This window comes from Malus sylvestris, chromosome 11, assembly GCF_916048215.2.
Source record: "Malus sylvestris chromosome 11, drMalSylv7.2, whole genome shotgun sequence".
Taxonomy (NCBI): Eukaryota; Viridiplantae; Streptophyta; class Magnoliopsida; order Rosales; family Rosaceae; genus Malus; species Malus sylvestris.
In genome coordinates this window covers 25,847,693-25,919,781 of record NC_062270.1, presented here as the reverse complement: position 1 = coordinate 25,919,781, position 72,089 = coordinate 25,847,693, and the positions used below count along the sequence as shown (strand labels likewise).

At 39.2% G+C, this 72,089-nt stretch overlaps 3 protein-coding genes and 1 long non-coding RNA gene across 4 annotated transcripts; 2 read left to right on the top strand and 2 right to left on the bottom strand.

Annotated features, from left to right (window-relative positions):
• The first annotated feature begins 53,051 nt into the window (after window positions 1-53,051).
• On the top strand, window positions 53,052-56,862 carry LOC126589386 (sulfite reductase [ferredoxin], chloroplastic-like). The gene is made up of 8 exons (XM_050254665.1): window positions 53,052-53,339; window positions 53,889-54,671; window positions 54,752-55,048; window positions 55,153-55,350; window positions 55,631-55,765; window positions 55,881-55,997; window positions 56,104-56,262; window positions 56,384-56,862. The coding sequence occupies exons 1-8, from the start codon at window positions 53,166-53,168 to the stop codon at window positions 56,588-56,590; spliced, it is 2,070 nt and encodes a 689-aa protein (XP_050110622.1). The 5' UTR covers window positions 53,052-53,165; the 3' UTR covers window positions 56,591-56,862.
• A 982-nt stretch (window positions 56,863-57,844) lies between these two features.
• On the bottom strand, window positions 57,845-58,458 carry LOC126589388 (photosystem II 5 kDa protein, chloroplastic-like). Its single transcript, XM_050254666.1, has one exon. It carries the CDS (start codon window positions 58,327-58,329, stop codon window positions 58,009-58,011), a length of 321 nt encoding a protein of 106 aa, XP_050110623.1. The 5' UTR covers window positions 58,330-58,458; the 3' UTR covers window positions 57,845-58,008.
• Window positions 58,459-62,423: 3,965 nt separating this feature from the next.
• LOC126589705 (uncharacterized) lies at window positions 62,424-64,296 on the top strand. Its single transcript, XR_007611901.1, has 2 exons — window positions 62,424-64,009; window positions 64,091-64,296. It is a non-coding gene; the product is annotated as an uncharacterized LOC126589705 (long non-coding RNA).
• Window positions 64,297-65,729: 1,433 nt separating this feature from the next.
• LOC126589704 (40S ribosomal protein S2-4-like) lies at window positions 65,730-67,654 on the bottom strand. The gene is made up of 2 exons (XM_050255083.1): window positions 66,892-67,654; window positions 65,730-66,104 (listed from the first exon to the last, which is right to left on the bottom strand). The coding sequence occupies exons 1-2, from the start codon at window positions 67,558-67,560 to the stop codon at window positions 65,946-65,948; spliced, it is 828 nt and encodes a 275-aa protein (XP_050111040.1). The 5' UTR covers window positions 67,561-67,654; the 3' UTR covers window positions 65,730-65,945.
• Between the last annotated feature and the right edge of the window lie 4,435 nt (window positions 67,655-72,089).

Here is a 72,089-nt window from a genome sequence, read left to right as displayed (position 1 = left end):
ATTTGCTTGGGAGCTTTCGAGTTTCAAAGCTTCAAGGTTTTGGTGTGAGGTGAATTGGTTATGAATTGGTTTTTTTTTTTTAAATGAATGAAATTGGCTTCTATTTATAGAATTCCAAAACTTGATTTTTGGGATTAAATAATCAGATGAAATAAATCATTTCTGCTGGACGTTGACATGTGTCCTGTTTGATGACTTTTCCGACTTATTTCGATTTTTTGTTTAGACACACGCTACGTGTAACATTTATGTTATACATGAGCGTTGAAACTTTCATTTATCGGTCAACATTTATTTACCGAAATTTCGATATCTACAAATGCCTCCACTTCAAGGCGCGTCGTATACATGTGCTTGTCACGTGTAGGAGATGCGTTTTGAAGTCCCTTATTGTAGATGTCGATCCAAGGGCCGTCAAGGCTTGATCTTGAAATGGACTGGAAATTTCTTCAAGAGCCGCTGAGGCTTGATCTTGAATTGGGTTGAAGATTTCTTCAAGGGCCCTTGAGGCTTGTTCTTGAACTTTTGTTTGAAATTTCTTCAAGGGTAGTCGAGGCTTGTTCTTGAAGGTTGAAATTGGACCACAAGGAGCTTCATGTGGTAGATGATCTTTGGCTTTGGTAGTGGATGAATTGGCACGTATTTTGTTGCACTTGTTAACTTTCCACAGCTTTGATCTTGAACTGGGTTGGAGGATCTTTTGGCTTCCTCCGATTGTTGACTTTCCACAGCTTCTCTTGAACTGGGTTTGGAATTTTGAGCGAGGAATATGAGAGTTCCTTGGTTTCAAATCAGACTCCTTCTGCTGGGTTGATTTGAATGTGCAGTCTGCATTCTTCTCTGCTTGTTTCTTCTGCACGGCAGACAGGCACGAGGTAGAAGTGATGGTTTGTTTCCTTTTTCAATCTTTCCAAGTGCCGACCATTTGCTTTCTTTCTCCTTGTCCCTAGCTGAGGGTGAATTAGCACATTGTCTCCATATGCTTCGAGGTATCATTTTCACTTCCCTTATCTGTTCCCCAGGCATATGTGGTAGGCGAAGAGAAAGCATAAGATGTTGAAGATGAGTACTCGAGAGCACGGCTAGGTAAGCAATCAGGAAGGGGTTTTAGGTAGTCGGTTCCAGATTGGAAGATTGATACCAAGTGCTGGCTGATTGCTTTCTTTCTCCTTGTCCTGCAGGTGAAAACAACGACAAGGAGAAGGACAGGGAGAAAGCATGATATGAGATACTCTTGCTTTCAACCTTCATGATATGAAATACTTTTGCTTTGGATGAGTTGTTTGCAGAGGTACCCTAAGGAATAAGGAACACTGAGTGACTCGAGAGGCTTCGTTGGGAAGGCATTCTCGGAGATGAAGAAATGTTATGTATGTCTGCCTTGCAATGGAGGGTTTATAGGAATTAATAATCGGTACTATTTTTTCACTCTTGTCGGCAACCGTTAGATGTTTTAACAGTAAACTTCATGTGCTTTCTACTTCACAAGAAATCTTCGACAGATTGCCCGTAATTTCCGCAAGGCTGAGTGTGCATGTGACAGGCGTTGACACGTCAGGAAAAGCAAGTGCCTATTCGATATCTGGAATCGGCGCTTCAACAAACTGCCCGTGATTTGTGCAAGGCTGAGTGTGCATGTGACAGGTGCTGACATGTCAGGAAAAGCAAGTGCCTCTTCGATTTCTGAGCTTACCCTCTTAGAGTTCTGAGCTCGCCTCTTCGAGTTCTGAGCTTCGTCGAGTGCAGAGGTTGCATGTGACAAGTGCGGACAAATCTGGAAAAGAAGATTGGCCCGTGGTTTCTGAGCAAGCCCAGCTTTTGAGAAAGCTAGCGGCCTCTTCGATTTTTGAATTTGGCCTCTTCGATTTCTGAGCTCGCCTCTTCGATCTCTGAAATCCCGTCGAGTGCTGATTTTTATAGAGGCATGCAATACGTTTCAAAGCACACTTGAATTTCTACCTGTAGAAACTCTATTCTTGCACTTCTAAGATCTTGACTTTGTCTGACCTCTTCTTTCTTCAACATCTTTGAAAATGTCTGGCCTCTCCGACCGTCGTTTTAACTTGAACCTTGGTGAAGAGGCAGCCATGCCTTCTCCAGAAAACATATGGCGCCTATCCTTCATATCCCTTACTGGTCCTCTTACCGTTAGGGATTCGGTGGTGAAGAATGATATGACCGCTACGGTGGTGGCCCGGAACCTTGTCACTTCTAAAGATAACAGACTACTTTCCAAACGGTCTGATGAGTTAGCTGTTAAGGATTCTCTTGCTCTCAGTGTGCAATGTGCAGGTTCTGTGTCTAATATGGCCTAACGTCTATTTGCTCAAACCTGTCAAGTTGAATCATTGGCGGCTGAAGTGATGAGTCTCAAACAGGAGATTAGAGGGCTCAAGCATGAGAATAAACAGTTGCACAGGCTCGCACATAACTATGCTACAAACATGAAGAGGAAGATTGACCAGATGCAGGAATCTGATGGTCAGATTTTACTTGATCATCAGAGGTTTGTGGGTTTGTTTCAACAACATTTGCCTTCGTCTTCTGGGGCTATACCGCGTAATGAAGCTCCAAATGATCAACCTTCGGTGCCTCCTCCTTCTGGGGTTCTGCCTAGTACTGAGGCTCTGAATAATCACCCTCTGGTGCCTCTTCGATCTGGGGCTCTACCGACTGCTGAGACTTCTCCTGAGCAACCTTTGTGAATGCTCCCTCTTGTTTGTTTATTTTGATTCATGTATATGTTCATATTTGTAACTTATCGGAAATATCAATAAATAAGCTTCATTTCATTTAGTGTCTATATATACATATATATTTCATATGGTGCTGATCCACCATTCATTTATATATATATAATTTTTTTTGCACATGGTGCCAGATGCACCATCCATTATATATATATATTCACATGGTGCCAGATGCACCATCATTCTTTTATATTATTATCTTTTTTTTTTTTTTTTTGGCTTTCGGTGGTGCTCCTTTTTCTTTTTCTTTATCTTTTGCGTTGCACTGCATGTGTTCCCCCCATGATTCTTTTCGTTGGCCTCCACATGCATGCTCATAGTGCTTCACGTTCAAATGATTCTCTTCGTTGGCCTCCATATGCATGTTCACCTCCCTCACGTGCAGCTTGAAGTCTTGTGACAGATTGGTGGATTACAGCCTCTTGGATGGCGTGTCCGTGAAGTGGTCCGAGTATTGAAGACGGTGGTGGTGCATTAATGAACTGGATCGCAACATCTGTCTCCCCACCGCATGCATCTTCGTCTACTCGAGCTCTGCACATGTATTGACTTCAACGTTCGTACGAAACAGCAGTACAGTTATATATATGAGAGAGAAGACGTCTGAGAGAAGCTGGCTGTTGCAGTCGTGGTGGTTGTTGGAAGATTTTCTTGTCCAAGCGTGAGAGAGTGAGAGATTGTCCTCGAGGTCTTCGAGGTCCTGCTCAGATTTCTCATCGATCCTAAACCCTAAACCCTAAACCCTTTTGTTAAAGCTTTTCCCAGCTTTTAACAAAAGACTTCTGTGCAGGCTGCTTGCATGTGTGAGCGCCATCATTCCCTGCATGTGCTCTGTAATGTTGATCAAATTCCTCAATTTCTGTGGTGTATAAATAAGCCTTCCTGTAAGGCTTTAGAACAAGTACCCAGTTTCCCTTCCAACTCATTCGAGTCACGGAGTGCATGGGTCGTCTTCGCCACCCATTTCAGTTTCAAGTTGACGCAAAGCATGCAGGTTTTTCGGTTGCTGCTGTCGCAGCTGTATTGCTTGCGAAGGTTGGTTTTTTGAGGAAGGAAAGCCTTGCAAGCTCCTGCTGCTGCTATTGACAACACTTGGATGTGGTCTCTGCTGGTGATTTTGCAAATGCTTCTGGGACGACGAAAAACCACTTGAAATAGTAGTGTTTGGATGACCTTATTGACTTTGCTGTGATTGAGACGGCGGTGGTTGTTGTTGCTGTCGGTGGAAATCGGGGAAGAGGGAAAGCTAGCAAACTCCTTTGTGAAGCCCTTTACGTGGTGAGCCTTTGCATGATTTTGACATGTACATATATATATATATATATACATACGCATGGACGTTGATTGTCCCATTACCATACATATATAATATATAATATATACATATACACACACCACCGCACACATGTATATATATATATATATATATGCATGGACATTGTTGTCTTATCGCCGTACATATGTAATATATAATATATAATATACATACATACATACATACATATATATATATATATATATATATATATATAGACACACCGCATATATATATATATATATATATATATATATATATAATATAATGTGTGTATTTATACACGTAATGTGTGTACCCTACTGATGGATTTGTTGTCATGCAGGGAATCTTTAATTTTGAGGAAGTAGAGTCTAATGCCAGGACCCTCGTGAAGTTTTTTTTTTCTTTTTTTAGAGATGTGGTAATAGGCTGTGGGTGTACTTGCTGCCTAGTGCTTGTGCAAGAGACTGCAGCGGGGCTTCGTTGTGTAGTGCCTTTTATTCACAGTCTTTTTCCCTCGGTGGTGCCCTACCGTGTGGAGCTGTGCAAGAGACTGCAAAGAGTTTATACTGTGTAATGCCTTTTGGTCACAACTTTCCTCGGTGGTGACATTGATGTGCCTTTTACCGCCGCTTGGAAGGACTGTCTTGTAGCTGCCCTCTTTGCCGTGCTGCTCAAGTTTTGTGGCTGATTTTTTTCGAGGTCATGGTGTTTTTTAATTGCTTTAAGAGCAGCACCATCACCATTCTTGCGAAGGCAGGCGATTCGCAAGATAGAGGAACAACGTTGAAGTTTTACGAGCCACTGACTGGTCCGAAGGCGCTTGCCCTTCCCGTAAAAGATAATTCCATGCATATTAAGTCGTGGTCTTCCGAAGTATCTTGGGAGGTGGTAGATTCTGTTCAACCAGATACGAAGAAGAAGGCGTGCATCTTGAGGATTCTTATCTTGAATCTTTCGCACCATGCTGGTGACAATCACTCGGCCACGTTTAAGCTTCTTGGTGATCACATCCGCAACGGAGCTATGGCTTAGAATGGTACCTTGTCGACTGCTGGAGAGGCCGTTTTTGATGAGTTTTATTGGGAGTGGCTTGAAGATGTCTTAAGCCGATCTAAAGATGTGCTTACTAATGTGGGCCTTTACCACGCTATGTATGCATCTTTGTTTAGTTATGATTGCCATCCTTCTGTCATTCATGTGTTCTTTGAGCGTTGGTGTTCAGCGACCAACACACTTCACATGGCGTAAGGGGAGATGTCAATTTCACTTTGGGATCTTCACAGGATAGGAGGCTTGCCGATCCAAGGTAGTTTTTATGACGAGGTTGTTCCTAGCGCGAAGGAACTTTCTCTTTGCAATAGTCGAGGATTGCCTACGAGTTGCCACTGTTTGTTTTGGGCGTATCATAAGCTTTTCCAGGATGCTCAAGGTAAATCAGGCGTGAGGATTTCCTCATGGATCCGATTTTGGTACTGGGAGGCCATGAGGTATAAGAAGCCTTTGAAGAAAAATGGTCGTAACAAGACCACTAGGCCAAAGGGAGACTCAGACCCGTCCGGTGTTATTGGCTCAACCAGGCGTCGCTTTTCTGACGAGTTAAGAGCGTTTGAGGATCTTGGCGTAGCATCAGAGCATGTGGAGGAGTCTTACCTAACTGCTTTCTTAGCTTGTTGGCTTTGTAAGTTTGTTTTCCCTGCAGGCGACGTCAACTTAGTTCATCCTGGAGTTTTCAAAGTTGCTAGCAAGATGTCTGCAGGTGAGTCTTTTAGCCTTGCTATTCCAGTCTTAGCCAACATTTACAATGGCTTGAGCATTGTCTCGGACTCGGCAAGCACTGAAGATCGTGCTGCGGTGCTTCCTTACCACTATGTGTATGGTTGGTTGGGTTAATATTTTGGCACTCATTTTTCTTTGTCGACTCTAGACAATTCAAGGCCTTCTTCATCAATTGGAGCCAAACTGGGGCCTTTGATGACGAAGTATTCTGGTGTGCTCTCCACGAAGAGCCTTGACGATTTGCAAGCGTGAGCGCTATTTAAAAGTTGTGAAGATTTGAGGATGGACCCCTTAGCGAGACTTGGCTTGGTGCAGCGAGGCATCGTGGATAATTCGCATCTCCATTTCTCGAGCTTATCTTATCTTATAAGTCTTCGCTCGGGGTTTGTTTCTTTGCAGCAAGAAGACCGATGCATTGTTCAGCTATATAGTCCTCACCGTTTCAGCAGGCAATTCGGTTTTGTCCAAAATGTGCCAGGCAAGTTGAAGGAAAAGAACCAATCAGCATCCCTGCAAGCCGTGTACATGCATTAGGACTCTTGTACCTGTTCATTCATAAATGTTGTTATCACGCTGCTAGCCAAGGATGAGTTCAAGAGTAATCCAGTGACCCGTGTTTACGCACGTTGGTGGTCAAAGACACATTACAAGAACTTGGGGATGGTAAGTGGTACCAATTCTTCTCACTCAGGCGATGATATGTCGAGATAGGGTTGTCCTGTGGTTTCTATGCGACTGGTACATCTTGATTGCACGAGTGCGGCTCCCTTACAAGATAGACCTGTAGCTTTAGCTCCTCAACGCCCATGCTTGTCTCCTCGACATTCGGATGCTTCTGAAGAGGCAGGAGATGAAGTTGACTCACACGAAGATGGATTTATTTTGCAGCAGCGTCAACAAGTTTCAAACAAACGACCACTTGAGGATGCTCAGGTTGACAGCGATGTCAATTTTCGTCATAAGAAGAAAGAAGTGTTTAGACCTCCTTAATTCAATGACTGTGCACCATTTGAGAGAGATGTATGTACTTCATTTTCTCTCATGATTTCTTCTGCTTTCATTACTTTGGCTTTCATTTCTAATATCTTTCTTTGTCTTCTTTAGGTTGGGCCTTCTCGTCCTTCTGATTTGGCAAATGCAGATGTTTATTCCTATATGGAGATGCTATTTGCAGGCGACCTACCTACAGACAGGGAGATTGGGGATCCGCCTGGTGCAGAGCTTGTTCCAAATCTGCCGAACTTCCTGAGTTTGCCATGTGTAAGTGAAAGTATGCAAGAACCCACCATTCGTCCAACATCTTTGCCAGCTAATTTTGAGATCTCTTTGAGAGGGCCGAACCTTAGCAGTACTGAGCAAGTCATCCATCGCATCAGTCTTGGTGCGGTAATGGATATCAAGAGCCATATAGAGAAGAAGATTTCTAAGTGCCCGTTGGAAGACCTTACGTTGCTCAATGAGGATTTGTCGAATCTTGTTTCTGTGATTGACAACCTTAACGTTGATTCTTCATCCTTGAAGATCAAGATTGCTGAACTTATGGCCGCGTCGACTGAGTATTCTTCCTTGCGTGCTATTTCCTTGGAGAAGTTGAGCCCAGATGTTAGAGCTCATCAGCTAGCAACAATAAACTTGTCATTGGCTCAAGTCCAGTCTTTTCAGCAAGCTGCTTCGGGAGATTATCAAGTTACAGAGACTTTTTTAACTTCTGTTCAGGTGCGTCTAGATGCGTTGGTGCAAGAGCGAGAGCAGTTGGTAATCGAAGCATTACGACTCCAAAGTGTTCTCGCGGAGCAGGAAACTACACTTTCTCAATGCCAAGAGGAGATTTCACGCTTAGAACGAGAGAAAGGCATGACTATGAAGTTGCCCATCTTGTCTCCCACCAAGGTAGAGACTTTGAAGACTTTGGAAGGCTTGTTTGAAGATCGCCTTTGCAGTTTTAGGGACATAGTTTTCAAGTAGTATCTTCTGTTTTTTTTCTTGTAATCAGGCTTTGGAGCCGACTCCTTCTTTTAAAGAAATAAAGTATTTACATTTTTGAATTTGCTCTTCATTCTTCAAAGTTTTTTTATTTTTATTTATTTATTTATTTTAGATGGTGTGACTGTACTTGAAGTTTTGACGTTTCAAGTTGCCTACGTACCCTCGGTTGATGAGGGATCAAGTCATAACGTAGTTCAATTGCTTTTTTTTTTTTTTTGTGCCGTGCACAGTTTATGCTCTTGCGGGCTAGGAGTATGGCGTTTGTTTTAAGGGTAGTAGTGCTTCAAGAATCTGCCATTGATGGGGCCGATCTTCAAGTCGTCTTCTGCCATGATTAAGTAGGCGCCGTTGGTGTAGACTTTTTGTATTACGTATGGTCCGTCCCACTTTGATGTGAACTTGCTTTTTGTCTTGTGAGTTGTGATGATAGGCCTACGTAATGCGAGGACGAGATTTCCAGTTTGGAAAGACCTTGGGCAGACTTTCTTGTTGAATGCCTTGGATAGCCGTTCTTGGTAGCATTCCAAGTGTTGTTGAGCTTCGAGCATTCTTTCGTCGAGTGCTTCCAACTCTTGAAGGAGCAACTTTTCATTCTCTTCATCAGTCAAGCCTTCTTGTATAGCCATTCTTAGTGAGGGGATTTGACTTTCGAGCGGTAGAACAACTTCCACGCCATATACAATATAATAAGGCGTAGCTTGGGTGGAAGTCCTATGTGTCGTACAATATGCCCAAAGTGCCTCACTTATCCTTTCGTGCCAGTCTCTCTTTGTTCGGCCGATCACCTTCTTTAGGAGATTGCACAATGTTTTGTTGAATGCTTCCGCAAGACCGTTGGCCGGAGCATGATACATGGAAGACTTGTGCTGCTTGAACTTGTATTTCTCGCAGAGCTCATCCGCGAGTCGGTTGGAGAATTGTTTTCCGTTGTCAGTGATGATGTAGCAAGGCACACCATATCGGTGAATGATATGCTCCTTGATGAAATGGACAACAGTTTCGTTCTTTACTTCCCTTAGGGGTACGGCTTCAGCCCACTTGGAGAAGTAATCTGTTGCAGCTAGGATGTAAACTTCTCATGCAGATGACTTTGAAGCAATTGGTCATACGACGTCCAATCCCTATGCATCGAATGGCCATGAAGCAGCTGTAGGGTGTAATGGCTCAGGTGGTTGATGTATGAAGTTGGCGTGGAATTAGCAGGCTTGGCACATTTTGGCATGTTCCAGGCAGTCCTTCACCATGCTTGGCCAGTAGTAACCCATTCTCTTGAGCTGGAAATGTAGCTTTGGTCCAGATTGATGCGCCCCGCATACGCCTGAGTGTGCTTCTTCCATGGCTTGATTGGTTTCTTCCTCACCTAGGCATCTCAGAAGTACGCATTTGAAAGAGCGCCGATAAAGTGTTTCTTTGTAGTAAAGGAAGTGAGGTGCTTGTCGACGTATTTCAGAGTGGTGTCTAGGATCATCTGGAAGTTTTCCATGCTCTAAGTAGTCGATCAGCGGTTGCCTCCACTCTTTAATATTGACCGAAAGTACTGAGATGACATTTGTATCATTTAGTAGCATTTCAGTGATAAGGGGGATCACCCATCTTTGGCAGACTGGCGCGTCTGCGGCTTCGTCTTCTCCTAATGTCATGTTTGAGGCTAGGTTGGCAAGAGCGTCTGCCATTTGATTTTCTTTTCTTAGCACATGTTCTAGCGTTATAGCCTAAAACCTTCGTAGCAATTGAGTTGGCAGTCGGAAGTGTGGGACAAGATCATCTTTCCTCACCTCATATTCAGTCAAGAGTTGATTGATTATGAGCTTGGAGTTGCCATATACCTCGAGGGCTATGATTTCCATATTGATCGCCATTTGGAGCCCAATGATCAGTGCTTGGTACTCAGCGACGTTGTTGGAGCATAATTCGCTTAGTTGGAAGGAATAAGGTAGTATTTGCCTTTGTGGCGACATGAATACCACTCCTGCCCCCGCTCCGTCTGCTCGTGCAGATCCGTCGAAGAACATTCTCCATGTTGGGAAGATGTTGATGTAGAACACGTCCTCGTCAAGCAAGTCGTCTGAGATTTTCCAATCAGCTGGGATTGGGTGATCGGCAAGAAAGTTTGCTAGCGCTTGCCCCTTGATGGCTTTAGCTGAGACGTATATGATCTCATATTGATTGAGAAGCAATGCCCATTTAGCGAGTCACCCGGTCAAGACTGGTTTGGACATGACGTATTTGACCGGGTCAGCTTTAGCAACCATGTGGATAGTGTAAGCATGCATGTAATGCCTGAGCTTCTGGATGGCGAACACCAAGGCAAGGCATATCTTTTCTATTGGGGAGTAGTTTAACTCGGTGCCGGTGAGATTTCGGCTGAGGTAGTAGAGTGCTCATTCTTTCTGGGATTCATTTTCTTGCTCCAAGAGTGCTCCAACTGAACTTTCCCGGGCACATGCGCCCCTAAGATAGGTGGACTTGACAGATACTTTTTTATGCTTTCAAAAGCATTGTGGCATGCTTCGTCCCATACAAACGGAACATCCTTCTTCATGAGTCAGCTGAACGGTTGACAACGCCCTGCTAGGTTGGAGATGAAGCGTCTGATGGGTTCAATACCACAGTGCTTGACAATGAAGCCTAGGAACTTTCCGGAGGTGACGCCTAACGCACATTTTAATGGGTTCATCTTGAGGTTGTATTTTCGCAACCTTTCGAACACTATTCGTAAATCTTTCAAGTGATATGATCTTTTCTTTGTCTTGACCACCACATCGTCTACATAACATTCCACGTTTTTGTGTAGCATGTCATTGAAGATTTTCTGCATTGCACGTTGATATGTAGCTCTAGCGTTCTTCAGACCAAAGGGCATGACCTTGTAGCAGTAGATACCTTTTGGAGTGCAGAATGCTGTTAGTTCCTCGTCTTCGAGAACCATACGAATTTGATTGTATCCAGAAGAGCCGTCCATGAATGACAGTGCCTCATGGCCAGTGGTTACGTCCACCATGATTTCGATGATTGGCAAGGGGAAGTCGTCTTTCGGGCAAGCGTCGTTAAGGTCCCGGAAGTCTACGCAAACACGTATTTGTCCAGATTTCTTAAGGATGATGACGATGTTAGAGATCCACTTGGTGTATTGCACCTCTCGAATGAAGCCTGCTTCGATTAGCTTGTCAATCTCTGCCTCGATTTATGGAATGAGCTTGGATCGATAGCGCCTTTGAGTTTGCTTTATTGGTCGCGTTCCAAGCTTGATTGCAAGATGATGCACAACGATGACAGTGTCAAGGCCGGGCATTTCCTTATAGGTCCAAGCAAAGATGTCTTTGTACTCTGATAACAGTTGGTAATACTCATTTATCTCGTCCGCACTTAGCAGTGCACTTACGAAGATAGGTTTCTACTCATCTTTTATGCCTAAGCTGAGCTCTTTGAGATCATCAACTGTGGCTTGCCCCCATCCTCAAGTTGTGATGGCACAGCAGTGACATCTTCTTCGGGGATTTCATCTTCTTTGCCTTCTTGGATCGTGATGTGGAAGGTGTCTTGAACCTCCCCTTCAATGCCGTCCTCTGGGGATTGTTGGCATGAAAATTGTCCAGTGTGGATGATGGTACGCCTTTTTTACTTTCAGTGGTCCATTTGTGTCAACCTCCAAGATTGCTTTGCGCTTCATCCTTGAAGGAATTGAGCTTCGAATATCGCATTTTTCTGCTAGCCTGTCAAGCTTTTCTTCTTTTGACATTGTCTCCCTATTTCTAGAAAGCTTCTTGCTGTCTTCAAGTCTTTCCAAAACTAATCGACGAGGAGGAGAGCTAGCCGTGTTGCTTTGCTTCTTAGGTTTTGACAACCATTCAAAAACAAAGCTTTGGGATGTTGGCATGTTAAGCCTCTTGAAGATAGAGGTTCAGTTTTGACCACCAATGTGATTAAGTGCTAACGTTCTGGGCTTTGAACGATTCATCCTATCGAAGATTGACATCTGAGGGGCAGATTTAGGCTTCTCTTGATCTTGTTCAGTGCTCACACTGATGTGTTGAGTGCTAGCATTTGTCGCTTTGCTTGAAATCTTCATGGGTGAATTTGGAGTGAAGCCAAGTCCAGCTTTGTTGTTGTCAACTCCGTAACCATGCTCCTTCAACTTCTTTTGAGTCTCAGTGAGGTCACGTTCTTTGTATTTGAGGATGTTTGAAACCTTCTTTCCAGGATTCGAAGAAAGAACGAAGTCGTACCCAGCTTTCGACATGAGTTTGTAGGCGTTTGGATCAAAAACTTCTTCGGTCTTCTTGGTTAGGAGAAAGCTTGGTTCCACCCTCTTTGGTAGAGCTTTTATGAAGCCTTGTGGCAGTTTTGCAGCCTTAGCGTTGCCTAGCTATGTCAGAGGCAAAACTACATTCGTCTTGAGCAACTTTACATTATCCCTATGCCGTTGTGTATCGGCTTTGGTTGCTTCAATTTCGAATGGAGATTGACCATTCTTTCTTCTCGACATCGGGATGTATCGGAAGACGGGTGTGTTTGGTCCATTTGAGGGCGTCCTACTCTCTTTGGTTGTTGCAGGTTTAGCAAGCTCATCATCGTTCCTGCTTGAAGATGGCATAGCTTATCCTTCTTGCTTCTTGGGCATGGTTTGCCACTCTTGCTTTTTAGGTGTTGCTTTGCCCATGGATTTGATCTATTTTGTAAGAGCTTTAGGCACCATGTCTTCATCCATATAGAACTTGGTGTCTGTGAAATGTGATTCAGCTTCGGTGAATGGTTTGGTGTCGCCATAGATCACCTTCACTCATTCTCGGTAGAATTTTAAGCATTGGTGAAGGGTGGACGGTACTACTCCATTTGCATGGATCTAAGGCCTTCCTAAGAGCAAGCTGTAGGAAGTTCTTGCATCAATCACGACGAATATTGTGCTTGACTTGAGTTCACCAATAGTCATCTCCACTAGGATCATGCCTATCGCTCTTTGTCCCCCTTGATTAAAACCTTGGATTAGTAGACGACTTAGGGACAGTTCATCTGCCTTGATGTCGATTGTAGTCATTGTTGACTTTGGCATGATGTTTATGGTTGATCCACCATCCACAAGCATGCGGTTGACTTTGTGCTCCCTTACGTTCCTAGAGATGAAGAGAGGACGGTTGTGAGGCTTGGATCCTAGCAGCAAGTCTTCATCGATGAAGTGGATTGTGTCCTCGGCGGCACAGCATGTGGCACACTCACTCATGTGGCCGAAGCCTCAAGCCTTCGTTCTTGCTTTCTTGCACTTTGTGGTCGTTTAGACTTGCCAAAATCGCTGCTAGTGCCCTTCGTATCTTCTTTGGTAATTGTAGCACTTCCTCGATGCTACAGTGTGTTGGCAGACCTTCTCCGAATGTGAAAGTTTTTTCTCCCTTAATGGCGATAGTTTTGCCTTTTGAGGGCTTTTCCATTTCTACTTCAACCATATGACAGGCGACGATAGTGCACTGTTGGGAAAAGTCTTTCGGGAAGTACTCGTGCAAGGAGACAGGAATGCGTGGATCTTGCTCCATAGGTTCCCCAGCATATGTTGGCTTAGCAGCTTTTACGTTTTTTTTGGGCTTCCTACTGTTGCGGCGATGATGCTTTCTCCTTTCGGCCTTGTGGCTTGTGGTTTTGGTTTCCTTGTCTTTTTGTAGGTCCCCAATGTCCATCCTTTTTCATCATCAGTATGTGCATTTTGGTCACTTGCCCCTGGCGATGATTGCGCAGAAGGTATTGTGCAACTTGAGCAATGATAGGAATGGTCAGGTGTCGTTTGGAGAGGCATGGGATCGAATGATCCAAACAAAATTATGGTAGTATGTGTTGCGGCCGTGTCTTCGAGGTTGAGCTCGATTCACCCTTGTTGTGCTAGCTTCATAATGAGCTCTTTGATGATGAAGCACTTACCAACAGGATGGTTCACGATTCGATGGTACTTGCAGTATTTAGGATCGTTTATGCGATTCATCTCTTCAGGCCGCTTGCATTTGGGTAGCTCGATTACCTTCTTTTCCAGTAAGTCGTCTAACATTGCATCCCTGTCTGAGTCAGGAAAAGGGTACACCTTCTGCTCTAATTCCCTCAAGGTGCTTTTGTACCTGTCGTGGGTGCGAGGAGGCTCACCTCTCTTTATCTCATTTGCTTGGGTTTTGAAGGAGATCTTGATAGGCGCAGAGGAGGTCTTGATGGGCGCAGTGTTGACGGTCAACGCTTCCTTGGCAGGCTTCTTCCCAATTTTATTTACATTTGGGACAAACACCTTGTCCTTCTTGAAGTTGGTGATTGGCTCTTTCTTTTCATGGTGAGCAATGCTCAGCTCCATGTAATGGGCATGGGTGGCTAACTCTTCAAAGGTCCGTGGTTTGATGCCTTGAAGGATATAGTGCAACCCCCATTGCATGCCTTGGACGCACTTCTCGATTAAAGAGATCTTCGAGAGCCTGTCCTTGCAGTCGAGGCTTAGATTGCGCCATCGGTTGATGTAGTCCCTGACTGGCTCATCCCTTCATTGCTTCGTGCTTGTTAACTCTAGCATGCTCACCGTGCGGCGGGTGCTGTAGAAGCGGTTGAGAAATTTCCTTTCCAATTGCTCCCAGCTGTTGATGGACTCAGGCTCTAGGTTCGTGTACCACTCAAAGGCATTTCCTTTCAATGAGCGCACAAACTGCTTGGCGAGGTAGTCTCCTTCTGTCCTAGCGTTATTCGAGGTCTCAATGAAATGGGCGACATGTTGCTTTGGGTTTCCTTTTCCATCGAACTGCATGAACTTTGGCGGTTGATAACCCCTCGGCATTTTCAAAGCGTCAATCTTCTTGGAGTAGGGTTTTGAGTATAGTACAGAGTCATGCGAGCTTCCTTCGTACTGTACCTTAATGGTGCTGGCGATCATCTCCTGCAGCTGCTGGATAGAGAGAGATCCCATGAATGTCATTGCTTGGTCTGGCTCCGGCTTCTTTTCTTTGCCAGCTCCTCTTTTTAGTGGATCGGGTTTCTCGTCGTGCTGTGCCTTCAATTAGTTAACGAATGCAGCGATTTGTGAGTCTTTTTCTTCCACAGTCTGTGTTAGCCTTGCGATCGCTTCATTCATTTGAGCTAGTTGCTCCTCAATTGAAGTTGCTTCGGTAGCCATAACTTGCATGGCTGTGCTGTCGCTTGAGTCAACATCGAAAAACAAAGACTCGGAGTACTTCCTCAGGCTTTCCTCCCTTGGTGCCCTTAGCGAGGCTAGGGTGATCACAGGTTCGTGCCTCGGGTGCTCTTGTTCCTTCAGCAGGGTTGATGCAGGGGTGGAAGAGGAGGCAGAAAGAGCTCTTGCCTTGCTTTGAGTTATGATGCCCGAAATGGCACCACCTGCGGCGAGATGCTTTTGTTCTTCGCGTCGGTTGTGGGAACAGCTTGAGCCTTCCTTGACGCCATTGATTTTGGAAGTGTGCTTGAATTTCTTGAACGGAGGAAGAGATGAGAGGTAGAGATAATCCCACCGGGCGTGCCAAATTTGTAAACACGGAAATTCCTGAAATGAACGAGACAAGAACACGTGTACAAAATAATATTTGTATTAATGATTTAGGGGTTACAATCTCTCTCAAATTTGATCCTCTGATTCGATCTCCGTAAGGTGTTGATTTGTGGATGTGCGATTGATCCAAGGGCCGTCGAGGCTTGATCTTGGATGAACGGTCGAAAGTTTTCTTCAAGGGCCATTGGGGCTTAATCTTGAAGGTTGAGGGAAGTTTCTTTAAGGGCCTTTGGGCTTGATCTTGAAGGTAGATGGATGAACGGATCTTCAAGGCTTTTGGGCTTGATCTTGAAGAATTGTTGATGAACGAATCTTCAAGGGCCTTTGGGGCTTAATCTTGATGAACAGTTGATGAATAGATCTTCAAGGGCTTTTGGGCTTTATCTTGAAGAACGGTTGAATATGTGGATTTGTTGATGTTGTTGATCCAAAGGGCCGTTGGGGGCTTGATCTTAGGATGAACGGATGATGAACGATGAACACTTTCTTCAAGGGCCGTCGGGGCTTGATCTTGAAGGCTGGGTTGACGAAGAACGAAGAGAGCTTTCTTGATCCTTCAGAATTTGCTTGGGAGCTTTGGAGTTTCAAAACTTCAAGGTTTTGGTGTGAGGTGAATTGATTATGAATTGGTTTTTTTTTTAAATTGAATGAAATTGGCTTCTATTTATAGAATTCCAAAACTTGATTTTTGGGATTAGTTAATTAGATGAAATAAATCATCTCTGTCGGGCGTTGACACGTAACCTGTTTGATGACTTTTCCGACTTATTTCGATTTTTTGTTTAGACACACGCTACGTGTAAAATTTATGTAATACATGAGTGTTGAAACTTTGATTTATCGGTCAACATTTATTTACCGAAATTTTGATGTCTACAAATTTCTTACATGACATGTTAGTCCGACATGAGATGACACAAAAAGAGCAGGTTTCAGGTCAACCCATTAACGAGTTGAGTCGTTATCGGGTCACTCGTTAAAAGCCTGTTAACGATTTGGATTGTTATCGAGTCACAAATTAAAAACCCGTTAAGAAAATGAGTATGACACGTAAATGACACAAACATGACCCGTTTGCCAGGTCTATTATATTAAGCATGGCAAGTTCTTACATGACCCATTAACCCGACATAAAACGACTCGACCGGTTAACGAGGCACCTGTTAAGATAATGGGTTTGACACGTCATAGTGTGTTAAGATAAAAAGTATGACACAAAAATGACACAAACATGACAAACACAACCCGTTTTCCAGGTTAATTAAGTATACAAAATAGATAAGGAGTATAACCCTAAACTTTCAAGCATTCAGTCCGTAGCCATCTCCCTTTGAATAAAATAGCTTAAAAGTGATGTACAAAAGAGAAAGTGAGAGCATCTCTAATAAAGAGGTGCAAAATACTTTGAAATGTGTATTTTAAATTTCTGGTTGGTCTAAAAACTCTCCATGGAGTGATGTAAAATACCTATTTTGGTCGAAAAATATAAATAAAAATCTATGTTGATTTACATCTTTGTTTACATCCTTTAGTGGTGGGTCCTGCCAATCAAAGTGACAAAATTTAATGGGATCTCAAATTTAAATTTCTCCAATTAGGGTAAAACTTCCATTTACATCTTCCAAAAATGTAAATGAAATGTAAACATTGTTGCAGCCTAAATTGATCAGGAGTGTGATTGTGTAAATCCTTGTAGATCATTTGTAGGATTTTACAATATCTTTTAGATAGTTTCCTAGTTGTAATTGTATTACTTGGATTAGTTTCCTAGCATTCAAAGCTTTTCTTCATTTCTATCTAATCCAAGTTCTAATAAAATACGAAATCAATATTTTATAAGCCCTTATAGCATGAAAACATTCACCACGATACATGACCCCCAAATTTATTGTTGCTTTACATATTGCTTATATTGCATAAATTGCTCAATTGTATATATTGTTTATGCATGCAATACTTTTATTATGTTATTAGGTATTGCTATGGTGAATTGTGTGAGAAAAAAAGAAAAAAACAAGAAAATAGAAGCAAAACTAAATTTTTATTTAGAAAAAAAAAAAACTCTAATCATGAGCTGAGCCGCAACCTAAAACCGCGCAATGTTGCATTGAGAAAAAAAATTAAAAAACATCCTACAGGGTCGTGCTGCTAAGCCGAGTTGTGCCAGTCGCGCCGCCCCTACAGCTCATGCTCAAAATGACGTCATTTTAGCTTCATGTTCAGCAGCCTAAAATATTTTGGGCCTAATGTTGATGTTGGTCTAAGCCCACGTGATGGGCTTACTATTTTGGACAAACATAGCCCATTAATGAGCCATTTTCTTTCCCAGCCCACACCAGCTCATGTTGGGTTCATCAGTTCACACCCAGCCACTTGCTTGGCTGCTGCCTGCCTCTGTCCAAACCCAATTTTGGACTTACATTTACTTTAACTGGGTGTTGGGGTACATTTTTCACTTCCTAATCTATTTTTTTAGGCTTCTATTTTACGTGGCTTGTAAGCATCCAACCCATATATGGCATGAACCATTGCATTTTCTTGCTTTTACTGCTGAACCCTTTTTGGGCCCGACCTATTGAATTAATTTAATGATTTGTAGTCCATAAATACTATAAAAAATATATTTTTGGTCTGCACAACACTTTTATAAATTATGATGCAATATTTTATTTTATTTTCCTTTGAATTGTTGACATCCTTTCATAGTCCCGAAACTACACACACTAGGTCCCCAAAGCAACCCAAATTCACTACACTAGTTGTCTATTGTACTCTTATGTTCTTGCAAGTATCCTTTTTTAATTGGCAATGCGTCTAAATCAAACCTGTCATTTCGAATATAGTACCTTTGAAATTCAAAGTTTTCATAAAACAATACACCCATGAAACCTGAAGTTTTTCATGCTTAATTTAAACCAAAACATGTCTATAGAACACAAATGTTGTACTTTTGACTATGGATGTTTTTCTTATCATATTGACCATGATCTTGCTCCATTAATTGCAGTGACATGTCAAACTGTATCAAACTAGACTTTACCGCTCTCGAAGTCATAAGAAGAATCTACCTGAAATAGGTTCAAGATGTAAAGATCCACTTTACCGCCAAAACCCTCAGACTACCATTGAAGAGGCTACGAACGAATCGGTTTTAGAAGCTGACAAGGCAATTACTATGATCTTTATTAGAAGGCATATGCACGCACATTGTAGGTTGAATATCTCAATGAAAAGGATCTACTCACTCTCTTGCTTGCTCTGGCAGAGCACTTCGATCACCAGAAAGATATATATGACTGACATCATTTATGCTTCCAAGACTTCAAGTCTCTATGAATGAATATGATTATGAAGTTTGTCGAATCTGATCACTCTTTAATTTCTGTAAAGAGGACTTGATTGAAGAGAATCTCCTAGAAAATACCTATTAACTCTATATGCCACCAATATTGTCAGGCAATAATAGTATCGGGCACAAAAATTCACTAAATTTTAGGATTTGATCTTTGTCTTACTACTTATTAAAAAGTAAAACCAATTTTTAATGAAGATTCATCAAGCTAGACCTACTGGCTCGAGCGTTGTGTATGAATCGCATGTCACCACATCTCAAGGCCACAAGGGACGCAAGAAGCGTCAGGGTTGTGGCAAAGGGTCGAACCTTAGATATAGGCCTAAGGTCTATAGAGCAAAGACCACCCAAGGGAGGAAATTCGACCCCAAAGCACGATTCCCTAGGTCCCAATGCTTCCAACTCTAAGAAAAAAGACAAAGCTCAAACTAATCAAGCTTCTACTGATCTTAATATGTGTTACCATTATAGTTCCAAAGAACATTGGTCCCACATGTGCCGAGCTTTTCCTCAAGCCATTGTTGAGTATCATTCAATTGTCAGAAGATTAAGACAAACTTTGCTCAAGTGGATAATCCTTAAGATACAACCATGGAGATTTTGGATTTCCAAGAGGCATATGTACCAATGGAAGATTAGAACCTTTTAGACATGTTGGATGAGTTTCCCCTAGTGGCCGAACCCTATTTCATATGGTTTAAGTTTTGAACAATTTCCTTTGTTTTCGATTATTTGTTTGGTATTTGTTTTATGTTTTTGGATAATTACCTTATGGATATTATTTCTTGAATAACTAATCGAATGAATGGACTTCAAAATTTTCCTTACAAATGTGACCAATTCAATTAATTTACTTTCCAGGGATGTCTTGTGGGGAAGTTAGTTGCATGGCAGATAGTGCAACAATGCCACCATCTTACATATCCGCCATTATTTTACTAACTTCATACCTAAAAGTTCACCTTTTACAACCCCTTCAAGCCCATTTAACCTAATTGAAGGTATGACACTGCTCGTATAATGTTTTTCAATGGTACTAAACCAACCATTAAATAGACCCTTTATTCACTCCGTTTTAGAAAAACGTTGTTCAACTTTAAGGATATTCGAGAGAATAACTATCATGCTGAAACCATTGAAAAGAATGGTATTAAATATCTTTGTTGTCCTATGAATATGGTCAGAAGTATATTCGTGAGAAGATGGAGTGCCTTTTGAATGGATTATACATTACAACCATACGAGTTGTGAAGGCCCACCATGTGACTAGCCAATGCTGAAGTCTACTTGTAGAAGCTTGTTCAAGGAATTGTTATGCGTAAATTATATGATTTGTGATTTTTGTAGTCTTATTTGGAAGTTTAGTTAAACTTAGATGGAGTATCTAGAAGTATACTTACTTAACCTTAATGTACTATTTTTCCCGTATATTGTGAGCATTTTTTCCATTAGGTTTTTGCTACCTAACGAGGTTTTAATGAGTCACCCATCCTGGTCTGATCATACCTTTATGTGCATTCTACTTACGTTTGAAGGAGTTTAGTTTTGACTTAATACAACTTCGCTTTTCTCCTAAGAATATGAGTTTTTATCCTACATTGTGCTATACCATAACGAGGTTTTGGAAGTTTTACTACTTATGCATTTTTTCGCATTCGTTCATTGTGCCAATAACTTCATCAACTACTTCTACATAATCACATAAAGATCCAATGCACCATCTGTTTAAGTATTTACACACTCAAGGGGGCTGTTGCAGTCACTGTTCTAAAAATCGGCCTAGGCGACGCCTAAGTGCTAAACGGTCAACTACTGCTGCTATTTACATCGAATCGGTCACTAAATCGGAAACCATATTAGGTGGATGCCTAGGGAAACCATATTAGGTGGACACCTACGAAGGATTAGGCGGGGCTGGGCGAGGCTAGATAGGGCTGGAGGTGGCTAGGCGGAGAACGCCAAATCTGGTAAAAATGTTGTAGCATTCGACTGTCACGAGGAAAAAGAAGTTCTATTCACTGACCCACCTTTTTTTTCTTTTTTTATTTATTTTTTATTTTTTTTATCTCTTTAAGATAGTCCCACCATCTTCTCAATTTATTACTTTCTTTTTTATTAACCTCACATCCATTTAGCCAATAAAAAATCATTTTCTGACTTGTTTTTTTGGGGCAATATTTTATTACTTTCTTTTAAGCCCACTCCATGTTATGTATTTGAAGCTCTTATACTATATATGTATGCTTCTTTGTAAAATATATAAAAAAAAACGTATTATTCAATGTTTATTTATGTATTACGTAGTAAATTAAATTAAATTATATAATATATAACAAATTTACTTAAATTCGCCTATGCCCAAGCCCGTCACCTGACTAGCGCCTAGCGTCTTTTAAAATCATGGCTATAGCTCTAAATTCATTGGGAGTGTGATTATGTAAATCATAGTAGATTATGTGTAAGATTCTACAAGATATCTTAGATAGTTTCCTAGTTGTAATTGTATTACTTTGAGAGTAAGGATTCTTTCTTCCTTATTACTTGTTGACCCTAAAAACTATCAAGCCTACGTGGCGCACATGCCGAGTAATTAATAAGCTAACTACGTCATTCCATTGTGTGCGGGGTGTGCCATCTCGTCAGCTAAGTTCGCTCGGGGAGTAAAATAAGTTGATGTGGCATCCCCTCAAAGTACGTGTTGCATCCCTTCTTGGTGATTTCCAACCGGCGATCGAGGCAGTTGGCCAAGTCGACCTCCATGCGGCCGAAGTAGGTCCAGGACATAAAGCGGCGTCTTTTGTTGAGCCAGAAGCGACGACAAAGATGCTGGTTTATCCCCAGGATAAGAACCTCGACATCTCTCCTCAGGAGGTCTTTTCGACCTTTATAAGATTCATCATCATTTTCTTTTATTAATTTCATGCCTTAGAACTCTAAACCAAGAAAAGCATTAAATGCCAGGTGCCCAATCGCTTATTTCACAGAAAATTCTATGTGCAGGATGGTGTTATTTATATTTCCTGACCACCCCAGTGGCCATCAAACGTAGTTAACCTTCATCAGCCGCATGAATTGAAAAGCTGTTTTAAACACTAGGCTCAAGCATTAGGCTATTTAGGTTCGACCAACGAACCAGTCATCTTTTTGAATTCTTTTTTCTCTAACAACTCTTTTCTATGCAGCTTTCCTGGTAAATTGAGCTTGATGCCTTTCTCTCCAACACTTTGGGGACGACTGGGCTTTCTGCAACCCCGGCCGAGTCTAGTGCCCTTGCCAAGTTGCAAGAACTTATGTCTCTATTGACCTCATAAATCCTCCAACACAAAGGCCTCGACTCTATGGAAGCGTGCTTGAACAACCTTGCAGCAGACGACCTGCTAAGCAACGAAAGTTTTGTTCATCTCTCAACTGTCTTATAAAGAACTCGACAATATTTCACTATTTTCAAGAAGGCTCTTCGGACAGAGGATGACCTTAAGGCTGCAATGGTTGCTCATGAAGCTATCCGACCAGGGCTCAAGGAAATAAAGGCCAAGAATGAGAGACTGGCTGACCTTAATCGTTAAATTGTCAAACTTCATCGTCAGAGGTCGGCCGTTGCTTCTGAGCTTGAAAAGGATTTTGAGTCTAACAAACTTCAACTGGCAGAGTACGCGGTTGTCGCGAAGCGGATACAGCAACTAAAAGCTGACAAAAGAACACGACTTGGCGAGGTTATGATGGGCGAAGTGAAATGGCTAGAACTGAAAGTCGCTCTTGAAGCTTTTCTTCATTCGACTCCCTAGGATTTTTTTTGGTGCCGACTTGTTAGCCGGTTGATTTCTTTTTGTAATTTTGTATGTACGCCCTTTGAAAATTAATGAAACAAATCCTTTATTCTTGTATCTCTCAAGTGGTCGGATAATATTTCTTTAAGAATTTCCCATTTATCAGTAATTTATGAATTAAACTAGTTTGATCCTTGAGATGGAATACCCCATTGCCGAGAACTTTGTAGATGATGAATGGTCCTTCCCAATTTGGTGACCATTTCTCGAATCTGGGATCCTTAATCCCTACTGGTAACTCGGTTTGCCACACTAACGCACCTTTTGCAATCTTTTGCCTAACTCGTCAATTATAAGCTCGTTCGGCAATCTTTTTTTACGCCACTAGTAAGTTATAGGCATTAAGCCGAGCTTTCTCCAAATCCTCCAACTTTTACCTCATGGCCTGTCTATACTCGGCACTGAACAAACTGCTTTGTTTGATAACTCTTAACGAGTTTATGCTTAGCTCGACCGGTAACATCGCGTCGTGTCCATAAGTTAACACATATGGGGTTGTCCCTGTTGCTAATAAGAGTGAAGTTCAATATGCCCATAATGCCTCATTTAACTTTAAATGACATATACCAGACTTTTCTTTTATCATTTTCTCAAAGATACCGATTAAAACTTTATTACTTGCTTCAGCCTGTCTGTTTGGCTATGGGTAATATGGTGTGGACTGTTCGAGCCGAATTTTCAAACTTGCTGTGTATTCTTTAAACTTGTCGGTCGTAAAAATCGTACTGTTGTCCGTTATAACTGTTTTTGGTACGCCGAATCTTGTCATGATGTTTTCTTCTACAAAATTACAAACTTCTTTAGATGTTAACTCGGCGTATGATTTTGCTTCGACCCACTTGGTGAAGTTGTCAGTCGCTACAAGTATCCATGTATGTTTTGCTGATCCGGAAGATAGCATAGTTTTGTCGATTACATCTATGGCCCATCCGTTGAACAACCATGGCTTGGTGATCGAGTGAAGTAATTCGGTCGGGACCCTTTGTATGGGCCCATGGATTTGACATTGTACACAACCTCGCGTGTATTCAATGCAATCTTTTAACATACTCGACCAAAAAAAACCGTGTCAGTGGAGCAACCAACATGTTTTTGTGTATGGATTGATAAGCCTTGCATATTCCTTCGTGTATCTTTATAATAGCTTGGGCCGCCTCTTTTGGGTTGAGGCACAATAACAACAGACCGTCTTCACCTTTTCGATATAGTTCATTCTGTTACATTATCTAAATTGTGGCATGTACCCTTGTCTTGCAGTCGTGTTTGCCACTAGGATTATCAAGATACTGCATAATTAATCTTCTCCAGCAGTTTGGTATTGTCTCGACCGCACAGATATCTATAGGATTATCTTGTTCTTGAAGGGAAATATTGAGATTTAAGTGGGATTTCAAGTGACTAGCATGCATATTCAATTCAAAATTAACATACATAAGCAACAGAAGCGTATTATCAAAGCTATAGTCATGCAAATCCCCTTCAAGAAGCATAGGTTCATATTTGTTGCATCTAAGAAACTTATTGAAAAACAAGTATAAGGAGAAATGTTTTTTTTTTTACCTTTGGACCTTGACTTGAGTCCAATAAGTGACCACCTCCAAGACCTCTCTTCTTAGAAGTTCTTAAGCCTAGCCTCCCTCCTTGCTTCCTCCACCTTGATAGGTTTGGAATTCCTTTGATTCTCCTCTAGTCTCCAAGGTAGAAAACCTCTAAAGATTGACACGCACTAGTGTAGTGAGATGGATGTTGGAATAACCAAAAGGAGAAGAGATGATTAGCTATTTTCTCCTCTTGGTGGCTGGCCTTGTGTGTGTGAGAGAGAGAGAGAGAGAGAGAGAGAGAGAGAGAGAGAGAGAGAGGGAGATAGAGATATTTTGTTTTCCCTTGAGGCAAAAGCTCACACAAAAACCCTAAGGAACCTTTTCCTATATCTTTCTATATAAAGGTGAGATAAGTAAGTTAACAATTAACGTTTACCCTCTCACCTTTACTCACCCTAATGGTCAGCCATTGTGTATTAGTTTGGGCTTTGGCTTTTATTAATTTAAGTCATTTTTATGCTTGAATTAAAAGCCCAATGGGTTTGGGCCCAATGGACCCAAAAGTACCCGTACTTTTCTTTAAGCTCAAAATGATCTTTTATCGTCTCTATATTTATTTAGACATTCTAATCAATCATAACACTTAATTAATCCAATTAATTAATTCCATCATCTGTTAATTTTCTCAACACACGAGTGTATCGATGTACAATCATTTTAGGTTCCAATTAGCAAGGCAGTGATGTGATTGGTGTCAATCCAATTGATTAGTGTTTATGCAATCACTTAGTAAATTAAAACTTACTTTTAATTCTCCTTTTCTTCTTTGATGACTACTTATTTAATCATCTAGAAGAACCCACAAGCCATGAGTGACATCTAACCATATATCATGACTACCCAAGCTAATGTAGAATTTGGTCGGAGAACCTATTCAGTTGGAATTACAATGTAATTTGATCATTCTCTAATAAAATACTCACAATCACATTACTAGGGTATGTATACTTTATGTCAAACCCCTAATGTGATTATACTAAGTTATATGATTCAATTGAGTCGTATAGGAACACCTTCCATCATTACACTCGATACTTCGGCCCAAGATTCCCTAATCATATCTTAGAAAATTCTTCCTCTCATAACGAGGATTAGAGATCTCTTGTTGATCATTCACATGCCTCTGAGAATAACTCACTGAATAATGCATAGAACACATCCAAGATGAGATGTTGTCACGTCTCATTATCAAATGATTAGCAACGTATTCCCAAGATAACTATAATGTCTCAGGCAAAAGATTACTTACATTATTCCAACCAGTAAAGTTACTTGCTTGACATGTGAGTAGACCTCCATGCAAGTACTCTTATTTGATTGTGTTCAGTGAACTCATTCCCTTAATGAGCACCTACATACTTGTCTTAGTGTCACTACACGAATGGCTTGAGACTTTCCATCCTTCCCATTTGAAGGGGACATAGTATGAACTTGTCTATGTATTGTCAGTGTCCTTCTGACAATCCTATGACCAGGAACCTTTTGGACATTTTGGTTATGTGAAGAAGGTCTCTACAGTATAACATCATTAGATGACTTCTTCCATTGATCCATTGTCCATGGATTCACTACTTTGGACGTGCATCGTTTATTGAGATAGTCCTAATGAATGACTTTGCCTTTTGTTGTATTAGAGTTATCTATACATATAGACATTATCTTGAAAGGTTTCTTCCAAAGATTGAATTTCAGTGCATATCTCCAACAATCTCCCACTTGCACTAAAGTCAATCACTAGTGCATCTTATAGATGCTAGTCGAGTGAATGTGAGCTCGTAGGTTAACAATGTTATGTATTAATCTTTTTAACTTAGAAAAGGATTTCCTTTTTAAATGTTTCGAAAACATTTAATGTTGTCTCTTCCTTGTGTTCAAGTACTTTGATGAGACCTTGATTCCATGGCTTGTCTATTCGAAACACCTTTTGAAGTAGTCTCTAAAACTTTAATATATATCGACATATATTTTGTTTGTATACTTTATACAAACTTTGCTCCAACCTTGAGTCCATTGTAGTACCATACTAACAATACATTCATATGATTAGTACTTCATCCACCATGAAGTTCCATTTGTTAAAATGGGTTATTGTCACTATGGTTTATTTACCTAAGTGAATGCACGTTTCCAGAGTCTCACTCTGACATTCCTTTCTCAAAGGCAATACTCTATCAGTTGCTACGGTTCTGATCCTGGGTTTTTAGCAATATCTAAAAGTGACAACCTCGATGGTTATTCACCTTTGGATATCATCTCACAAGTCCATACATGTGTACACTTTGTGATTTTGTGACATATTTATTATAAAGGTCATGAAAGTAGTTTTTCTATCATATGTAGAAATACTTTCTCAAATCTTCAACGTTTGAGATTCAATTTCCCTATATAACATTCTTGAGACATCCTTGTTGTATCATTAAGTCCATTCTCAATTGACTTCATTTATGTTAGTCCATTTTTAATTCTGTACTTCAAAATTGACCGTGTCACAATTTGTCATTTTGAGTAACATCTGTTTTTCATTAAGTCTATAAAATACACTTCATTCATAACATGTTGCTCAAAAAGTATGACACCACTCCTACTAACCTTGTTGTAACTAAGCATTCGTTTGAAACCTTAAGAAAAACTTAACATTTATATTTTCTTGATTTGAATGCATATAGCTCCCACTAACCTGTCTTGAATCTATTGCCAATCTTTGAGATCCATTAGCTTGTTGTTGATGACTCAATTGATTTGAGGCAGTCAACAATTCTAGCTAATACAAGTTGTTTAAATGAACATACACAAATAATTCCTTCTTAAGTAATCCATCAATATTGGATTAAAACTGGATTTAGATCTAATACCAAATGTGTGACTTGTTTTGTCAAGTCTTTTCATTTAAAACATATGGTGTCAAACACCATACTTCAAGTTTTAGTCATATTAAGACTTTTAAAGTAGTCCTATAAGAATTATCCAAATATTTAGTGGAAGCATGGATCCAACTAAGGATATAGAAATTCAACCATACCTCCTAGGTGGTTGATTTAATTCTTTATCAAAACCACATAGAGCATTATAGTTACATGAGGTGCCAAAATTGGATTGTCTTGTTTTTAAACAATATGTTGTGACTCATTTTGAAACTATTCCCTTTTGTTTCATCAACTTGTCCATTTGCTTTATTCTTAGCTTGTTCTCATAAAAGAGAATGATGGACAACTCCCAACATATAACCATTTTATGCTAGGTTGGTGAAACCAACATTCATAGGTTATCCTTAGAATGTTACACAACGTAGAATTTTAATGCTTTGAAGAGCTTCAGACCTTTAACAATTAAAATTACAAGCTCAATAAGAATAATAGTGTACTACTAATTTTTAGACAACTATAAACCAATCATATTCAAGTTTATATCCTTTGCTCACCTCCCACGGTTCTCATGACTTTAATGAGAAATCGCATTATACATTCAAAGTGTACAATTCTGAAGAATACGAGTAGCGGACATTGTGGAATAACTTCAAACCTTTTAAGCTTATTGTTCCAACTCCACTAAGTTCATGTTTTGTTATTAAGTGACTAAGGTATTTATACCTTTTATAGATTTAGACACTTCAATTACTAACACAATTGACATTTCTTAAAACAATTTAAGAGTGTCCAAGTTGTTCAAAAATGCTAGCTGAACCAAGAGTGATCTTGGTTATTGTGGTTAAGTAAGCGATAACCATATAAGAAATGTTTTTCTTATGTATCATTCACTTCATTATAATGCGATCGTCCTTTTCGTCAAGAAAGGAATCTCTAGACTTTCTCAATTCATATAGAACTCATATGTAGGCAATTGGAACCAAATCTAAAGATTCATTGCATCCATCTATGGCCAACATGTGATATCTATCCTTAATTGATGGATCCAAAGTTTGGATATCACATTATATAAGTGATACATTTCTTGTATATCAACTAGAATACAATAGGACAATATTCAATTCATAACACTACTTTGAGGAACAAATATAGTAGAAGGGATTCATCACATTACATTGATATGATAAATTAAACATTCATAATGTTCAATACAAAAGAATTAGCTCTTACATTAGAGACTGATTATATACCTTCATATAGGCACCAAAAGTGGGTCTTCCATCATATGAAGCCACATAATAAGTTCTTAGCAAACTAAGAAAGTTCAAAGGCTGTTTTTAAGTGTCTAACAAACTTCCTAAGTAGTTAGCAAAAAAATATGGGCCGAACTCTTCACTCCATCCTTTCTTTGCTCGTCCATCTTTTACTTGGCTCCTTCACCTACATACAATTGCATAAGTGATTAGCATTTTATATCAAATATAAAGATTAGTAGATCTAACAATTAGAATTGAAGATAAGGACAAAAACCATACCTTGTGGCTTATCCTTTAGAGATGCAAAGTATAGCCTGTTATTCCTCTTCCAATACCCGTCCTTGCCACTGTGGTGGCAAATCCCCTTAGGAGTGGATGACTTCTTCTCATTTCCTTTTCCTTTGCCTTTTAGCTTAGCCTTGGAAGATGACGGCTTGTTGTAGGCTACCACTAAAGTCCTTAATAGGAGCATATTTATGCAACTTAGTTAGCTTGTTTATTGGCATTTACTTAGTTTAATTCTAGTTATTTTAGTACTTTAAGCTATTTTTGTGTGTTTGTAGGTTCAAATAACAAAGTTGGCAACAAAGTGCTATTTGGAGCATTTTGGAGCATTTTTGGGCCAAGATTGGCTAGTGCAAGCATGGAGACATGAGGATGGACGTTTTTGAAGATTAGAAGGCTAGAAATCAGCATGTGTGTGTGCAAGTGTGTTGACCTACAACTACAAACATACATCCACTACACCCATTACATCCACTCATTACCAAACATCCACCCACTACACCCATTACATCCACTCATTACCAAACATTCATCCACCACACCCATTACATCCATTTATTACCACAACATACACCACTACCACCTTAATTAGATGGTGGTCCTCTCCCTAGCCTATAAATACATCCCCCCTTCACCATAACAAAAAGGGGGGGGGGAGATCCATCCAAAGACACATTCACACAGACAGTTTAGGGAGAAGGGAGGAAAACACATTCTGCCGCAAGGCAGAGTCTTTTCTTCTTAACCATTCTACACATTCCCACAACAAAAACACAATTCCATGCACCTTCATTTCCCTTTCCTTGCCGTGACCTCCATACAACCTAAACACATTCAGCCATTCCCTTCCATATATCCATACGCATCCATCAAACCACACCTTGTGCCGCAACAAAGAGAAGAAGGAGGACCCTTGGACGTGCTTGCCATTCAAGTTGGATTGTTGGAGCATTTTTAGGTGTTTTCATTCTTTTGTTTTCAATGTCTAAAATTGTTTATCTTTGCTTTGTGAGTATGAGGAACTAAACCCCCCTTAGCTAGGGGGAATTCGAAACCATGTTCATGCTTGCAATATGATTTGATTACTTTCAGTTGTGATTCATAAGTTATGAATTCAATCTACTTATCCATTTGAATTAAAACTGATTTATGTGTGTTGGTTGAGAGTGCATGCTTAATTTTCATGCATAAATATAATGCTAGGACATAAGGGAGTTTCACCTAATCGTTATGAACTTATATTCACAAGTAGTGAAGGTTGCTCGTAACAACCGTGTTAAGTAAATTCTTGGCATAAGTTTCATGCAATTCATAGTTACAAGTGTTTCGTCAATGCTTATGATTTTCATAGAACTTAATAATTCTTGCTTGTATCCCTATTATGCATTTCATGTAGGGAACTTGTGGGGAATGCTTTGGGTTGTTGTATGCAATCATCCAATTCAATGAAATTAGGAAAATTTGAGGGTTAATTAGTGCAATTAACAGTTAATCTGGGGCGTTGAGAATTCGTAGTTTATTGAAAAGCAACTGGAAATCGTTTTGTTTGAAAGTGTGTCATGTGTGGAGAAGAACCTCCTAGCTAGCCTTCCATCCATTTAGTTTACTCAAATTCGTGCAGATTTCGTTAGTTCTTTAATTTACTTGTTTTGTTTTCAAATTTGTCAAAACCAAAACCCCATTTACCTTGTTGAGTCATATTAGTTAGAAACTAATTTAGTTTGTGTTTTTAAGTATTTCGAAGCAAGTTAAAACCAAAATTTGTCCAAAAGTGTGTTTAGAGTCCAAATCTGCCCAGTTTGTGTTTTTAGGCAGATTTGAGCGTTTTTTAGCTTGTTTTGAGTTCTTTGAGTTTGTTTTGAATTCTTGGAGTCTAGTTTAGTGTTTTTAACTTTGTTTATATGTTTTTAAGTCAGTTTAGAGGTCATTAGCAAGCCCTCCTAATCCCCGATCCAGAACGATTCCTACTTACATTCTTTACTACAATAATACAAGAGGGTTTAATTTGTGTGTTAAGTAAATTTTCGCACCAAATTTTTGGCGCCGTTGCCGGGGATTAGCAAATTTGCTAATCCCTTGTTATTTCTTTTTGTATATTTTCGTGTCTTCTGTTTTTAGTTACTGACTTTGTTTCTGTTTTTTTTTTTTTTTTTTTTTTACTTTTGATATTTGATTTAGTTTTGTTTCCTTGATTTCAGGTACTAGAGAAGTAAGACATGGATTTTGCTACCATTCAAGCTCAATTGGCGAAACTTACTTCTCAATTGTCACAATATGCCGAAAGGACCACAATGCAAAATGTCCCTACATATGGTGTGTCCTATGGGCAAGGATATCTAACTTATCAATGTTCTCAATTCGCTGCGAATGAAGATGCTTGGGGTTATCAAGGCCATAGCCAATCATGGGACAACATGTTTTCCAACGCTTACAATTCGGATTGAAGAGATTATTCAGATTACATGTGGGGAGAACCTCAACAATTCCAACAAGATGGATATTGGCAGCAAGAAAAGGAGTTCTATTCAAGACCTATGCAGCCTCCTCCACAACAATTCCAATCAAATTCAAGTATGCCTATGAGTTATGATGAAATTCTTGATGTACTAACCTCTTTGACGCAGGGCTCACAACAAGAAGAATATTTGCCGCCATCGGATGAGTTCTATCACTGGCCATATGAACCATCACAGCCACCACAACAATCTGCCCAATTCAATTCAGGTACGTCTATGGATAATGATATGTTTAATAAGTTACTCACCTTTTTGAACCAGGAAGTAGAAAATCGAAACAAAGAGATGCAAAATCAAGCCAAGAAGACGAGTGAATTGGAGAAGCAAATTGGGCAAATTATGGAGTTCATGGCATAAATTCAAGAGCAAAGTGAACTCTCTAACTTAACTATTGAAAATTTGAAGGAAGATTTTGAAATCCATGATGCTATCACTTTGGGAAGTGCTATGGAGGTTGGAGGTGAACCCAAGACATCCAAACCAAGCCAAAACATGGATGAACAGCTGCTGCTTGAAGAAGAGGAGAATAACAAGGCCACGGCAAGGGAAGAACCACCCTTGCCGCAGGCCCATATGCCCTCTATGCCGTCCACTACAACCAAGGTAAGCCTAAATTCAATTTGTCTTAACCTCGTTTCACCAAATGTCCTTATTCCTTGCAAGATCATGCAATCCAAGGAAGAAGAGGGTGAGAAATGCATCTTTGAAACCTTTCCAAAAAATCAAGAGCAAGAAGTGGATGGGGAATGTCTAGAATTCATCAAAGAAGATACACTTGAGACGAAAATTCCCAAATAAGTTAGATTTTATGACACAGGAAAAGTCATAACTCTTAAAACACCAAATCTGGCCAAGTCCCATATCCTTGCAACCTTCAAAGATGTGGTGTTCGTAGTTGAGTTTGTGTTGGAGCAAGCAAGTAAGCCATCTTCTCCAACTTCGATTTTATTATATACTAACTTGCTGATTTTGATGATTCAAGCACTTACACTAGAATTTAAACCATTACCGGATCACGTCAAGTATCACCTTCCATTCAAGGATCAATTCCATGCTATGGGCCCTATCCAAGTTTAGAAGGAGGTATCGTCCGGCTAGAAGACGTTAAAGCAAGCGCTTCTTGGGAGGCAACCTATGTATTCAAATAAGGAAGATTTTTGAATCACTCCACAATCAGTTTTGCGTTTCTAAAAACCTTCAATTTTCTGCAGTTTTATTTTTCCATGATTGTCATATTTATTTGTTACTTGTTTAATTGTTTTTCGTGTAGGTTTATTTTTGAAACATTGATAGATATGCAAGGTATTTTTACATTCATTTTCAGGAAAAAAAAAGGAACATTAAGCAGAAAATACAAGAGGAAGCCTTCACAAAGGTTGCTTAGGAGAAGTATCAGTAGTCGGCAGAGCCTCAGCAGTCAGCGGAGCCCCAGAAGGAGGAGGCATCAGAGGTTGATCATTTGGAGCTTCATTACGCGGTACGGCCCCAGAAGATGAAGGCAAATGTTGTTGGAACAAACCCACAAACCTCTGATGATCAAGTAAAATCTAACCATAAGATTTCTGCATCTGGTTAATCTTCCTCTTCATGTTTGTAGCATAGTTATGTGCGAGCTTATACAACTGTTTATTCTCATGCTTGAGCCATCTAATCTCCTGTTTGAGACTCATCACTTCAGCCGCCAATGATTCCACTTGACGGGTTCGAGCAAATAGGCGTTGGGCCATATTAAACACAGAACCTGCACATTGCACACTGAGAGCCAGAGAATCCTTAACAGCCAACTCATCAAACCGTTTAGAAAGAAATCTATTATCTTTGGGAGTGACAAGGTTCCAGGCCACCACCACAGCGGTCATATTAGTCTTCATCACCGAATCCCCAACGGTAAGAGAACCAGTAAGGGATATGAAGGATGGGCGCCATATGTTGTCTGGAGAAGGCATGGTTGCCTTTTCACCAAGGTTCAAGTCAAAACGACGGTCAAAGAGGCCAAACATTTTCAAAGGTGTTGAAGAAAGAAGAGGTCGTACAAGTCAAGATCGTAGAAGTGCAAGAAGGGAGTTTCTACATGCAAAAATTCAAGTGTGCTTTGAAACGTACTGCGTGCTTCTATAAAAATCAGCACTCGATGGGATTTCAGAGATCGAAGAGGCGAGCTTAGAAATCGAAGAGGCTAATTCAAAAATCAAAGAGGCGCTAGTTTTCTCAAAAGCTGGGCTTGCTCAGAAACCACGGGCCAATCTTCTTTTCCAGATTTTTCCACACTTGTCACATGCAACCTCTGCACTCGATGGAGCTCAGAACTCGAAAAGGCGAGCTCAGAACTCGAAGAGGCAAGCTCAGAAATCGGAGAAGCGTCTGCTTTTCCAAACGTGTCAGCATCTGTCACATGCACATTTAACTTTGTGGAAATCACGGGCAGTTTGTCGAAGCGCCGATTCCAGTTATCGAAGAGGCACTCGCTTTTCCAGACATGTCAGCATCTGTCACATGCACACTCAACCTTGGGGAAATTACGGGTAATCTGTTGAAGACTTCTGGTGAAGTAAAAAGCACGTGAAGTTTACTGTTCAATCATCCAACGGCTGCCGACAAGAGTGAAAGAATAGTACCGGTTATTAATTCCTATATGTCGACCTTCACCATCCATGCAAGGCAGACATACATAACCTTTCTTCATCTCTGAGAATGCCTTCCCAACGAAGCCTCTCGAGTCACTCAGTGTTCCTTATTCCTTGGGGTACCTCTGCAAACAACTCATCCAAAGCAAAAGTATTTCATATCATAAAGGTTGAAAGCAAAAGTATCTCATATCAAGCTTTCTCCCTGTCCTTCTCATTGTCATTGTTTTCATCTGCGAGATAAGGAGAAAGAGAGCAATCAGCCAGCATTTGGTATCAATCTTCTTATCTAGAACCGACTGCCTGGAATCCCTTCCTGATTGCTTACCTAGCCTTACTCTCGAGTACTCATCTTCAACATCTTATGCTTCATCTTCGTCTACCACATCTGCCTGGGGAACATGTTGGAAATATGCCCTGAAAGTCAATCTTTGGAAGAAATCTTTCAGGACAAATATATGGATGTATGGATGAATCTTATACATCAAATGGCAAAGACACGAATTAGGACTATCTCAATAAATGAAATATATCCTAAATAGTGTATCCATGGACAATGGATCGATTGAAGAAGTAATCTAATGATGTTAGACTACAGAGACCTTCTTCACATAACCATTATGTCCAAAAGGTTCCTGGTCGTTGGATTGTCGGAGGGATACTGACAATGCGTAGACCGGTACATACTATGTCTGCTTCAATTGAAAGGATGGAAAGTCTCATCCCATTCATGTTGTGACACTAAGACAAGTATGTAGGTGCTCATTAGGGGAATGAGTTCACTGAACACAATCGAACGAGAGTACTTGCATGGAGGTCTACTCACATGTCAAGCAAGTAACTCTAATGGTTGGAAAGATGTAAGTAATCCTTAGACCTGAGGCATCGTCGTTGTCTTGTGGTTAAGTACTTAATCTTTGATTATGTCAAAGTCTCCCCATTCGAGGGTGTCCACGGCATAATTGGGGTTAAGCCACTTAGTCATGAAGGCAAGTGTATGCGCAACAAGGAATCTCTAATCCTCGGTAAGAGAGGAAGAATACTCTAAGATATGATTCGGGAATCTTCGGCTGAAGTATCGAGCGTAATAAAGGAAAGCGTTCCTATACGACTCAATTGGATCATATAAGAAGGAATAATCACATTAGGGGTTTGACATGATATATCCATACCCTAATGATGTGATTGAGAGTATTGTATTAGAGAAGGATTGAATTACATTGTAATTCCAACTGACTAGGTTCTTTGAATAAACTTCTACATTAGCTTGGGTAGTTATGACATATGGTTAGATGTCACTCATAGCTTGTGAGTTCTTCTAGATGATTAGATGTAGTCGTCAAAGAAGAAAGGTGAATTAAAATGAGGTTTTAATTCACTAAGTGATTGAATTAAATATAAGCAATTGGATTAATGCCAATCACCTCACTGCCTTGCTAATTAGAACCTAAAAGATTGTTCACCACAACACTATTGTAGTGAGTAACTAATGGATGATGGAAACAATTAATTGGATTAATTATGTGTTGTGATTAATTTAGAAAAGTCTAAAGAAATCATAAAAGCGATAAAGATCGTTTTGGGCTTAAAGAAACGTTCGGGTTTAATTAGGCCCATTGGGCCTAAACCCATTGGGCTTTTATTCAAGCATTGGATGACTTGAAATAACAAAAGCCCAAAGCCCAAAAACAACACAAAGGGGCCGGCCACTTTAGGTGAGGAAAGGTGAGATATTTAGTCAAGTGTTGACTAGGTTTTCTTTTTGTCTATATAAGCAACTTTATAGAGATAAAGTTCATTAGGGTTTTTGTGAGTTTTGAACAACAAAAGAGGCAAAAGAAAATAGCCATCTTGAACCACAAAGGCCGGCCACCAAAGGGGGGTTTTTACTAACATCTCTTACACCCTTTTGGTCATTCCTTCATCCTTCTCACTACACTAGTGGGTGAGGATCTTTAGAGGTTTCCTACTTTGGGAACTTGAAGAGAACCTAGGAGCACTCATTGTAACAAAGTGGAGGAGGCAAGGAGGGAAGCTAGGCTCAAGGATTTCAAGGAGCAAAGGCCTTGGAGGTGGTCCATCCTTGGTCTTAAGTCTAGATCAAGAGGTATAAGACTAACCTTCACTTTGTTCTTGATTCTAAAATTGTTTTGATGCATTATATATAAACCTATGAACCTTGAAGGGGATTTGCATGACTATAGCTTTGATAATATGTTATAAATGCTTCCGCTGCTTTCGTATATTAAATTTGATTTTGATATGCATGATAGTCATTATGAAATCCCATGCTAGAATCTCATAGTTTTCCCTTCAGAACAGATAAGGGAAGTGAAAATGATAGCTCGAAGCATATGGAGACAATGTGCTAATTCATCCTCAGCTAGGGACAAGGAGAAAGAAAGAAAATGGTGGGCACTTGGAAAGATTGAAGAAAGAAACAGACCATCACCTCTACCTCATGCCTGCCTGCCATGCAGAAGAAACAAACAGAAAAGAATGCAGAATGCATAATCAAATCAACCCAGCAGAAAGAGTCTGATTTGAAACCAAGGAACTCTGATATTCCTCGCTCAGAATTCCAAACCAGTTCGAGATCAAAGCTGTGGAAAGTCGCCAAGATCATCTATCTCCAAAACTAGATTTGCGTTCTTAAACTCTACTCTGTCTGGTTTTTACTTTACCATACTTGTCATGTTTATTCGTTGTTTGTTTGTTTGCTTGTTTTTGTGTGAGTTTATGCTTGAAACATTGAGGACAATGTTTGATTTAAGTGTGGGGGGTAACCAAGTTGTTTTGCATGAAATTCGTAGGAGTTTATCACCCATTACTTCTAGTGTTGTTCCTTGCTGTTTTTAAGTGTTTTTAAGCTATTTTGGAGTGTTTTGACATAAAAATCCGAAAATCTCATAAAAATTTGAAAAACCCAAAAAGAGTTGTTTTTGTGTGTTTATTTGTGTCTTAGGGTACCTTCCAACACAATGATGAGGATTTGTTTTTTTAAGTACATGACTGTTAAAGAGAGTTATAAACATGGATGAAAATTTGATTTCCTTTTTGGTGTATGCTTGGTTGTGGTTATAATTTATGAATTCACATGCAATCATAAAGGAAAAATCAGTTTTTGTAACATGCTTGAAGGAAGGAACTCAAATGAACGCTACAACCTTGTGAGACTTGAGCCTAAACGTTTATTTGGAGAGTTAATAATCTGTACATCATTGTTTTCTAAAGTCGTTGCATGATCTCATTATTCTTTGCTTGGCTGCTACTTAGAAGGCGTTTCATCATTTAGTTCCAAATGCTAGAACTCATGCCTATTTCATTCAAAGCATGCTATTGATTTGCATAACACATATTCAAGATGAAGTTGTGTAGTAACCACCAAAGTCAAATTGCCGTGCCCCTATTTCATTATGTGTTTAAGTTTAACCCTGTTGAGCCTTGTTAAGCCTATGTTCTTTGTTAACCCACACTATCCTTACCTAGCCTAGTTTTAGGACCATCCATACCCTTGTTCTTGAAGCATAGTAAAGCATGACCTAAAATGAACTCCTCTTTGATCAATGTATTGCAGAAAGCAAGTGTGGGTGGAAGTGATTCTTGTGTATGTGTGTGCCAAAGTCCTTAACAAGGCACGGTTAGAGAGAAAAAAAAGAGTATGAAAAAGAGCTCTAAAGTGTTGTTTGTTAAAAAAGGGTCCAAAACATTGAATTCGGCCCTAAATGTTGCATGAATCTTCCCTTTGTATGTAAAAGTTGATTCTGCATTCTAAAGTGAATTCCAAGTGTCTATTTCATTGCTTTGCTTGCTATCGCTTTAAGAACATTTGTTATTCCTATCCTTTCTTTGTTAGCCATTACCCCCAAGCCCTGTTACAACCCTTGACTTCAATCTTGAGTGTTGTGTGTTTCAATTTGTGGAGTTCGAAATTGGCATGAGCATATGGTGTCACTGGTTCTCGCATCTAAGTAGTAGCATACCATTCATGAGATCATATCTAAACATGCTTAATAACTCCAGAAAATTGCTTCCTTTGTTATAACATATATGAGTCCCAGTCTCTAGTGTAGGGTGTGTAGTCAGAAAATATGTGTGAAAATAGAGAGTATCTTGTAAGGAATTGAGCAAATTCTCTAAGGCATGTTACTACATTCAAAACATTGTTTTAATTGGTTAATTGTGAACTAGTAAGTAGTGACTGTGATTAAGTTTGTGCTCAAGTGTGAAGATAACCAAAATCTGTGGGAATGATGATTTTTAACATGTCATATGCATTGGAAATCCCTGAGGCAAATGTTGGAAGGTTAGGTTGTGTTTTGTTTGTTTTGTTTTGCTCGAGGACTAGCAAAAGCTAAGTGTGGGGGAATTTGATAGGAGCATATTTATGCAACTTAGTTAGCTTGTTTCTTGGCATTTACTTAGTTTAATTCTAGTTATTTTAGTACTTTAAGCTATTTTCGTGTGTTTGTAGGTTCAAATAACAAAGTTGGCAACAAAGTGCTATTTGGAGCATTTTTGGGCCAAGATTGGATAGTGCAAGCATGGAGACATGAGGATGGACGTTTTTGAAGATTAGAAGGCTAGAAATTAGCATGTGTGTGTGCAAGTGTGTTGACCTACAACTACAAACATCCATCCACTACACCCATTACATCCATTCATTACCAAACATCCATCCACTACACCTATTACATCCATTCATTACCAAACATCCACCCACTACACCCATTACATCCACTCATTACCAAACATCCATCCACCACACCCATTACATCCACTCATTACCACAACATACACCACTACCACTTTAATTAGATGGTGGTCCTCTCCCTAGCCTATAAATACATCCACCCTTTCACCATAACAAAAAAGGGGGGAAATCCATCCAAAGACACAATCACACAGACAGTTTAGGGAGAAGGGAGGAAGACACATTCTGCCGCAAGGCGGAGTCTTTTCTTCTTAACCATTCTACACATTCCCACAACAAAAACACAATTCCATGCACCTTCATTTCCCTTTCCTTGTCGTGACCTCTATCCAACCTAAACACATTCAGCCATTCCCTTCCATATATCCATACGCATCCATCAAACCACACCTTGTGCCGTAATAAAGAGAAGAAGGAGGACCCTTGGATGTGCTTGCCATTCAAGTTGGATTGTTGGAGTGTTTTTAGGTGTTTTCATTCTTTTGTTTTCAATGTCTAAAATTGTTTATCTTTGCTTTGTGAGTATGAGTAACTAAACCCCCCTTAGCTAGGGGGAATTCGAAACCATGTTCATGCTTGCAATATGATTTGATTACTTTCAGTTGTGATTCATAAGTTGTGAATTCAATCTACTTATCCATTTGAATTAAAACTGATTTATGTGTGTTGGTTGAGAGTGCACGCTTAATTTTCATGCATAAATCTGATGCTAGGACATAAGGGAGTTTCACCTAATCGTTATGAACTTATATTCACAAGTAGTGAAGGTTGCTCATCACAACCGTGTTAAGTAAATTCTTGGCATAAGTTTCATGCAATTCATAGTTACAAGTGTTTCGTCAATGCTTATGATTTTCATAGAACTTAATGATTCTTGCTTGTATCTCTATTATGCAATTCATGTAGGGAACTTGTGGGGAATGCTTTGGGTTGTTGTATGCAATCATCTAATTCAATGAAATTAGGAAAATATGAAGGTTAATTAGTGCAATTCACAGTTAATCTGGGGCGTTAAGAATTCGTAGTTTATTGAAAAGCAACTGGAAATCGTTTTGTTTGCAAGTGTGTCATGTGTGGAGAAGAACCTCCTAGCTAGCCTTCCATCCATTCAATTTACTCAAATTCGTGCAGATTTCATTAGTTCTTTAATTTACTTGTTTTGTTTTCAAATTCATCAAAACCAAAACCCCCTTTACCTTGTTGAGTCATATTAGTTAGAAACTAATTTAGTTTGTGTTTCTAAGTATTTCGAAGCAAGTTAAAACCAAAATTTGTCCAAAAGTGTGTTTAGAGTCCAAATCTGCCCAGTTTGTGTTTTTAGGCAGATTTGAGCGTTTTTTAGCTTGTTTTGAGTTCTTTGAGTTTGTTTTGAATTCTTTGAGTCTAGTTTAATGTTTTGAACTTTGTTTAGCAAGCCCTCCTAATCCCCGGTCCAGAACGATCCCTACTTACATTCTTTACTACAATTGATACAAGAGGGTTTAATTTGTCTGTTAAGTAAATTTTCGCACCAGTCCCCACCACGTTCTCTTTCTTCATAGTCTTCTCAGCGATTATTAACATATTTAGTAACTCGGAGAAAGTGCTATCCATCTTTTTCATGTTGAAGTTCATGATGAACTACGAGAACGAATCAGAAGAGAAGCCAAGATGAAGTCCTGGGCCAATTCCCCGTTAGGTGGAGTACCTAGGTGCTCCAGTTTCTCAATGAGTCCAATCATCTTCAGTACATGTTGATGTACTAGGGCGCCCTTGACCATTTTGGTCTTCACAAGTTCACTGACAGTGCTGAAGCGACGGTTGCACGTCCATGCACCATATAAATCCGTAAGATGGAGTATAATGGAGGATGCACTGTCCAGACCCTCCTACTGTCTCTGCAGCTCCTCATTCATAGAAGTCAACAGATAGCACTTGTCTTGTGTACCATCCTCAACATGCTTGTCATACTTAGCACACTCATCCTCAATGACCTCAGGGCTAGGAGGTATGTGAGGTGGAGCCTTGTCTAGTACTTAAACAATTTTCTACAAGGTTAGAAGAATCTTAACATTACGGTACCAAGATGGGAAATTGTGCCCCTCAAGGCAATGCTTGTCAAGTATTTTTGATAGTGTGCTTCCAACCATATCTAAATACATAACAATAAAATAAATTAGTTTGATTGTTGATTAAGTCAAACGATTCGGGTCTTTAAACCGAATGACACCACCCACTATTTTTGACAAATCTCATATCCCTCAAGATCGAATCTGGGAGATTTCAAAGAAAGCTCCTAATGGGTTATGGAAGGCTCACTATTACCAAGCCCACCTCACAATGGTACGATGTTGGCTAGCAAAAATAATAATGAGAGGGTAGAGCTACCCATTCACAACAACCTTTTGTGATTACCCATCTTGTTGGCCTCTAGAGAATAATGCCTCACAATGATATGATGTTGGCACCATTTCTCTTAGTTAAGTTTTGACCCACCATGCTGGTTCGGGTAGTATGACCTCACAATGATATGATATTGGCCATACTCATTGCCTACCTTCACCATATCAAATGTTGAAATAGACCCCTCCTGAGTATAAGCACATACTTTGAACTCCCCCATGATAAGGTGAGGGCGGTGTATGAGTCATAAACGATGGGAGCCTACCATGGTGAAAGGCCATGAAGAAGTATTCAAAGCACCTCTCCGCTTTCAACTTAATATTGGATGTTGATTAAGGGATTTTAAGGTCTCATCATTTTATTTATTTAAGCATATTATAATAAATTGTGTCCTATTACAACTACTAGTCCAAAGTAAATGAAATTAGTAGCATATGATAGCTCCACTATTCGTTTTAGCAAAAAGAATCAATATCAAAAAAAATTTCAAAATATTGGAGATATATTACTACTAATTGTGTTCATTTTAGTTTAGTAAAGTATGATGCTCCCACTATTTTTGGACCTAATAGTTATCTTAGGCTCTTTGGATGACTATGGATTTATTAGGTTGATTCAACAACAAGCCAACACTGTTGAATAAAATCTAGGCAAGATTGTATCGTTTTAATTATGCGCTTTCAATCCAATTAAAACATTTTTCATTGAGCCATTAGAAACGAAAGACAATCATTCATTGCTAATCAGGGCATTGGACCCAACAAATCTTTAATCTTATGAAAACCCCTTTTAATATGTCTCCTTACCAATAGTTACAGAAACTCTAGTCTAGTACTAGAGGGAATCAACTAATTGAAAGAGATAAAGAAGTAATAAGAATTACAAACCGATTTGTACAAATTCCTACATATTACATATACTAAGAGGGAGAGAAAGATTAATGTCTAACGTGTTGTGGTCCAATTGAAATTGATAATTAAAATACATTCCCAAGGTTCAAACAATTTAAATTTAGTGACCTAGCTCGTAGCCCAATCATCGTTTAAGGCACAAGTCTTTAGTCAACAATTTCTCTAACTACTTAAACACATTAAGTAATTAAATTTGAATGCAACACAATCAATTTGATTTAGTACATATGGGCATAATTGTATGATGAGTTTAAACTACAAACAAAATTAAAAACAAAAAAACAAAAAATAAAAAAATAAAAACAAAATATTTTGTCCTCTAGTGAGGTGGGGCCGAAATGCAAATATAGAAAGTATAATCAACTTTTCAAATTGCAAAAGAGCCTACAAGGGGCCCTTTGAAAGGGTATGGCCGGCCTAGGCATGATGGGTGAGTGAGAAGACCATACTTCTCCCTTTATGTAAAAAATAAAGGGTCATGCTTTTCCTTGTCACCTTTTTGTAGTTGTTGTACTTTTAGGTATGGCCTCCTAGTCTTGTCTAGGATGGAGTAAATCTAGGTTGGTTTTTAAAACAAATTTAACAATAGTCAACAAAGATTAACTCCTAAAACAAAAAAAAACAAAAAAAAAAAAGAACAACAAGAATAAAAAAAAATGAACACCAAGAACAAAAGCATGAAAACAATTTCAAGATTTTAGCTTTCTTGGTGGGTTTTCAAACCAAAAACAAAAGTGACAATGACTTGGGTTTCTAGCTTAAAAGTGTGTGTGTGACTAAAAAAGAACCAACACAAGCCAACCCCCCCCCCCCCCCCCAAAAAAAAAAAAAAAAAACCGTGCCCTCCCCATGGAAGAAAAAAACCCCAAATTTTGTTCAAAAAATCACTCTTCATTCATGCATCCAAAACACTTCTTCAATACATATCCTTTTCAATTCTTGAAACACATTTTTCAACAATTGAAAAACAAAAGATAAACATATCTAGAATGAATAAATAATATGTCAAACATAAAATCAAAACCCATATGCATAAAATCCAAAAGGACACATCAAATATAAATCTTTGGCTCTGATACCACTTGAAGGCAAATATTGAGATTTAAGTGGGATTTCAAGTGACTAGTATGCATATTCAATTCAAAATTAACATGCATAAACAATGGAAGCGTATTATTAGAGCTATAGTCATGCAAATCCCCTTTAAGAAGCATAGGTTCATATTTGTTGCATCTAAGAAACTTATTGAAAAACAAGTTTAAGGAGAGATTTTTTTTTTTTTTTTTTTTTTACCTTTGGACCTTGACTTGAGTCCAATAAGTGACCACCTTCAAGACCTCTCCTCCTGGACGTTCCACCTTGATAGGTTTGGAACTCCTTTGGTTCTCCTCTAGTCTCCAAGGTAGAAGACCTCTAAAGATCCACACCCACTAGTGTAGTGAGATGGATGTTGGAATAACCAAAAGGAGAAGAGACAATTAGCTATTTTCTCCTCTTAGTGGCCGGCCTTGTGTGTGTGTCTGAGAGAGAGAGATATTTTGTTTTCCCTTGAGGCAAAAGCTCACACAAAAACCCTAAGGAACCTTTTCCTATATCTTTCAATATAAAGGTGAGATAAGTAAGTTAACAATTAACTTTTACCCTCCCTCCTTTACTCACCCTAATGGCTGGCCACTATGTGTTAGTTTGGGCTTTGGCTTTTATTAATTTAAGTCATTTTTGTGTTTGAATTAAAAGCCCAATGGGTTTGGGCCCAATGGACCCAAAAGTACCCGTACTTTTGTTTAAGCCCAAAACGATTTTTATCGTCTCTATGATTTATTTAGACATTCTAATCAATCATAACACTTAATTAATCCAATTAATTAATTCCTTCATCTGTTAAGTTTCTCAACCCACGAGTGTATCGGTGTACAATCGTTTTAGGTTCCAATTAGCGAGGCAGTGATGTGATTGGTGTCAATCCAATTGATTAGTGTTTACGCAATCACTTAGTGAATTAAAACTTACTTTTAATTCTCCTTTTCTTCTTTGATGACTCCTTATTTAATCATCTAGAAGAACCCACAAGCCATGAGTGACATCTAACCATATATCATGGCTACCCAAGCTAATGTAGAATTTGGTCAGAGAACCTATTTAGTTGGAATTACAATGTAATTCAATCATTCTCTAATACAATACTCACAATCACATTACTAGGGTATGGATACTTTATGTCAAACCTCTAATGTGATTATACTAAGTTATATGATTCAATTGAGTTGTAGAGGAACGCCTTTCATCATTACGCTTGATACTTCAGTCGAAGATTCCTAAATCATAACTTAGAGTATTTTTCCTCTCATAACAAGGATTAGAGATCCTTTGTTGATCATTCACATGCCTCTGAGAATAACTCACTGACCCTAACAATGCATAGAACACATCCAAGATGAGATGTGGTCACGTCTCATTATCAAATGATTAGCAACGTATCCCCAAGACAACTATGATGTCTCAGGTCAAAGGATTACTTACATTATTCCAACCAGTAGAGTTACTTGCTTGACATGTGAGTAGACCTCCATGCAAGTACTCTCGTTTGATTGTGTTCAGTGAACTCATTCCCTTAATGAGCACCTACATACTTGTCTTAGTGTCACTACACAAATGGCTTGAGACTTTCCATCCTTCCCATTTGAAGGGGATATAGTATGGACTTATCTATGTATTGTCAGTGTCCCTCTGACAATCCTATGACCAGAAACCTTTTGGACATTATGGTTATGTGAAGAAGGTCTCTGCAGTCTAACATCATTAAATTACTTCTTCCATCGATCCATTGTCCATGGATTCACTACTTTGGATGTATATTGTTTATTGAGATAGTCCTAATGAGTAACTTTGCCTTTTGCAGTATTAAAGGTATCTACACTTACAGACATTGTCCTGAAAGGTTTCTTCCAAAGATTGACTTTCTTGGTATATCTCCAACAGTTCCAACAACAAAGGTATGGACATAACTCATGTACGTATTACATGGTCTTATTAGAGAACTTGTTGATTAACCAAGGCCGAGTGTAGACATTGCATCATTGGTATGACCTGGCCCAATTCGCCCCCACAGGAGTTGTGCTCCGGAGGCTATTTGAGCCAACTCGTCTGCATTAGTATTTTGAACTTGTGAGATGTGCTTGAACGTAATGCTTGCAAATGATTTGGCTAAATAGCTGGCAACCATATGATAGGGCGCCAAAGTACAACTTATGTAACAAAAAGTCCCATTGAGTTGGTTAATCACAAGTTCTGCATCACCGAGGACGAGCACATGGGCTGCCTTCAAGTCGTGACGAACATTAAAGCCGATGACAAAGGCTTCATATTCGCCCTGATTGTTTGTACAGTCAAAATCCAACTTGAGAGAAAAATACCGTCGGTAGTAATTAGGGGACTGGATGGCGATTCTAATGCCGGCCGAGGTCGAGGTACTAGAGCTGTCAAAATACATCGTCCAATAATTATCACGTGTTTCTACCATGCCAATTTTGACATCGTTGCCCCCAAAACCGTATGGAGAACGATGTTGAGCTAAGAAATTGGCTAGCGCCTATCATTTGACAGCTTTTTGGGGCTCATATTGCAAACTAAATTCGAATAAAGCCATTGTCCATTTTCCAATTCGGACTTTTACTATCGGCCGAGTGAGAATATAGTGATTAACATCTATCTGGGTGGTGAGCTAAGTAACAGAAGGGAGCATGTAATGCCTATTTAGACGTAGTGAAAAACAAAGCCAAACAAAGTTTTTCGACGGCTGAATAATTTATCTCAGCTAAGTTAAGATTCCAACTAAGATAAAAAATGGCTTGCTCCCGCCCATTGTCGTTATCTTACGGAAGAAGACAGCCAATGGATTCCTCGACAACCGAGATATACAACTTAAGAGGTTTACCGTGCCAAGGTGACACGAGGACATGTAGGGTAGTGAGGGAGACCTTGATTTCGTGAAAGCATCCTGATGTTCTTTGCGCCATTCGAATTTGTCAGAATCTTAAGTTTCAAAAGCGTGGAAAAAGCTTTCATGTCCCCCGCCAAGTTAGAAATGAAACGGCAGAGGAAATTGGTTTTGTCGAGTAAGGATTGTAATTGCTTCTTGATTGTCGAGGATAGAGCATCAATGATCGTTCAAACTTTATTCTAATCTACCTTGATGCCACGATAATGTACAAGGAAACCCAAGAAGTTGTCTGCCAATACACCAAAGGTGCATTTGGTAGGATTCATTTTAAGATTATGTTAGCGCATACAAAGGAAAGTTTGCCAAAAATCATCTAAATGTATTCGGCGATGCTTCGATTTGACCACAACATCATCGATAGCATGTTGATATGTAGCATCGATGTTCTTAGGTTCAAAAGGCATGATGACCCATTCGTAGGTCCCGAGTGCCTCGGGGCAATGAAAAGCAGTTTTGTGGACATCTGCCTCAACAATGAAAATCTGGTTGTAACCAGCATGGCCGTCCATGAAAGATAATATCTCATGGTTGCTGCAGCATTGATTAACAAGTCTAGAGTTGGCATGGTATATTCGTCTTTAGGGATTGCTAAGTTTAAATTACGAAAATCAATGCAAATACGTAGAGCACCACTTTTCTTTAAAACTGGGGACAATATTCACCAACCATTCGACATATCGAGCTGTTTGAATAAAACTGACTTTTAAAAGTCAAATGAGTTCATCTTTTATGCCTAGCTGAACTTTGATCGAGAATCGTCGGAATGTTGGCGAAAAGGTTTACAACCAACCTTGATACGTAATTCGTGCTTAACGAGTGATCGATCCAGGCCAGACATCTCATGGTAACTCCAAGCAAAACAGTGTTTAAATTCTTTGAACAGTTTACAAAGCTCAATTTTTATAGGTTACGGCAATAAAGAACTAATAAATAAAGGCTGAGGGTCATCGGTCATTCTAACATTTATTTTGTCTAATGGATCTTTGACTTGGGGTCGACTGTCTTCAAGCTCGGCTGGGGCATCTTTGACTTTATCAAGTGATAAGACTGGACCGTTGTCTCTTTCGGCGAGGAACTCTACTAAGTTCACACCAGAATTTGGTTGCTTGGAAATAGTATACCAATGAGCCAGCAAGCGTTCCATGATAGATGAAACCGTAGTCCAGCGTCTATCCTGTTTGGTATTAGGCATCAAGATCATCAATTAGGCTAGCCAACCCGAGTCTCGCTGAATCCTGCTAAACAGTCTCGATGCCAACCTCTATGGCTTTCTGAACTAAGATCCGAGTTGGTCGTCATTCTTCATTGAAACCTTGCAGGGTGATGTAGCCAACATGATCATCATAATAGTGAGCTTGAATCATATTAGCTTCGAACGGCTGATTGTCGGCCAGATAAACTAAAACCGATTTGTTGTCCTAGAAGATAAAGACTTGATATAATGACGAAGGGATACAGCCAGTTTGGTGGATCCAGTCACGACCAAGCAATGTATTATACTCAATCTTTGAATCGACTATAAAAAATATGGTCATGTGATTTCAACCTGCAATATTCACCTCTAAAGGAAGCATTCCCTTAGTGTGAGATTTATCGCCGACAAAGCTACTCAGGGTTACCCCTGATGGAATGATTTCGTCTTTGGAGCGATGTAATGCTTTCATGATAGAAACGGGCATGATGTTGATCGTTGCTCCACAGTCGACAAAAAATTTAGAAATTAGGTATCCTTCAATATGGGTCGTGACATCCAACGGCTTCAAGTGATGAAGATTAACAGATAAAGAACGGGGAAATAGTTCAGCGAGAGCTGCTTTAAGTTTATCCTCTTTGCTTATTTGCTTAATTTCTTTGGTGACCACAAAATCAACTTGTATGGCCCTCTCGGTAATCACATCAAAATCCAAGAAATTTGGTTGGGATGTGTCGACCAGAATTCTGCGGGTAAGACATGGATCATGCTATTTCCAAGATGTCGAGGACTAAAGGGCCCATTAGGTTGTGATCTTTGTCCTTTGTATTTTTAGGCAAGATGTTTTGCTCATGGGCATTACTCGTTTGCCCATCTTTAGCTACAGTAAAAACACGTTTATGTGGCATGTCTGTCGGAGCTGTTTCGATTTAAATTTTGACCACTGGCTCTCTCGACATTGGACTTTGGTCTTGCGCTTGTAAAGCCACGCGCTCTTTTTCATCGATCGTAAGGCCGAAGAGGGAAACGACTGAGAAAACTTCAAAATGGTACCACAGATATTGGAGGTCCTCGAGAAAGAAAGAAAGATCGGCAATATTAATATTAGTATGTGGTTCTACCTCAAAGTCGAGAACTCAGGCATCGCGTATATGTTGAAACCTATCCTTCATTCCCAGATCAGACCATTTTTGGATGATCTATTTGGCATTGGGGCAGGTTAACTCCAGATCAAGAAACTCTTGGCATGCTTTTGGCAAGCCATACAAGTCATTAGCCGAATGCTTCTTGTGAAACTCCTGCATGCATTCCAAAGGCTCACCAAGAAGCGATGGGTGGCAATTTTGTCTAACTTTAATTAATGGCTCTTATGGGGGTAGCAGAGGAAGTTTGCTTTTGACTTCCTTCTAAAAGTGCTCGAGGTGAGTTTTCATCTCCCCAGGTCGAAGAAGGAATTTGATTCATTTCTCATATTCTTCAACTGTGGTTTCAAGATCAGGATCAATTACCTTATTTCCTTGAAACAGCTCAATCATGATTGCCGGAGGTTGTCGGTCATCTTCGTTACCCACCATTTCTTTCGGTTGCCATTTGGTAGCTGGGGTAGCCTAGGCTACTTGTCAATGAGCCATACAGTTTATTCTTTGGTGACGACATTTCTGCAATTTAAACAACACAGTATATGCACCGGTAGATTGGTTGTAGCTATACCAACACTGGTCGCGTGACTCAGGTGGCTTGAAGGTTCGACATTTCACAGGTGAACTTAAGCTACTAGAGTTACGCACATAATAATCTTCATTGTAAAATGGCGCAATCAAAATCAAGTCGCTATCTAGCGTTGGCCTGCACCGAGCATTTTTTGAGATGTTGCCACAGCTGCAGCGCCAGTTGCGGTGCTTCAACTCAAAATGGATGTTCCTTCGGCTCAATTATGATGACGTTTAATTGGCACCGACTATATAAAACCATCGGCCTATCAGTTTCCTCTATGCTAAAGTCCGACATTGACTCGACATAAGCTGGGTTTGAAAGTATTTGGGTGGCTCGTTCGAAGAAAGATCAATTTTCAATCATGGCTGAGAATTATGCTTAGGGACGTACTGCGTCGGGATGAACTCAACTTTTCCTTTTCTCTTGTGCTTGGGTAGATGAGCATTTACCATACTTACTGTCGTCGGAGGGAAAGATCAACGTTAATGATCATTTAAGGTTTCTTGGGAAATTTGAGTTTTCCATTGTCGATCTAGCTTTGGATGGCGTCGCGAAATACAACACAATTATTTGTCGTATGCTTGTTTGAGTTGTGGTATTTGGAAAACGTCTTTCCTTTCAAATCTTCGGCCTTAGGAATATTATTCCATGGCCAAAGCTTGACAATTTTTGCAAGTAACAACTGGTCGAAAATAGTGTCGGCCTTGGTAATGTCAAAAGTGTAGACCTTTGACGTTTTAACTATGGCTTCCACAGAGGCCGAGCAAGTTTTGACATCTTTGGAATTAACATGAGCTAATGCTTTGCATACGTATAATTTGTTAATTACTATCTCGGCCGCATCTATATTGGCATATTAGGACACTACGCCTTCGGCCGATGCATAACTTACCGTTGGGTTTTTGTAGATTGTTCTTCGGGTTGGGGATTTCAAGATTTTCTCTTCTCGGAGCAAATAATCATATTGCTCGACATGTTGAGCTAGTTCGTATATATCTCGGAAGTCTGCCCCCTAGAATTTCTTTTTGTACTCCACATCCAAGCCATTCAGGGCAAGCCTAACAAACTCAACTTCAATGAAGGGTATTCGGCACCAATTTCTGGCCAATTTAAACCTTGTAAGATATTCCATTGGTGACTTGTTGGATGATTGAACCATCCTGGCTAAAGAAGAAACTGACATTTCTATCCTTGGCCAATATAATTGCTTATGAAATTTCTTAACTAATTCCTCCCAACTTTGGATGAAGTTGGGTGGGAGGTTGATGTACCATGTGAACACTGAGCCAGTTAACGAGAAATTGAATAGTCGTATTTTATGAAAATCACTGTTAACATCTCCACATTGAGCAGTGAATCGAGCCACGTGTTGTATTGAGGATAAGGATGATTCTCTGGTGAAAAGGCTAAAGTCTGGAATCTTAAATCCCTTAGGATATTCGAACCTTTCTACAAAGGCTGGATATAAGTGAATGAATTTTGGGAACTTCGACCCCTTTTTTAAAGCCGAATCAATCATTCTCTGGACTTTGACCATGTCAACAGGCGCCGTTTCTACTCATTGGTTGATTCTGACCAATTTGCTGCTTGGTTCACCATTTTTTTCTAAGTCAATCATTTTAGGCCGAGCAAATCCTGTATCGACCTATATCGCTGGCAAAGGATTATTCTTTTGATATGAGGTTGGTTGGGTCTATCGACTAGTCCAATTTTGTGGACTTTATTAACTAGAACTTCGAACAATCTGTTATGCACAGCGCTATTATCATGCATCTTTTCAAGTATGCTTTTGACCTATCGGCTGAACATTTGCTTGAATTGCTGAGATTGTTCTTCAAATTGTCGTTGGCGAAAAGATCTAAATTGTGGACCAGAGGCCTCATCATCGTCATCATCACAATCCTCCACTAGTTCTTTAACAAAAACGTCTTTTGTCATTTTGGTGGGGATTTCTACATCACGAGTCTGACCGAGATTAATTTCCTTTTCTTGGCGTGTTGTACTTGTGGCTTCAGTTGTTACGGCAGCATAAGGATTATGTGCATGTGACAAGCCATCTTGCCATGGGTTTTGGACTGTATATGGAAGATTAGTCGTTGACTTACCTATAACTATTTTCTTTTTTATTGACCATGTTTCAATGGTTATGAACTTTGTAGCTTTAGCACTAGGTCCCGCCGAGTAATTAATAAGCTAACTACGTCCTTCAGTTGTGTGTAGGGCGTGCCAACTCGTCAGCCTAGTTCGGCCGGGGAGTAAAATATGTTGATGTGGCATTGGGCGCGCTGTTGACTTCTTGATCTTACGATAAAGCCTGGAAACAAGGTTGCTAGTTTTACGAAGTTTAATTTCAAATTCGGCTTTCAATGTGCCGAATGTAGTAACCTGATAACACCTCACTTCGCCGAAAAGGCTGATGAGATGACCTCTACCAACAAGGACTCTGAAATCCTTGTTGACCAGGACTTGGATAAATAACCAGTCGGCCTCGAAGTAGTGCTGTCTATCCAAACTGAAGGTGTTCATTGGTCGACTGATTCTACAGCTCCAGTGTTGTCTATCCAAACAAAAGATGTTGCCGGCTATCTTCACAGTGATGTCTATCCAAACTGAAGATGTGTTGGCAAGAAGAAAAGGGGAGAGGAAAAAATCTCAGGATTGTTGAAAAGCTTGCGCAGGGCAATTTGTGTGTTGATTTGAAGAGGCCTTAAATGATGCACTCCCCTTTTTATTTATAGCAGTGAAACCTTTTATGGCTAAACTAGAAATTTACTTGGATTATAACTCATCAACCCAATATTATCAGGTTTGGGCCAATCCTAACCCCTATAGGACTTTGAAACAAGCTCCTTAATGAACCAGATTCATCCCATAATTCTAAGCATCCTTAGCTTTAAGACTTCTTGTTGCACTAGGGTTTGACTACCTCACCCTTATCTAAACCAATCCTCTTCGTAATAGGATTCGGCCAACCTTGATTGGACAACCCATGACAAGATTCTAGATGAATGTTACAGGACCGAGAATGACTCTAAGCTCGGCCCAAAATATTATTTTGAGCCCAAACATTACTATAAATAAATGCATTATGAAGTGAGAAATCACACCATAGAATTTTCTAACTCTCTCTTATCTCTATGTCCGCCTCTGGCCCTCCCCATCTCTTTTCCATCAATAAAATAGCCCTACAACAAATATGGTTTTTTTTTTCATTTTAAATTTGCATCTCTCCATTAAAGATGCTTTAAATGGTCATGTGCAAACCACGCCTCAATGAATAACCAAATTAATATGTTAGTCAAGTCAATTTTAGTTTGACCCCAATTTCTTTTAATTATTATTAATAAAGTAAGATGAATGGTTCGAAATTATTATAATAATTTAAGAGATGAGAGTTTTGAACTCGGAATGCAAAGGTGAAACCCAACTTTTTATCTACTAGAATAGTGGACCACATACAATTTGAGTTTGACCACATGCACACAAATTTCATAACGAATTACATAATATACAATCTCAATTCACTTTCGAAATTGCCGATAGATAGAATTAGGTAAATGACTCGATAATAAGTAGCTTGAACCATGTTAACCTACATATTGTCTCATTGGTGTGATAACTATTTTGCATCGTCAACTGATTAAAATTGGACAACTCGAGCCTAATTAATTAGAGTTGACACATATTCTTTTGGAGTTGAGTTTGCTTCATTAAATATTTGTCTGGTTCCAATTTTATCGGATGTCTTCAAATGGACAAATAGATTTAACCATAAATATTTGTTTAAAACATAAAAATCAAGATTTAACCATAAAACATAAAATTGTTAGTAGCATTTTAAAAATCTAATTGTGCCCAAAGACTGACATGCATTGCTGACGAAAAAAAAAAATACTTTAATTTTTTATTTTTTTTAAACAAACGATATTATTCACACTAAGGGGTGGTGGACTTGGCCTTATAATGGATCAGCAATAATATGATTCAAATTCGTCTTTAACAAGAATCAAACCTAAGATCCCTCGCTGACAAATGAAGAAAAATATCACTAAACCGTAATATACAAAGGCATCTCAACTCCTCCTAACTACCATCGTGAGATTTACCAACTCCAAAAATCAAATCCAAATCATACCGTGTGGATACGGGCCTGAAATTTTTTCATAACTACCAGGCTACCCCGTGATTGTCACAACAAAGCCAAGTTGGATCTCTGCATCTCTTCCCTTCAGAAGTAGTAGGGCTGCCACACGCGTCCAACCAATTTATCAAGAACCGCAGACGCATTTGACCATGCAAAAATGCGAAACCGAAATAAAAACACGCAATTCCGTCCAGGTTCGATGTAACATCAACCAGGTATCGAACTCTGATTTCGCATTTCTGTCAGATAAACTCCACGCGCACCAATCCTCCGCGTCACAGTCCCCAAAACAGAAACGTTCCCGTGGTAGGCGCGTGAATTAAAAATTAAGAAGAAAAAACCCTCTTTTCCGCCCGCTCTACACCGCTCAATTCCACTACGCAACTCAGCAGCTTATATCTCTCTCTCTCCTCTCTAACTCTTAAACCCTCTCGAAGCGCCGTCGTTTTGATTGGTATGACGACGACGACGACGTTTGGAGCTACGAACACAGCGGTGCTGGGGGAGCCCAAGGTGCAGATTGGGAGGTACCACGGGCTGCGCTCAGCAAACTCGCTTTGCCTCACCAGAAGCCGACAAGTGCCTCTCTCTTCCGTTTCTTCCTCTTCGCTCATTCGAGCCGTCGCTACGGTGCGTTTTCAAACGTCTGATCCTCCTCTCTATTTTGTTAGACATCTGTTTGGTTGCTCAGAAAATTCGAGAAAGATGATAAATTAATGTGCTTTTTGAGAGAGAGATTGAGCCAAAATGTGCTTTGGTTCAACTGTTTGGCCGATTGGAGATCTTATTTTGTCTCTTTTAGTTTTTATTTGAATTTAATTTTGTAAATTTCTGCAGCCGCCGCCGCCGCCACTGTCAAAATGTTTTACCGAGTTTATCGAACATGGATTAATGTGAATTATTCAATTAACCTAGAAAAGTTGAAGCATTTTTTTTGGCTATTTTATGCTTAATTTTTACAATAATTCTTTTATCATAATTGAGATGCAGTGCATCAAATCTTCATAAAATGCCTAATTTTGTTGAGTTTCATCAATTGGTTGGGATAAATGAGTTAGAAACATCAGGGCTCCGAGGGGCCTCGGTGATCGGAAAATGTGGAACGAATTTTAGTTAGATTGCTTATCGTTAGTTGTTTGTAGGAAATGTGCTTGTTTTCATAGGTTCTGTGTTTTGCAGCCTCCAAAGGCCGAGACTGCAACTGAGACGAAGCGGAGTAAGGTTGAAATATTCAAAGAACAGAGCAACTTCATAAGATACCCTCTTAATGAAGAGATTTTGACGGATGCCCCGAACATTAATGAGGCTGCTACGCAACTCATTAAGTTCCACGGGAGCTATCAACAATATAACCGAGATGAACGTGGTGGAAGGTCCTACTCCTTCATGCTTCGTACCAAGAACCCTTGTGGGAAAGTGTCAAACCAATTATACTTGACCATGGATGATCTTGCTGATCAGTTTGGAATTGGTACTCTTCGTTTGACCACAAGGCAGACATTTCAGCTCCATGGGGTTCTGAAAAAGGATCTAAAGACTGTAATGAGTAGCATCATTAGAAGCATGGGTTCAACTCTTGGTGCCTGTGGTGATCTTAACAGAAACGTTCTTGCTCCTCCTGCTCCAATACAAAGAAAGGATTACCTTTGCGCACAGCAGACTGCTGAGAACATTGCAGCATTGCTGACTCCACAGTCTGGATTTTACTACGATGTTTGGGTGGATGGAGAAAAGTTCCTGACTGCAGAATCTCCTGAAGTAACAAAGGCCCGCAATGATAATTCTCATGGAACAAACTTCCCTGATTCACCTGAGCCCATTTATGGAACTCAGTTCTTGCCCAGGAAGTTTAAAGTTGCAGTTACAGTGCCAACAGACAACTCGGTGGATATTCTCACAAATGATATTGGTGTTGTGGTTGTTTCTGATGATAGCGGGGAGCCTCAAGGGTTTAACCTATATGTAAGACGAAGTTATGCACTAACATTTATATGTGAGCTCATTTTCTCCACAAGCAAGATTTCTGATTATTTTCTCTGCAGGTTGGTGGTGGTATGGGAAGGACACACAGGATGGAATCCACTTTTCCCCGTCTGGCTGAGCCATTGGGTTATGTCCCCAAAGAGGATATCCTATATGCCATTAAGGCTATAGTTGTTACACAACGTGAAAATGGGAGAAGAGATGATCGTAGGTATAGTAGGATGAAATATTTGATCAGCTCGTGGGGGATTGAAAAGTTCAGAAGTGTAGTGGAACAATACTACGGAAAGAAATTTGAGCCTTTCCGTGAGTTGCCGGAGTGGGAATTCAAAAGTCATTTGGGATGGCACAAGCAGGTTCGTTCTGTTGGTCTTCACATATAGAATTGAATGTCTTTGATTCTGTCTTAAGTTTCAAATTGCAAAGCGCTATGTCATCACTATTTATCTTTGTTTGATAGGGTGATGGCAGTTATTATTGTGGGCTTCATGTTGATAATGGTCGGATTGGGGGAGTTATGAAGCAGGCATTAAGAGAGGTTATAGAAAAGTATAATTTGAGTATAAGGCTCACACCAAACCAGAATATCATATTGTGTGATATTCGCAGTGCATGGAAGCGTCCCATCACCACAGTTCTTGCAAAGGCCGGTCTGCTGGTAAGATATTTTTTTATTTTTAAATTATTTTTACTCCCTCTTCAGTGGACATCAATATGAACTTGTCTGCTGCATACTCCTACCGGGTATTCACTGCCTATTCTATGAATCAACAATAACTTGAACCTTATCAACCCGGTATGATGGATTGTCTTATTCACCTGTTATTATGTTGTCTATCTGGAAATGTTTGGAATATGTTGTGTCTATTATATGAAAGTTTCATACATTATGAATTTTTATAAATTGGGTTCATACTAACCAGTTACAATTGTGGCAGCATCCTAGGTTTGTAGACCCCCTCAACCTAACTGCCATGGCATGCCCAGCCTTCCCACTATGCCCACTGGCAATAACTGAAGCTGAACGAGGTATACCTGACATTCTTAAGCGGGTTCGAGCAGTATTTGAGAAGGTATTACCATAATAACAAGCACATTTCACAAAGCACCAACAAAAGGTGGAAAATCAAGATCATTTATTGATAACGAATTAGATTGCATGTGATAAATTTTTCTTTTGAATTTCAGGTTGGTCTGAAGTACAATGAATCAGTAGTTATAAGGATTACTGGATGCCCTAATGGGTGTGCTAGGCCATACATGGCTGAACTTGGACTAGTTGGTGATGGTCCAAATAGCTATCAGGTAATTCAAATTCTGGCACATCCGTTGCAATATTGATCGTGCTCAAATCCAGATTATCAAGAAAGCAACTGAGCGTTTATTCATTTCTCTGTTTGTGTTCAAATAGATCTGGCTTGGAGGAACATCCAATCAAACCTCACTCGCAAAATCCTTCATGAACAAGGTCAAGGTTCAAGACCTTGAAAAGGTTTTCGAACCTTTGTTCTATTACTGGAAACGTAAACGACAATCTAAAGAGTCATTTGGCAACTTCACAAACCGCTTGGTAAGTTATAAATTAGATTATAAATTATATGTAGGCCTTCGAAGGATTAAGAAGGTGGTTTAATCTCAAATACCGTGTTAAGAAAATATGTTGGTCATTCTAATTGGTATATTGTTATCAGGGATTTGAGAAACTTCAAGAGTTGGTTGACAAATGGGAAGGTCCAGAGGCATCACCAACACGTTACAACTTGAAACTTTTTGCTGATAAGGAAACGTATGAAGCTGTGGATGAACTTGCAAAGCTGCAGAATAAGAATGCTCACCAGTTAGCGATGGAAGTTATTCGCAATTTTGTTGCTTCCCAGCACAATGGGAAAAGCCAATGAGTTTGCCACGAAAATTGTGTTGCAGTCTTTTATGCTGCCGGGCAAAGTTGCCAAGGCGAATGATGGACAATGTCCCTGATTCTCTCTCCAAGCTGCTACTCGAAATGGGGGCTGGATTTGGTACTATTTTGTATCGAAGTTTTGTGTCTTGTGATTTTTTTTGGACCCTGAGTTGTAAAATTAGCTTGGATTTGTGTTTCCTGTATTCGGGCTAAAGTCCTGTTCCTTAATTATTGTTATGGTTTAATAAAATCTCGGTTTTCGGCTGTTTAGATTGTTCGCATGTTTTCAACTGATTCTCTCAATCCGAAACAAAAAAAGAAGTTAGAATGTATATTATGTGAAGCTGTTCAACAACGGAGGATCGCAGTTGGTTCTTGACTTACACTTTTTTTTTTTTTTTTTTGGACATACCTGGACCTGTAAAATACGTACCTAGCGGGGTTGTATATCATTGCTCTCTCTCTCTCTCTCTTATCACGTAAAGAGTCATATAAACCCATGGCAAGAAAATTTAACTCAATATGTTCGATCCAGACAAGCCGGACTAGGTGTTTAGATTCCATAGATTGCTGCTGCGGTTTGCAATTTGACTGGTGTTGCCGCGTCGGTCCTTTTGGCGAGGAGTGGTGGTGGTATAGGTTTCTGAAAGGAGTCTCTGCTCACTAGTATGTAGCAACTAGCAAGTACCACACGACCAAGGGCCTTGCAGCATCCTCGGTGTAAGATGTCCATTCTTTCATCAATATTGTTGATAATATATCCCAATATGTTTTGTTGACTACACTGCTAAAACATCATATCAATGACATATTGCTAGAACGAATGTTTGTTTCATAGTTGGACTACAAAATTACCAACTAAAATACGAAGCTCTGCCATAATGCTAGAGCCATAATCATGCCACATGAGGATTGCATGCTGTTCAAGAAAGGTAATATGTTTGCTGGTTTGTACTTATATGCAGGTTCTCTTTTCGTTTGCTATTATTGATATTATATATTGATAACATGTTGGTACATTTTGCTAGTTACAATGTTATTGACACATTATCGATGACATAGTAGAACTTTGTTCTACAGTTGGACTATAGAAATCATCACTTTTCCAATACCTAAAGTAGTGAATTTGATTCCAGAATCTTTATGTGCCGCATGTTGTTTTTTAATACAAAAGCCCTTGGTTCAAATGCGTTTTAAACCACTTGAGCTACCAGACCCTTTGCTCTCTCCGCACAGTTAACAACATAGAAAATTTAGAAAAATAAAATGTGACATAAACATGTAATATGAGAAGAGGGAAGAAGGCAGATCTGTCCCAAGAAAATTACAAGAGCATCATACAAAGTTGTAGAACGATTATAATACAACCACCACGAGTGACTGAATCAAAGCAAATGAAAGTACGTAGTGGTTTACTCAGTTGCGACAGATACGAGCAGTTGGCATGGTGACACAAACAGGAGCATACTTCTCCTTTGCCTCTTTGCTCCCCCTCTTAGGCTCATCCGCCAAAGCAGCCTTGGCAAGAGAGCACGCCGCCACAGCCGCAGCCGCAAAAATCAAGTCCCTCCTCCCGCTGCTGCTGCTGCTCTCTTCTTTCTTTGTTTCTCCCTCTGGGGCTCTGGCGGCGGCCTTGGCTACGACGAGGCTCCGGCGGCTGGAAGTTGAAGGTTTGGCGATGGTTGAGGCTGAGCCTGCTGTCAGGAATGAGGCGGCTGTCATGGTCATGGATGCCATCTCTGCAGATGTTGTTATCTTTGGAGTTTTTGCCGCTCTCTCGTTCTATCTGACTTGCAGTATGAGTGAAGTGGAATCTCGCAGCTAGTTTAAAGTCCAAAGTGGCATGAGTATGTGCTTCTTGGAAGAACATCATCCACTTCCTTATCGACATAAATATTATGGCCAACGAGTTGTTGCCACGTGTCTTGGTTTTATCTTTTTTGGGAACTCTTGGTTGTGGGTTCCTTTGCGGCTAAACAAAAAGGTTGACCCAGTCGAATTCTCAATTTTTAGGACCGCTAATATTAGAGATGTCAAATTTTTAAATTAAATTTTGTATGCCAAATAATGTGGATATTGATAATTGAATTATTATTTAAATATTGATTAACTTGCTTATATCTTTGATGACACATAAGTTAATTTTCAAATTTGGTTTAAAATTTTGGTCTACTTGATCATCATTTTAGGATAATCCACTAAATCCACACTTGATATGTGATGCAAACAAGTAGGAAAGCAACTAGTCCCCCTAGTTTTGTTTGATTTACGGATTTTAATGTGAAACACACACATTATTTTTATTTTATATGTATTAGTAGATATAAGATAAATCAAAAACTGAAAATAATAATAATTTTGTTATAACGTGTGAAAGTCATTTTTCTTTTCTAATACCTATGTTAACAAATGAAAGTAAAAAATCAAAATAATTTCACTACCAAGTTCTTGAAAGTAAACATGTCATTATGGCCTCGTTTGGTATATCGGACTGTACTAGCTATTTCAATTGTATAGACTAATATGTACATTGGAATGGAGATGAGGATGCAAGCAATAGTGAGCAACGAGCCAACTATTTTATCCCAAGCTTTTGTGGTGTATTACTTATCCTATGTAGAGCGTACTAAAGCAAACAAACCAACTTTTGCGGGTTGTTATCTGACACATGAAAAGAGGCCTAACAGTTATAGATTTCATTGGAGTGGAAAATATATGGTAAATATTGCAAACTATGATATTATAGCACGTTTAGAATTCATATATATATCTAGTACTCGCATTAGGTTAAATCTCAACCATAACCTAACCGTATTAACCAATATGATGATGGAGATGTAGAAATACATTTTAACAATGACAGACTAACTAGGCTAAGTTTAGGTCCTCGAAGAAGTGTTGATTCTCTTAGGCAAAACCTTTGCAAAACAAATTCCTTTAGGAAGTCAACACCTAAACAAGCTCTTATGAGCAAAACCATGAAAGGACTATCCTAGAAGGCCTTAGAAAAACTCAGGAACAAGTGCATTACCTTTTCTATAAGATCGAAAATATTGGAGCCACAACTCTTTCTAAGAACTCTAGGAATCTATCCTTACAATCTATCCTTGCAACCAGAATTTACATGGGACGATGTTGAATCTAACATCTGTGTAATAACAAAATTTGAACCAGATAGGGACTTTATTGAGAAAGATTATCTCAGTGAAGAGAATATTCTAAAAATGAATGGCTATAAAAAGCCTACACCCTAGGAAGAAGAGCTTCCTTGAAGAAACTTCACTATACTTTCATGATAGAAAAATGGATTAATACAAGATTTTTCCCTTAGTATGAATAGTATGCCAAGAAGTACAACTTTCCTAAATACATTCAATGTATAAGTACTTTAGAAAATCCATTTAAGACTTATACAACAAAAGAAGGAAAAGAAGAAAAGGCAATACATCCACCAGAAAAATCTATCTAGATCAATTCTAAATGAAGAATTGCCTCTCCTTATAGGGAAGTTCCTGATGGAGAGCAAGAAGCCTCTAAAAAATATGGAGTTGTTGCTGTGATACAGCAACTTAATTATACTAACCTGTTTCTTCAATCTTTAGGACGACAAGCCTCTATAATAGAGAATTCATTAAAGACAAATGATTCTCTAAAGTCTAGAATTTGGAACCCTAGAAAACCAAGAACATCGTCAAATTATTTTGAAGGAAAGAAGAAGATTGATTAACTAATGTTTAAACCAACTCCCGAATTTAAAGATTACAAGCTAGGAAATGATGATAATTTTATCGATGATTAGGCTAAAAGGTTAAGCTCAATAAAATTATTAGAACCAAGTGTCTCAGTTATTACTAAAACCCAAATTGCTAATTTACAAGAGCAATTTCACAAGTCAACCTTAAACCCACAAGTAAATAGGATAAGACAAGGACATAAGGTTACAACCTATCTTGAAGAACTATTATCCTAGGCCAACCCCTATAGATTTCCAATTTGAAGATAACCATATGGGTGAAAAGGGTCAATATGATGGGAGATCAATTGTTGAATGGAACATTGACGGACAAACAAGTTACCAAGTCGTCAATACTATGATACACATGATGATGTTCTTGTCCGTTAGTAAACTACAAGAAATTTCTGATAGTGCCATTGCATAGGCAATAATAACAGGATTTATAAGTCAACTGCATGGATGGTGGGATTTCCACCTAAGAAAAGAAGCGAAGAGATAAATCCTTACTACCACAAAAGTAGGAGAAATTAATGGACAGATAGTAGCCTAAGAAGATGCGATGAATACCTAATTATATACCATTACTCTACATTTCGTTGGTTCTACTAAGCTGCTACAAGACAGGTGTAGAGAACTCCTAATGAACTTAAAATGCCCAACTTTGTCTCATTTTAGGTGGTATAAAGATGTTTTCTATGCCAAGGTCTTTCTTAGATCCGACTGTAATGCTGATTTCTGGAAAAAAAAAAAAAGTTTCTTTCTGGATTACCTCCTCTGTTTGCTGAAAAGGTGCGCAGTCAGATAAGAGAAAAATTTGGAGGAGTTATACCTTATGATCAGTATACCTATAAAGAACTAACCTCGGAAATATGTGTTGAGGGACTAGCATTTTGTAATGATATCAAGTTGAAAAGGCAACTTGATAAGCAAAGAGCTTTAGGAACAAGGGAAATGGGAGATTTCTGTGAACAATTCGTCTTTGGACCTAAAGGTCAATCTTGTTCCAAGAAACCCTTTTGAAAAAACAAAAAAAATCCCAGAAAATACTAGGAAGAAAATCCCCATAAATCAAAACCTTATAGGACATTTCACAAGCGAAAATTCCACTCTTGCAAACAAAAAAGGGGGAGAGAATGATCAGATAAAAAACCTCTTGTTTACTACAAGTGTGGAAAAGTTGGACATATGAGATCTCAGTGCCAAATGAAAGAAAAAATAAATAATCTCAACCTATAAATTTGTCTGAATCTGAAGAAAGCGAGAATAGAGTTGCAGTTCTTGAAGATGAAGAGTTGTTTACATCATCAACAGATGAAAGCAACACGAAGTCAGAAAATGAATGTGCTTGCAAATTAAATCTTTGTGTGATCACCAAAGAATAAAGTCTGATTATAGACTTGATAAATAGGCTAGAAGACCCTTTAGAGAAAAAAGAAGTTTTAGAAAAATATTTGGATCTGGCAAAAGAAAAGGAAATGCCTGAGCCAAGTGGGAGATAGCCAATCAAAGCCTATAGCTTCAAAACAATCGTTGATTGAATAGCTGAGAAAATAACTAAGAAAGAACCCACATCATCATGAAATTAATATTACAAAAGAAGAAATTAAGGGATTAAAACATAGAGTTCAAGTCCTTAAACTTTACCAGTTCTCGCCTGAATAAGAGGTTCGGAGTAGAAGCAACGTGACTAAAACTGAAAGCAAGTTTCAACATCTGATGGACGACATTACAAAAAGAAATAAAGATAAGCCACTAGAGGATGAACCAGTATTGCAACTTGCTGATCCAAATAACAGTATCTCAAGCCTGAAGTATGTTAGTAGCATCGACAAGGTAATTTCTCAAAAGTGGTACTCTACAATTACCTTTGTTATTTACAAAAGTTTTATGTTTTCGATCGAAACACTCATTGATTTGGGAGCAGATCTAAATTGTATAAATGAAAAGGTAGTACCCACAAAGTACTTTTTAAAAACTTCTCAGGGTCTGCGAAGTGCAACTAGTGTCAGATGCGGCGGTCATTCAAGATGAGATTTGTTTTGAAACCCCTTTTGTAATTTAATTCATTGCCTGATTTCTTAACTCGTGAATTTTTTGCAAGGCACCTCAATGGAAGAAGGAGCAAGATCTAGCCATCGCTAGAAAGGGCTTTACCTTGATCCAGAGAGGTTCTCCTTCGTCCTCCCAAAATCCAAACCCAATCTCATATGCTCTCCTTCATAACAAAGGTAAGGAGAAGGTTGTAGCTGACAATCCTTTTAGATGCACCATGGCGATTCCTCTAATGAACATAGAGCATTTCGATGTACTGTTATCTCCAAGACAAGTTGGTGAAAAATACCACCGAGATCATATCCGTTTATTTCTCAAGCCAAGATATTGGTACGAAAGACTTTTGATAGAGACCGAATCAGTCGATGTTATTCACATATACAGAAGTGAGATGAACAACATGATTGCATTTTAAAAATCACGATTCTGAAAGTTATATCTCTAGAAGAAAAGGGAAATAGCCCCTATCATCTACGTCTACACTCCAGCCCTGATATGAGTCTAAGGGGATACAATTTCTGGGATTACCAGAAAGCTTGGGATGTAGTGTTTTGTTTTCAAAACATCCACTATTCCCACACTTGGTTCATCCAATTTCATTTTAGATCTCTGATAGAGTTTCATAACTGGTTTAGAACATGGTTCATTGTTTGGGGGTCCAAATTTGGATTATTTGCCCCAAATAATTGTTGATTCTTTTCTAGATAATTTTAGTATAGAAAATGTTGATTATCATGATAAAAGGAAATTGTTTCTCTAGTTCATGATGTTTTATGAACTCCCATGGATCCTGAAATTGGACTATGGTTCTGTGGTCGATGATGGTGCTTGAGATTTCATTCCCCAGCTTGAAAGACGGCTCTTTATCCGTTGGTGGGACAAGTTTCACTTGGACCATCTTAAGCCAGATGTTTTCAAGGCCAGAAGAATCTTGCCTGATAGGCAGTGCGCTATTGAACCTTCGTATTCCACCCCTGAATCATCATCATCATCAAAGACTGAAAAACTTAAGTATTTAAACAAGTCCAACCTATCTTGTTCGAAGAAAGATCTAAGAGAAAAGGTTCTCAAAATTCTTGAGCTAAACGGCCTAGATGACGAAGAGATGAAATTTGAAGACGCATCATCTTAACATCGTATGGATGAAGACTATGGAGATGATAATGAGGAGGACTGCTATGGCATTTGTCTTCCTATCCGTCCAAAGAAATAAAGCATGAAATGCTTTTCTCTGAATAAAGAAAAGATAAGATACTTGCTGTCTAAAATCTAGACGCCAGTCTTTATTCCTTTTGTAAATAATTGTCCTTTGGTTCCTGTAGCTGTTGTTAGCGTGTGCCTTTTCAAGAATCTTTCTGATGCTCCATGTGAAGCCAAGTCAGTGTCATTGCAAAAAGTGAAGATGCCGCTCATTATTGTGGGCTGCTTTTTTATGCTCCGCTGGATGTACTACACCTAGCATTTAAGTTTGCCTTTAATTTTTCTATTTATAGAGCCTTCAAGCTTAGTTGTTTGTACGCCGAAAATACTTTCACTTTGTAAACTATATGATTAAGTGTCTGAGTGTTGTCTCTCTTTCCAACTTTGGTGCTATCTTGTAACATTGAAGTTAAAGATTAATAAAATAATGTGAGTTTGCTTCTCTACTTTATGCTTATTTTATCATTTTTTATTATCGCCTATACTTATCCTTTACTTTATCTTTGTTAGGCGTTCACAGAGCCTGCCTAAACCCACCTAGGTTGCAACTCTCATTTAGACAGAAAATCGATAAGTTTCATTTTGCATTCTATTTTTTCAATAAAATGTAAGTGACTTGTTAAATACTTAGATGAACACTCATTATATGCTTGTTTCCCATGTTTTCAATATGTTCTAGTATTTATAATCTATATGTCATTTTATTTTGCAATTTATATTTAGAATTACGTGTCTTTTAAGTATAATATGCACTTATTATACAATATATAATACTTTACTTATCATATGCACTTATTTTACACACACACACACACACACACACACATATATATATATAGTTTTTGAATATTTTAAAACTTTTTGCAATTTGTTGTTCTTTCTTAATATTTTGTATATGCATATATATTATAAGTATATGATGTTACCATAAAAACGATGAACAAAATAGATCCAAAACTAACAATACAAACATAAATTGATTACAAAAACATAATATTAGCAAATAACTTTGAAAAAAAAAATTAACTTTGAAAAATCAAAATATTTATTATCAAAAAAGGAGTGTGACTCTAATGTTACATATCATTTGATAATATGTGTCTTAAACATTAGATTTATTTTCCACAATTGTTTTGACTTTCTATTGTCGATCTTAGCCATTCATTTTCTGTATCCTTCAAAGTTGCGTAGAATTGAAAAAAAAATCCAGCTATACGTTCAACACTTTGAAAATTTTTAAATCAGAAATTATAAATTCTCAAAATCTCTAAATACATTCCAATTTTCATTCTAATTTTTTAGGAATATTCGGATTCAAAATTTAATATCAAGTCTTCTCTCCTTAACATCCAATCTCAATCAACATATTTTTTAGAAAATGAGGAGAGAGAGAACGAGGGGAAGTGGAAAAGTTTTTGTTTTCGGTTTATTTATTATTATTATTATATATATATATATTAAAGCTATTTTAACATAAGTGAGATTTCAATAAAAAACAATAAAATTTGATTATGTGAAATAACATTATTGCCCATCATTTTTTTGTGTGATACAAGACTAATTTATCTTTTAGTTGACAAAATTTTTTTTATTAATTAGTAGAGATAAGGCCGTGTAGGCGACCTTGTCTTTCACTCTTGGCCATCAAGCTTGTAAGGCCCCCAGAACATAGCAAGAACAAGTATGGGGAAGGGGGATTACAAGTTTGATCGCCGTACTAGTTTATACCTTGTCAGAGGCCACGGGACGGGAGCTTAAACCTTGCGGGAGGCCACGGAACGAGAGGGTGTTGACTAACGTCTGGAGACGCCACTAGTAAGGAGTACAGACTCGTAACATCATGATGAAATCAATCCAACTCCGAGCGAAACCAAGCTTTCTCCATCATTAATCTCAGAAAACCTCATCATACGCTTTGCTCACGTCGAGTTTGAGATCAAAGTAGCCCCGTTTCCCACCACGGTGGTGGTGCAAGTAGCGGCTTGAAGTAGCAGCAGCCAATTCCCACGGGGGACAAAGGCACCCTGTTGCTAGGAAACAATCGATGGTAAAACTCCCTTCAACCTGTTGACAATTACTTCAGCAGCTACTTGTTGGACGGAGTCGCCGCATAAGGAAACAATTACTCATCGTAAACAACAGCACAAGGTTTACTAGGCAAATCAACACATAAATCCAAAAATTTCAGCAAGGTTTCAGCAAGGTAACAAGATTGAATCCCGACATAGATCAAAATTAATGCAAAAGAAAGACAAATTATAAACGATAATAGTTCTTAAGACAAAAAAGACAACATATAATGTCTTCAAACCTAGAAACCTCGAAACCAAGATTTCATCTTAAAGTAACGCTAGGATCGCTCGAACTAGGCTTCTACTTTCTCGGCATCTTCAATAAGAAGGGGCTTAGTTGGCTTTCCCAGAAGGTCCGTGAACTCCTGGAATGGAGATTTGGTGAAGCGTGTCTCTTTCCAGAACTCAGGTGTCAAGAAACCATAAGTCTTCAGGAGGCAATCAAAAGTGGCCTGCGATAATTGAAAGAACACTGATTAGATATCATGCACATAATATGAAATTAAACAATCACTTCAACCAGCCTTGTCAACACATCAAAAAAATTGGGTTTGTACCGAAGGAAACAGCAAATTACGAATTAGCAGAGTACAAAGGAATCAGCTATGTACCATTACTCATGATGACACTCGGTTTTCAAGTTCAAGGGGTTTAATTATTCTAATACTAAATCATTGATCTCTGCACCATTTGAAAACATTAATTCGGCATCACGAGGTCATCACGTACAAGCAAGTAACATCCTCTATATTAATGACTCACAACATGGTATTGACTAGTCCAATCAATAGTTCATTCAAAACACAGATTAAACATGCAAAAGCTTGGTAGCCGGGCATTGAATTTCATGTTATCTCATTCATACATAATGTATGCAATCGAATAAAAGATATCCTCCAAAACACATTCAAACCATCAATAAATCACTTCGCTAAATGTATTGCGGGAAGTGTTTCACCAAAGATTTTCAAGTTTTAAAAACAAAGCAATCCACATTTTAAACAATACAAATAGTTGCAACGGGCCGAGATTGCAAATCTTCACAAGTACAACTTTACGGGTATAAACAGCCGACACCCCTCAACAAACCTAATTCTCAGATCAAGAGCTCTTTGTCAACCATTTGAAAAAAAAACAGTGTCCAACATTTCCAATTAGCGCTATGATAAACAATATCAAATAAATAATTGAACACAGTTTGTATCAAATAAATAATCCAAAGTTTCAAAAGAAATATACCTTGACGAAATTGCCAAGGGTCTTGGTGGAGCCACGGGATGAAGTGAAGACATCATCAATACCAGCAAACTGCAACACCTTCTTGGGCACACGGGCAGCCACAATCCCAGAACCACGGGGGGCGGGCACCATTCTGACCGTGACCGACCCACACTTCCCGGTCACCTTACACGGCACCGTATGGGGCTTCCCAATCTTGTTGCCCCAGTAACCTCTCCTCACCGGAATCACAGACAGCTTAGCCAATATAATGGCGCCGCGAATCGCAGTGGCCACCTCCTTGCTGCACTTCACGCCGAGCCCTACGTGCCCGTTGGTGTCTCCCACCACCACAAAGGCCTTGAACCGGGTTCGCTGACCGGCCCGGGTCTGCTTCTGGACCGGCATAATCTTCATGACCTCATCCTTGAGACTTCCAGGGGTGACGAGAGTGTCGATGATCTGGTGCTCCTTGATGGGAAGGGAGTGGAGGTAGATCTGCTCCAGGCTGCGGATCTTGCCTTCCTTCACGAGGCGGCCGAGTTTGGTCACTGGGACCCACTTCTCTTCCTCTTCGCGGCGCCCTGGTCGGCGTCCGCGTCCGCGTCCACCACGGTCACCGCGTCCACCGCGGTCACCGAACCCGCGACCGAATCCGCCACGGCCTCTCTCAGCTGGTCTTTCTGCCATGATTGAGGGTTTTGGGTTGTGAGAATTGAGGGGGAGGGGAGAGGAGAGTAAGCAGACGGCTGGAGTGAGGGTCTGGAGTTGCGGAGAAATTGTATCTTTGTTTAAATAGATGCTAGGGTTAGGGTTTTGCGGGTTTGTAGACAGAATTCTTGGTCTGCTAGAGCGGCCCTTGGGCTATGTTATCGGAATGGATCCGTTTTTCCATTTCTGGTTGAAACAATGGCCCACTGCCCATTACTAAACAAAAACCCAACTAGCTTAAGGGTCACTTTTTTTTTTTTTTTTGTCTAAAAAGAATGGCCCTTGGGCCAGTTGGGTTTTTGTTTAGTTATGGGCCGTGGGCCATTGTTTCAACCAGAAATGGAACAATGGATCCATTCCCGATAACATAACGCAATCGGGTTATGGAATTTGAGTGAGCATGAATCGGAAAAAACATCACTATTAGGTATCGTTTGGTATGCAGACAGGACCGGACGGAACGGAATGGGACGGAATAGGATGGAACGGAACGGAACGGAACGGAGAGGGAGCAAAGATACCCTCGGATGGAAACAAGGAGGAAGAAGAAGGAGACGGAGAGGTTATAATTTTGTGTTCAACGGATGTGGAACGAGTCGTTTTAGGGGGGTGAGGCGGAACGAAAATTTACCCAAATTTCATCCTGTGGAACAGCACATTCCACCCGTTTTAGGCACACCAAATGTGGGACGGAACGTCTCGTCCCACTCCGTTCTGTTCAGTCTCACGTACCAAACGGTACCTTAAGGAATGTTTACTTAACAGAAATGGAAATGGAAATGTAAATGAATTGAAAAACTTAACAATAAAAGTAAGGAAAGATAATCAGAACAACTGATCCCTTCCCTTAGTTGATATGATCCTTGAGATTTGTAAATATATTAATCCCATAAATTTTTGGATATTTTAAAATTCTTTTTTTTTATTTTTTTTTTATTTTTAAGATTTGATCAATTGAATGAATCTCATTGTGAGGCTAAATTCATTTTCTCTCCTTTAGTGTAAATAACATCATTTGTTAAAAAAAAAAGAAGGTACAAATGGAAGGAGTGCAATTAAACAGGCATCGATAAAAACCTTACAAAGGATTTCAACCTGATCAAAAGGAAAAAGAGCATCATACACCAAAATATTACATAGTTATACTATCCTCCAGAGAAGGTCTAAGATTACAATTTTTAATTTAAAAAATGATAAAGATGACATGGAATATAGTAATACTAAAATGCTAAGGTGTAGAAAGTCAAAGAATTTTAATCAACAAAATTGAAAAACAATAAAATTTCAATCTACCAATTAAATTGGCTAGAAACTAGAACCAAAATGACTCCTTATTTTTCATACGAGTTATTTGGTAGGCCATGGTCTAAACGAGTTGGGTTAGCGAGTTTTTTTTTTTTTTTTTTTTTTTACTGTACCTGTAAGGTTTTTCTCAAGTTATTTGTACGTGAGGTTTATTTTTTCACATATATATTCACACACTAGGCTCAGAGTTATTTTCTTCCACCTACCTCGGATCCAGATAGTGACATTAACTCTCCTCTATTATTTTATTCCGCTCGATTGAACAAATAAACAAATAAATAAAAAAGATAGAGTTATTTTCTTCCACCTACCCAGGATCGGGACAGTGAAATTAACTCTCCTCCATTATTTTATTCCGCTCGATTGAATACTAAACAAATAAATAAAAAAGATAGAAAGAAAAAAAAAAAATAGTGAAAATGACCACCAAAAGAAAGAAAGCTTGTCCATTATCCGACAGTAATAAGATGGAATGTGAACTTATAAACTCCTTGATGTCGATCAATTATTTTGTACATTGGGTTGACAAATGGTTTTGCTCTTTATTGAGATGCAAAAATTGACGGAGTTAACGGCAAGGCCAGTTATGCGATAGTATACGCGGTGGAATTGAAGAAATTTAGGGTTTATTTGTTTGCAAGTTCATACATTATTGCTACAATTAAGTATGTTACAACCCGTCCATAATTTTTTTTTTAAATGTGAAACGATCAAAATGCCCCTTGAGGGTATGTGTCGACTTTCATTGACTTAATGCTCAGGACACGCGTGACATATTAATAATTAGTATATTCTGACAACACTCGTTATTATGAATGACTGATCATAAGCGTAGCGAAAATTAGAACTAAAAGAAAGATTTTACGAAACTTGTATAAATCATTTTATTTAAAGTAGTAGAAAAGATAATTGCACTAGATATAAAATATTAATGATAGAATAAAATAAGAAAAAGAAAGAGGAAAAGGGGAGAAGGGGGGAAGGATCGGGAAGAAAGGAAAGAAGGGAAAAGGGGAGGGGGGAGAACAATTTCTTCTTCTTTCGCCTCCTTCACTCACAGGATCCCTTTCAAACTATTTACATCATAATTTCCTCATAAGATAACGAAATCACATGAGGTCAGAAGCTATAGCTTCGTAACGAAGCCGTCTTCAATCTTACGATACCCACAAGCCACCCTTTGAAAACCATTGTATAAAGAAAACAAGGTCGAAACATATTGACGTGTTCCGGCGACTTTTCTCTGATTTCGGGCAATCCCGATGGAATCTGGCCTCGACCCAAGTGAAAATAATGATTCTCCCTCGTGGGCTCTCCTCTAGCGTAAGTATTTTCCCAAGGTTTTAACTTTTGTTGCGGGGTCAATTCATGGTTTCGAATTTTAATTCGATATTTTGTATGCATATTTGAGATGATGCTTGTTGTATTGTTTAGGAGTTGAATCGGAACTGGGTAGTCATGATCGGTTGCATATATAGGGAAGAACATTGAAATCCTAACCTCAATTCGGTTCTCTTTAGAAATTTAAGGGTTGGGTTTCTTTTATAAGTATTAATGTTATTCCATAATCAAGGCCATATACATTTAAATGTTTTGTATGCCATATTTGTCCTACCCATGAAGAACATTGCTGAATTTGTATGTGTTGTAGCCTAGATTTGTGTAGATAATTAGAGTCCTAAAACTGATGAGTGGTTCTATATTTTTCCATGGCATTGTTAGATGTTAATGCTAAATACTTGATTGGACAATGCTATTACTAGAGGAGTATATGACTCTTGGTTTTGGTATTGATTTATTGGTGGTTCATTATTTCATTCTTTCAGCGGATGAAGAGCTTAAGACTGCTAAGAATTTATATTTTTATTTTGAGGCCCTTGAATAAATCGTTTGGTTTTCTATGTTAATTATTAAGAATCATCGATATGGTTTGGCTGGTGTACTAGTTACGAATAATTATTTGAATGTTATAGTTTAGGGATTGCATGCTATTCTATGGCCTAGTTCCTTGATATCAAACATTATACCCATTCTCTAATTGAATATAACTATTGTTTGTACAATACTTGACCAATCCCGAAACTACTTAGCACCGGTCAACGTTATTTCGTCAAGGACCTAGAAGAGTTTCCCTTCAACCAGGAGGCCAATCACAGCGTGACACGTGTCAACATCAGAAGCCAATCATAGCGCGACACGTGTCAACATCAGAAGCTAATCACAACACGACACGTGTCAATGTCAGAATGAAAATAGAAACTCTCTTCTATAAATAGAGATCATTCTCTCACAATATTTCCTAATGTCATTTGTACTAAATCATTCACTTGTACTCACTAAAGGAGAGCTTGAACCAATGTACTTGTGTGAACCCTTCACAATTAATGAGAACTCCTTTACTCCGTGGACGTAGCCAATCTGGGTGAACCACGTATATCTTGTGGTTGCTTCCCTGTCTCTATCCATTTACATACTTATCCACACTAGTGACCAGAGCAATCTAGCGAAGGTCACAAACTTAACACTTTCTGTTGTACCAAAGTCCTCACTGATTTTGTGCATCAACATTTGGCGCCGTATGTGGGAACGACACTTATTCCCACTATCTTCAGCTTTGTTAAGGTGGTTTCCACCATTCATACACTTTCTTTTGACCAGGCATCCCTCTCCAACATGGGGAGCGAAGGAAGCCACAGCACGCAGAATGACACCCCTCTTGCACTTGGTGTAAGGCAACGAAAGAAGGAAGGAAAGAGGGTTGCTCTTCAAGCTAAAGTCGATGAGTTAGAAGCTTAGAACAACAAGATAGCAATGAAGAATGAGGTTCTCCAGGAGCAGTATGAGAAGCTCTTTGAGATGCTCCACGAAACTAGGCGTACTCAAACACGCGAGCTCGTTACCCCTGTGGTTATCAACCATCATCTGGGTACCCCCCCAACACGGAGGGTCACCTTCATTCGACATGGGTATCCCTGATGAGGAGCGAGCTAATCATCAAAACATTGATCAACATGCGACTTCTCTCAACCCAGCTGCTTCGACCCGAAGTAGGAGAAGTGGAGGAAGACACATCCTTACAAAAGAAGTGGAAGGATCGAAAGCCGTCTTTCGCGACTGTCAAGATTTCCTAAAGTAACATCGAGACAATCCCATCCATGTAAGCTCGAAGATCAATGACCTAAGGGTCTCTGAAAGACTCGGTC

Coding starts and splice junctions, on each gene's coding strand:
- LOC126589386 (XM_050254665.1), top strand. CDS start 53,166: ATGACGACGACGACGACGTTTGGAGCTACGAACACAGCGGTGCTGGGG. Junction 55,049..55,152: donor ATTTGGGATGGCACAAGCAG/GTTCGTTCTGTT, acceptor TTTGTTTGATAG/GGTGATGGCAGTTATTATTG. Junction 56,263..56,383: donor GCAACTTCACAAACCGCTTG/GTAAGTTATAAA, acceptor TATTGTTATCAG/GGATTTGAGAAACTTCAAGA.
- LOC126589388 (XM_050254666.1), bottom strand. CDS start 58,329: ATGGCATCCATGACCATGACAGCCGCCTCATTCCTGACAGCAGGCTCA.
- LOC126589704 (XM_050255083.1), bottom strand. CDS start 67,560: ATGGCAGAAAGACCAGCTGAGAGAGGCCGTGGCGGATTCGGTCGCGGG. Junction 66,105..66,891: donor CCCTTGGCAATTTCGTCAAG/GTATATTTCTTT, acceptor CAATTATCGCAG/GCCACTTTTGATTGCCTCCT.